We start from the raw sequence: 56,443 nt of genomic DNA, 5'->3' as shown, positions 1-56,443 counted from the left end.
TTTTTGTTTAAAAAATTGAAAACAAATCTTCTTGCCATAATGAAAATCCCCTAGTTTCATTTTCTTCTCCTATTTGGTTTCATTTATCCAGAGAGTAGCAGAAAAATCAAAATGTAGGAGAAGAGATGCGGATGTAGAAAAGGGAGATGTAGAACATATTTAGTAAAGACGAGATGTAGACGTGAAAAGGAGAAAATGAAGTAGAAAAAAGAAGAGAATGAGGATGGAGTGAAATGGTCGGAAATGAGTAATTGGTACTCATTGTACTCAAGCATGAAGAATATTTACATTGGTACTGGAAGATTTTGGAAAGTGTAGTAGACTTTAAGATTTAACGTTGCAAAATGTGTATGAGGCCAGACCTTTGAACCTTGAACCCTTGTCTACATTGGTTCAAAGCCCAGGTCAATTTTAATTACCTTACAATATATCATGACAAAATGCAGAATTAAGAAAGTACACAGAGAGAAACGCACCTTCAACATCCTTGCTTTCTCATACTTTTCCTTGTCGCTCTGCCCATTCCAGGAACTACTAGCTGCCAGAAACACATATTTGGATGACTTTGCTTTGGTTGGGTCACGCCATTTGGCTAACCAGCTACATGTATTATCATGTCTTATTTCTTTCCAGCTGCCATGGGCACACAAATCAATGATTTCAGAAGATAACAATGACTTTCAATTCATAGAATTAATTTTCTTTCCAGATTTGTTTGCCAAAAAGTTTCTGAACAATGATACTACCTTGCACCAGGAATAGGACATTCGGGAATTGGTGCATCCTTTCCAATATTAATTATGACATCATTTGGACCGATGCGCTTCTTCACGTGGCCTGTCTAATAACATCAAGTTTAAATCTTTAAGTGCCAAAACTTGTCAGATACTCGTAAAAAATCTTAAAATGCATAGAAGTGTGAAAACCATTAAATCTGAGTCAGTTTACATGTTTTTATTTAAATAACAATTATCATAACAACCTTGGGATGCTTTCCACGTCCACGGAACAATCCTGGAGGTTCAACTCTAAAATTGCCAACCTAAAGATTTAACAAAAAATAGTCATAAAAAGCATCTCAGAGAAAAAATTGAAACTAACGGTTTCATAAGGACATTTCAAAACTAAAACCTTAGATAGAGAAAGGTAAACAAGAAAAAAGTCATAAAGTAAAAAAAATCATGACCAGATAACCCCTTCAAGTTCCACAATGCACAAGCAACTGAACCAACCAAAATAACAAAGAGAAAAAATAAAACAGATTTTTTTATTTAAGAAAAGTCATGTTTCAAATAAATCAAGAGTTATATATCCACTCTCTAGTCCTACCCTAAAAAACACAAATGCATGGCCAAATAAACCCCAATCTCTCCTAACTTCTCGTTCCATCACTTGCCTGATCTAAGACTCACAATGCCAGTAATTAAGAAAACAATTTCATTTATTTAACAAAAAACATATTTACAACAAAAGCCAAATGAAAAAATAACTCTATTTTTGTTATTCGGGAGTATGATAATTGCAGCTCGTCTTGTCTCAATTTGCTACTTCACACATCAATCAACGTCAAATAACGACAGCAATAAAGGGTTAGTAAACATCCAACTTAGATAATATTGACTCTTAATTCATAGAACAAGCTAAATCAAGATAAGGTAAAGTATATTCACAAAGCTGGACAAATTTTAAGGCAGACGCAAGCAACATTTTTTCAAGAGATACAGGGGAGAGGGTTTGATTGGGCATAAAAAGAGCGGGACAAGACTAAACCTTCTCTTTAACACCATCAACAATAGCCCACTTGTATTTCTCTTCTTGTTTCATTTTCTCCTCTCTTAGGGCCTTCTTCTCCTGAAAAAAATACGACAAAAGAGGGTCAGCACTTGAGCATAATATATGAATAGACAATAATGATCACATCTAAAGCTAACTAAGTAAACAGCCTCAAAAATACATATACATGCATAAAGATGTATATGTCCTTATTAAAATCCAAAAGCTTCACAACGGAGTATGAGATTTACTGCTGAACTCATTTGTTTCTTCTTATCCTTCTCATTCTGGCACCAATCATAAATCGGTGTAAAGTCACAATCTTTTACATTCTGAATCACATGATTTTTTCCAAGCAACTTCTGCCAGTCATTCCAAAAATTATTCTTGAATATTTCATTTTGCATGTATTCTGTGTCCCACATGTCTGCAAACCATGTGGCAACCTGCACGTACATTCCAAGTTCATAACATTATCAGAAACTCAACATTTTAATATGAGAACTCTAATCTTAAAAATTGGACTCTAATAAAAAGAAAGTGTAATTTTAATATAAAAAAAGGGTAAAATATATTTTAGTCCCTATAAAATTTCAAATTTTATTTTTAGTCCCTAAAATTTTTCTTCACTTTTAGTCCTTATTTTGAAAGTTTGTTTTGGTAAAAATCGATATTTTTAGTCCATATAAAATCAAAATAAAGACTAAAAGTCAATAAAAATTTATTAGAAACTAAACTAAAAAGGTCAAAACTTTGTGGAGACTAAAAAAATATTTAACAAAAAAAAAAATATGCACCCTAATTTTGTTATAAAAAAATATTGGACCCCTCATCAATTGGAGGCCTTGTGCTATTGGGCTGTGCATAGCGGGTCGTGCACAACACATCCAATGTGAAACTCTCAACAAATACAAAACAAAAAAACAAGAGCAAACAGTCACCCAAAACCTTTAAAACACATTACTCATAAGCAAAATACTACCTCCTCTTGTTCTGGGGTTAGAGTTACTGGCTTCCCCTTATAGAGAATCTTTACCCCATGGGGATTGTAAGGAGGTGGGAATATGATACCATTGTGAACAAAAGTAGTCCATTTTTTCTGCCCATCACCAGAGCTCTGCAGAAGTTTAGTAGATTTGAAATGTTCTGATTTTTTTAACTTTTCCTTTTCCTTAACAAATGGAGCAGCACCCTTATTGACTTTAGTGAACTTCTTCAATGAAAATGATTTATTATTCACTGATGTGGCCAAATTGTTCATTACCAAGGAAAGAGGAATATCATCATCATCCTCTTCCTCCTCGGCATGCGGCTCAGATTTCGCCGATATTTGTTTAGCATTAATTGATGAAGCTAAATCTGAGAGTTTTGCTTTCTTACCTGAAGAATGTAATGAGTCAAGTTTATCGAGTGGTCTCTTGACAGACAGCGTAGATACATTGGGAGTTGCTTGCTTAGCATTGTCATTGTTCATCTTCATCCTAACACTCAACGGTATTTTATCCTCCTCGTCCTCAGAATTTTCACATTTGTCTTCTTTAAGATGGTTTGTAGAATTTGAATTAGCTGAAGAGAACCGTGTATAAGTTTTGAGATTTGATGTTGATGCTGTTGATATACCCACAGAACATTTCACGGAAGTTGCCTTAGCGGATGGGACAACCTTACCATTTTGTGAGCTAGAACATTGGCCATTTGAAGAAAGCACATCAGAGGTCTTTTTATATGATTGTCCATCATGGCAATGAGAAGTTGACTTCCTCCTTTTTGAATGCAATTCATTACTCTTTGACATTGAGCTTCTTTTAAAAGTTATTGGCCGATCTTCATCATCAAATTCGTGCGACATATTTAAGTTACCAGAAGCCAACCCTTAGCATATTTAGCTCATCAATTTCTGGAGGGAAAACCAAGAGGTTATAAGTTCAAGGCGATTAATAGGCAGAAATCACGTAGCAAGCTTAAACGACAACAATGAGAAATTATCAATTCAATATAACAATGACAGTAAACATATGTATGTATGTCATTCCCCTATATAGCAGTGTTGTCAATCACAAATTGCATAAAATAGTGGTTTGGTCAAATTTTGCTATGCACTGCAGCAGTGTAGTCAGTGTAGTCGTTTTGTGACAACACTTTTTACTAAATAGTGTATCACAATAACAAATGCTTCAAATTCCCCTACGCTATAGCATTACTATAACCACCATTCGAAAACACTACTATATATATATATATATATATATATATATATATATATGTGTGTGTGTGTATGTATGAAATGAATTTAGAAAAGTTTTTGAAACTCGTTATGATCTTAACGTCAAAGATGCATCCCAATGAACCAAAAAGAACACCTAAATACCTAGTATTGCTCCACACTTAAGAGTATATGAAGGATAAGATACCAAATTATCAAATGCCTAAGCAAAAGAAATAGACTACTAGGTTCTCAGATAAAAGAATAACAAAAAAGTGCAAGAAAAAGAAAATCAGCCAGCAACGTGATCTTTTACTAGGCTATTTCATTTTAAAGAAACACACAAAACAAAGGCTCTTTACATGTAAACTAAAAAAACATAAAACATAAACAGCAAACACAAAGAACAAAATTGATATCACCAAAAACCATATACAATATTTGAATCAAAACAAAATACAGTAAATAAGAAGCATAAATTAACAAAGAGAATGTGTATAAGTTGGTTTTTCATTTCTACAAAGCAAAAGCAAGCTTAAGATTAACACCATTGCTTACGCAGGAATAAACCCCAAAATCAGCCAACATGGGTTAATGTTAAAATTTTCAAAAACTTAAACCACTTCCACAAATTGAACCCTAACTCAATCGGGAATAAACCCTAAAATCAACCATGGTCGTTGACAGCTAGCTGTATAAGAAGACCGTGAAAATAAGACAAGTGGATATGAGATAATCTATATAAAGTGCTTTTTACAAAGTTACCATGTGAATTAGTTTTATAATTCTCAAAAATAAACCCTTCCACAAATTGACCACTAACTCAATCAAGGAATAAACCTAAATTATTTTTCATGCACATTTGCCAACATCCAAAATTAAACTCCTTCCGTGGAGAACACTAGTACCAAACCAAATATTATACTTCATGTCAGTAACAGTACCCACAAATTGGTTCCCGAATTGATACATAATTCAAAGTGCTAAAAAGTAACTTATCAACAAAAGTTCCTCACATCAAAACTCTTAACAATTGGATAAAAGTACACCACAGTTAAAGTTTTTATTCAACACACAAATTTTAGACGGGGTGGTGTACCACATAAACAAAAGCTATATTTCTTTGAAACAAACACAGATGAAGAAGAAGAAATTGATAAATCTAAACACAAATACAAATCACATAAAGAAAAAAAAATACAAACCTCAAAATATCTTCTGCAGAGTCGCGAGACTTAGAGGGGTGCAGCATCGCAAGACTTAGAGGGGAATCGCGAGACTGAGAGGGGTGCAGAATCGCGAGTCTTAGAGGGGTGAGGTGCAGAATGGCGAGACTTAGATGGGAAGCGTAAGAGACGTATAATTTGGAAAGAAATATAATTTGGAAAAAAAAGCGATTTTGGCGGTTAGAGTTAGTTGGTGTTACCCATCTATTTAAATTATTAGGGTTTCTATATTTGGGTTGGGTACCGAGGATTCTCTTTCGTTTTTATAAATTAGATTAAATTACATTTGTAGTCCCTTAACTTAATTTCAGGTAACGTTTTAGTCTTTTATCTTTTTTTTTTTCTCAATTTAGTCTTTTATTCCTAAAAATATCAAATAAAGTATGAAAATGTAGTTTATCTAAAGATTAGCGTTACGAATTTGATGAATTGAAATTTTTTTTGAATTTTTGTATAAAAAAGGATATTATTGTTGAAATTTTAAAACATAAAATATCAAATTGTCACTTAAAATTAAAATAAATGACCAAGTTGGGAAAAAAAAAAGATAAAGGACTAAAACGTTACCTGAAATTAAGTTAAAGGACCACGAATGTAATTTAGCCTATAAATTATTAGTGTGAACTTGTCGAACGGAAACAACATAAATTATTATATTAATTTTTATATATATATATATATATATATCATAAATTTTATTTACATTAAATACATAAGTTGACTTAAGAAAATAATTTACAATAAAAAACATATATAATTCTAACCTAACTTAAAAACTACTTTCTTGCATGATCAAAAAGCATGACTCCAATACCATTTTTTAATCTTAATAATGATGCCTTATTTTTTAATACTTCAAATAATATTTTTTTTTTCAAAAAAACTTATTATAATACAATACTTTTAATTTTAAACAAATAAAAATAATTATTATTAAAAAATTAAACAATTAAATTAGATGAAATAAATTTTTTTAAAATAATGGATATGACATATATAAATTAAGTAAATGTAAAGATGAGTAAGTAACTTAATAATGAATTTTTATTTTTATTATTCAACATAATATGTTATTTATATGAAAAAGATTACATTTAAGAATTCATATAAATTTTGCTTATCAAGTGGCAAAATATCTTTCATTTCAGTACTACTCACAAAATACTACATACAAATAATCTTCTCATAAAAAAAAAATTACAATACACATAAAAACTATGATTATCTTTTATCTTTGAATTTGCATGTTAGTCGTAATTAATCTTTCATGAATCCTTTGAATTTTTTTGAATTTGAATGATATTTAATAATAAATTTAGAATGTAAAATGTATAATATATTAGTAAAATTAAAATGTAATCATTTAAAATAGTAGTTTTTTAAAAATCATTATATAAAGTAGTGTTTGAAGTTTGAAAAACTATTGCTTCCAATAAAAACTATAAAATAGATGTAATGAATTGTATTTTTTTTAATTCCTAAATAAATTATTATTTTTCTCCTTAATATTTTGAAAATCAAGTCAAATTCACTAAGAAGCCTCAATAAATTTTGTATTTATTTAAATAAATTATTATTTTTCTCTTCAATATAACCATGTGTCGACACTAAGACAAATCTTACATACATATACAATTTTTTGAGAAAAAATTTAGAAACATAGACAATAAAATATATATATATATATATATATATATATATATATATATAACAAAATAGTAATATTTTTATAAATAAAATAAAACTACAATGACATATTGAAATATATTTAATTCATATGAATATATTTACCAAAAGTAATTATGTATGTACCATTTTACAGATTCAATATAAAATGGTATCACATTGTTCCATATACCCGTGATCGTTAGAGTCAACGCCAACTTGTACACAACTCATTCAATAATATAATATAATTTAAATTCTGAATTTATAAAAGAAATAATTAAATGTTTAAACCACACTCGAACAACTTTAACAACCAAGAGATTATCGAAAAGAGACGGTTAATGGAGGACGACGAATTAAAAAAGAAAGTATGGCACTAAACGAATTCGTAAAAATAAAATAAATTTTTTAATTAAATTATTTAAAGTTGTTGTTAAAGTAGTATTTAAAAAACAATTACCTTGAAAAAGTGTCTAACTTTTCGAACGTCTAGGAATGAAATCATACGGAGAGGTTGTGACCAATCTGATTAATTCTCGGACACAACACCATGAGAGCGAAAGTTGTACACAACTCTCTCACAAATAATAGTCTCAAGTCGAGAAATAAGAGCTTTTTGTTGCTTGAATTTTATGACCCTAACAATATGAAACACAAATTTGTTAAATTAATATCATAACAAATAAGTTTTTGTATAATTTAAAATTTTGAATTTATAAAAAAAAATTAAATCTTGTCATCTATCAATATCATTTACATCGCATAAAATTTATGATCAACACAACTCTAACAATCAAATTCCATAACTCATTTTTTGGAGAAATTGAAAACAAAATCTGATATTTTTCCAGACATCGGAGAACGATAAACATAAAATTAAATAATGAATATTTGAAATAGAAAAAATTAAAAGAGAATTGTGTATAGATGAGGTAATGTGAATGATATCGAATATTGAGGCACAAAAAATGAGAGATTATTGAGGAAAAAAAAGAGAATACTGAAAAAGACAATTAAGTGAGGACGGCGAATTAAAAAGGAAATCTGAAGACACTAAAATAATTAGTAAAATAAAATAAATTTTTGATTGACAAAGTAGTGTTTAAAAAACAATTACCTCACAAAAAAAATTGTGAAGTCGTGGTGTATTGTATTTTATTTTTATTTTTTAATTGGCCAATAAATTCTCAACGGTTAAATGTCTCGTGTGATGTATTGTATTTTATTTTGAATTTATTTTTCTTATTTTTTTAATTGACCATTATCATATAGAGTCGTGATGTAATGGAACTTTAATTTTATTATAAAAAATAAAAAGCAATTATGCACAATGAAATATTATTTCTATTAATAGAAACTTGATATTTTCTTAAAACTCTCTATTTAACTGATACGTGTCAAACTTGCCAAATTATCATGTTTGTTTTATTATAACGTATAACACGTGTCAAACTTGTCAAATTATCATCTTTGCTTTATTATAATGTATAGATGAGCCTAACCGTGCCAATAACTTGATAAATAAATTGTTGACTTAAAAAATTAATTCTCATAAATTTTATTAATATTGATGTTAAATATTTAAATTGACTTAAAAATAAACTATTTATAAAATAAAAAAAAATTAATTGTAAACTAAATAAAAAAAAAACTATTTATAAAAAAAAAATAAGATAAAAACTTTAATCGTAAATTAAATTAAAAAAAAGCATTTTTTATATTTTCAATGTAACGATCAAAAGCACGACTCGCTCTTTAATCTTAAAGATGATGCCTTATTTTTAATTCTCCAAATAATTTTGTTTCTTTCTAAAAAATGTATTATAAAATAATACTTTTAATTTTAAACAAATAAAAACAATAATTATTGAAAAATTAAATAATTAAATTAAATGAAATAAGAATTTTTAAAATAATGTACATGGACATATATAAATTAAGTAAATTAGTAAATATAAAGATAAATAAATAACTTAATAATTAATTTTTATTTTTATGTACATGGACATAATTTTTACTTATATGAAATACACATTTAAGATTTCATATAAATTCGGTTGCATCAAGTGACAAAATATATTTCGTACTACTCGTTATAAGATACTAAAGAAAAATAATCTTCTCTTTATAAAAAAAATAGAATTCATATAATAAAAATTATGATTGTCTTTTATATCTTTTATGTTTGAATTTGCATGTTAGTCTTCACGAATCTTTCATGAATGATTTGAATTTCTTTGAATTTGTATAATATTTAATAATAAATTTAGAAGATAAAATATATAGTATATTAGTAAAATTAAAATATAACTAGTGAGAAAAGTAGTGTTTGAAAAGTAGTGTTTGAATCGTGATGTAATGGATTTGCTAAAATAATATTTGAAGATTACTTCAAAAATAAACTGTGGAATTGGATTTTTTTTATAATTCTTATGAATTATTACTCTTTGAAACAAATACAGATGAAGAAGAATAATAAATTGATAAATCTAAACACAAATAAATAAAAAAATGTCCAACTCTGTGTAAATAAATGGCAGAATCGCGAGACTTAGGGGACGCATAGATAAAAGTCCTATAATTTAGAAAAGAAAGTGATTTACGCGGTTAGAGTTAGTTGGTTTTGAGTTGGGGTCGGCAGGATTCTCTTTCTTTTTAAATTATTAAGGTGTATGTATTTGGGTACATGACAATGTATATTTGTTCTATATATTAGATAAAATAATCAAAATATCAGTGATATTAATATTTGATGTTCTAAAGGTTATAAATTATTTTGATAGTAAAATATATGTATCAAGATTTATAGTAAATTGTATCATTGAAATATAATTTTAATTATTTGATAATTAATTTGAATCTTTTATTAAATTATTAATTAAAATGACAACATTTTATACTTTTAACATTAATTTAAAAATACTTATATTTCATTAATAATAATATCATAAATACAATTTAAAATATCAATAAGATTGGTCTATTGAATATTTTTTTCCATAATAATCTATTTGAATATCAAAATATGTGATATTATATGTTAGACATATTTTTAATATTGTTGATTTAGCATTTGAAAATCAACAAATAATATATTTTCCATATTAGTGACGTGCAATTTTTCCTATTGGTTCATCAATCTCAAATAATTTTTTAAAGTTTTTCTTCCTATTTTTCATAATATTTTAATTCATAAGAAAAAATTAAAAATTATCAAATTGAAGAATCAATATGAAAATTATATTTTGCAAAAAAAAGTATTAAAAATAGAAGTCCACGAAATTATGTAGAGATCTTGAAACTCATTAACCCATTAAAGTTTTATTATATAAATTAAAAATATAATAAGTTTTACTACAAATACAAATATTTATTATATATTGTCTTAATTTGAGCCTTTGTCGTAATAGGAATTATGATATACCATTAATTGTTTAAAATTTAATTAAAAATAAAGAATGAAGACTCAATTTGGTATTTAAGAAAAATCGATGGATCTAATTTAGCTTTTATAAAAATTAAAAAACATATTTTATTTTTAGAAAAATAAATCGAGTTAAATTAATCTTTATATTAACAATTACGGAATCAAGATTGAATCGATAAAATGACTAATTATATTAATAATAATAATAATTTTATTATTATTATTATTATTATTATTATTATTATTATTATTATTATTATTATACAGTAGTATAAAAAAAAAAAAAGCAAAATCCTGTGTGGCTCTAGACCTTGTACACATATACGGTCCGCTCTTTACGCGAATCATCGTTAAAATTTGTTTTTTATATTTATTTGTGAATTAACTTGTCAAGTTAATCGTCTTACGTGAAATATGTTTTAGAAGAGACATTTAGTTATCTGACAATTAATGAATACTAAATTACATGAAAGAAATAATGCATCACCAAATCGAACAAAAAAAATACACTATCCCTATAAATGTAATAAAGAAACATATAAACACTAACTAAGTTAAAATTCAAAACTTAAGTTATGTTCTGGTAGTTGGTAATAAATCTATGCATACAATCAATGTTTGTTTTTCTGTTTAAAATCAATGTCTTTTAAATATATTTTAAATAAAAACATGAGAAAAATAATAAATTATACGCAACAAATATGTCTCACTACTATGTTAGTTAAAAATAGTTTCTCATTAATCAATTAGTATATGTATTTTTCTTCTAAAAAAAAGTAGCAACATTTTCCTTTATTATTATTATTATTAATGTTAATATATCTCTAACAAAACAAAAAATGCAATGAATATTAGGAATTGTGCCAACAAATTTGGTCACCCAATAAACATTACATCTTTGTCTTTCTTTCTATTTAAAATTATTGAGTCATCAATCATTACACTAAACTATAACAATGTTATTATAAAATATTCTGATAATATTGTATCGAAAGTAAAAATTAATCGAGGAAAAAATCACAATAAAATATTTATATTTAAATAAAATAACACGAGTAAATATAAAAGAATAGAATATATCTACACAATAGTACTTCTATATTTTTATAAAATAATATTTTTTTAATAATTTTACCAACATGTACTACTACTTTAACACTTTTATAACTTATTGATACCAATAATCATTTATAAAAAAAATGACAATATCATTGAAGTATAACAATCTATGTAACTCCACATATATAAAGTATTTAAAATTTCATCTGAGATTTTCTCTCAATTATTTTGAAAACTTTCCTTTATACACCATATTTTAATACATATAGAATTCAAAGTTTGAGATTTCTAGAAATACAGTTGTGTTTTAGAAATTTAAAAAAAAAAAAGTTTTTTAGTACACAGAAATTAAAATTATAAAAACATATTTATGTTTTGATTTTTTTTTCAAAACTCAATTTCAATTTAATAGAATACAAAAAAAAAATAATTTTTTAAATAAAATAAAACAGTAAAATAGGTAATTTGCGCAAGATGTAAAAATAAAAGTGTAGATGTGAGTGAGGGGTATAATTTTCTAAGTTTTATAAAGTACTAGAAAATAATTAGTTGAAAGAAATGATAGTATCTTTTCCGTTGTTCGTGTCTTTTCTTAATTCTTAATATAAAACTATAAAAAAACCACTTAATTACACAAATTACTTAATAATATTAAATACAAAAGAAGATAAACATAATATAAGAAAATTACCACTCCTATATCTCTACAATTTTTTATGGATTTCTTTCTGTATATCCATTTTTTTTAACACTAAAATACTATACTCTCAATTTAATTTATCTCATCATCTTATTTTTTGGACTCACTAGCTAGGAGATCCTTGTCCTAAGATGCGACCAACTAAAGCTTAAAGTTTTTTAACATGGAGTTCGCAAGTCCACAGAACGACCTCGCATTAGCATTTTTTTTTTGTAAATAATTTTATCTTATTTTAATAATTGTTATTAATTATTTAATAAATTAAAAATAATCAAATTATTTAAAGAATAAAAACACTAATAATCAAGTAAAATAAAATATATTAATAAATAATAATAATATTACTATTATTATTAATTATTATAATTAAAAGTAATTAAAATTAAAAATATTAAATTATATTATAAATTTCATAAAAAATAATAAATAATAATAATAATAATAATAATAATAATAATAATAATAATAATAATAATTTGCTACTTATCAAATTGGACAATTTGCGATTAATCAATTTGTTACTAAATTGTACAATTGATAAATGTTTCATTATTTTTTTCTTCATTTAATGGCAAAATTAATGATTAATCACAAGTTACTAAAATTAATTTTCTCATTAAATATAATTTGATTAATTTTCTCGTTAATTTATAAATTGATTTAATATCAAAAAAATTGATTCGTGTCATTGGTAAATTGAATCTGCATTACTTGTTTGTTTTGCCACATTTATTCAACCATATTAATTTTGATATATATATTTTGCCACTTTATAAATCACATGAATCAATTTTTTTATATATTGAGATAAAATCAGGTAATATATTGTATACTAATGCATTGTTAAATTATCTCAAAAGATAAAATAAAATTAAATATATTCATCTTCCAAAACTATTTTAAAAAAATCTATATATAAAATGATTAGATTAGATTTATTTTTTACTTTTATTATTTTTTCCAATCACACGAATCAATTTTTTTTTATATTAAATAAATTTTTAGATAATGAGAAAATTAATTAATTTACTAAATCACATTTCATGAGAAAATTAAATTTAATAATGTATGATTAATCATTAATTTAACAACTAAATGACAAAATTAATCTAGTGCACAATTTGATAGGTAACAAATTGATTAATCGTAAATTTTATCTTATTTTAATAATTGTTATTAATTATTTAATAAATTAAAAATAATCAAATTATTTAAAGAATAAAAACACTAATAATCAAGTAAAATAAAATATATTAATAAATAATAATAATATTACTATTATTATTAATTATTATAATTAAAAGTAATTAAAATTAAAAATATTAAATTATATTATAAATTTCATAAAAAATAATAAATAATAATAATAATAATAATAATAATAATAATAATAATAATAATAATTTGCTACTTATCAAATTGGACAATTTGCGATTAATCAATTTGTTACTAAATTGTACAATTGATAAATGTTTCATTATTTTTTTCTTCATTTAATGGCAAAATTAATGATTAATCACAAGTTACTAAAATTAATTTTCTCATTAAATATAATTTGATTAATTTTCTCGTTAATTTATAAATTGATTTAATATCAAAAAAATTGATTCGTGTCATTGGTAAATTGAATCTGCATTACTTGTTTGTTTTGCCACATTTATTCAACCATATTAATTTTGATATATATATTTTGCCACTTTATAAATCACATGAATCAATTTTTTTATATATTGAGATAAAATCAGGTAATATATTGTATACTAATGCATTGTTAAATTATCTCAAAAGATAAAATAAAATTAAATATATTCATCTTCCAAAACTATTTTAAAAAAATCTATATATAAAATGATTAGATTAGATTTATTTTTTACTTTTATTATTTTTTCCAATCACACGAATCAATTTTTTTTTATATTAAATAAATTTTTAGATAATGAGAAAATTAATTAATTTACTAAATCACATTTCATGAGAAAATTAAATTTAATAATGTATGATTAATCATTAATTTAACAACTAAATGACAAAATTAATCTAGTGCACAATTTGATAGGTAACAAATTGATTAATCGTAAATTATCCAATTTAATAAATAGTAAATTTGATAAGTATCAAATTAATTTTAGCAAATTGATTAATTACAAATTGTATAATTTAGTAAGTAGCAAATTATTATAATTATTATTATTTATTACTATTTTATTTTTTAAAATATTATAATTCGATTTATTTTATTAAATAAACAGTTGTCCAATTATATTTTTAATGTATTTTCTTTGAAATTTATTATATAATTTACTATTTTTAATTATAATCATAATAACTATTATTTATGAATGTATTATTTGTTATTATAATTCTTTATTTAATCATTTTAATAATAATAATTATTTATTAATGTATTTATTATTATTTATTTAATTATTTTTAATATATTAAATTCATTTAATAATAATTAAAACGTACAACAACAAAAAAATCAAAATCCTAATGCAAGGTCGCCCTCAAGCGAGCGACCTCCAACTAGATAAAAAGCATTTTTTCCTTCAGCTGGTCGTACTTTGGACCAGCGAATTTATATTGAGTCTAAAAAATAAAAGAATCGATAAATTAAATTGAAAGTGAAATATTTTAATGTAAAAAAAATATATACAAAACAAAAAAATCTTCTTTTTGTTATCAATAATCTTTTATAAAAAAAAATTAAAAAAATATGACAATCATTTAAGTTGAACCATCTACTTAACTTCACAATAAAAGAGTAATTAATATTTAATATAATATTTTTTCACTTAACCATGATATATAACTATGTCATGATTATATAAATAATTATTATTAATTATAATCTTAATATATATATAGAGGGAAATGTTTTATTGTCATTAAGTTTTTATTTAATTAATAAAAATTGATATTATTAAATAAAATATTATATTTGAATTTAAATTCGAGATTTTATAATAATTTTTTTATAATATTTATATTATTTAGTTTATAGACAAAAAAAAAATATATATCTTATTTTAGGACATTATATAGTAGATTTTCTCTTCTAAAATAAGGACATTTTAATCATTAATTTTTTATAGGTATCAGAAGATAATTATCGAAAAAGAGAAAGTTACAAAAACTACTCGATAATAATGCGCACCTTAAAGGTTAAATATTAATTGACTATATAGAGAATAATTAACAAAGGGTATAAGAATGGTAAAATAAATGAATTTAATATTACTATATATTTTCAAAAACCAATAGTAAATTATAAATTTATATAATATCGATTTATGTATATCCTATAAATCTTATTGCATAAATGAAGAGAATCATAACTCATTAAATTTTTTTAATGTAGTATTTTTATTTATTATAAACTAATTATAAAAGTTTTATTTTAAAATCATTTATCTTCTAAATTAATAAAAAAAAACTATTAATTTCATATTTTCCTATCCGTACATCGTAATAAACTACATTCTTGATAATGTCAATATATTAGAATATAATTAATTTATAAGCTTGTTGGAATAAATTACATGTGTTTGATAAATAAGTTTATTTTGTTAACTTATAACTCATTATAAAATATTATTTTAAACAATATTTAAATTTATAATTTTTTACAGTTTGTCTTATTTATAACTTTATTTTTACTTTTTTAATTTTAGTATTCATTTGTAAAATAAAACAACTACCCACCGGAGAAGTCACAACACAAGAGGATATGGTATTTAGATTCTATAAAATGAATAAAAATAAAGTGAAAAAATAAAAAATTATTATTATAAAAAATTAATGATTTATTATAATATACTTCTTATATTTATTTATTTTATAATCTTATAAAAAAGATAAATTCTATTATAATCACATGAAATAACATCTAACCTAACAAGCGGTAACAAAATCAGCGATCGCGTAATTGATAGTTATCATATTTACTTTACTATGAGATAATTTATCACTTTGGAGGAAGGGGATGAGGCATATACGATAACCCCATAACAGTGACATAACCCTTGCTGCTTTTTTTACCCCCCCCAAAAAAAAACTTGCCTCTTTCGATCTGAAAACTCTCCCTTTGCAACAATGTCAGAAACCCAAAGAGCTTCTTCTTCATCAACCCTTGTCGACACTTTAGGCGAAGAAATCGTTAGAATAATAACCCCCGTTTCAATCTGCATGTTCCTCGTAGTCATCTTAGTCTCAATTCTCAACACCGACGATTCCCCAACAATCGCCACCATAGCCAACATAGCATACGAAGAAACAACCTCAGACTCTTCCTGGGACAAATTCCTCGGCGCACTTCTAAATTCCTTAGCCTTCGTCGTCGTAGTAACATTTGCCACTTTTTTCTTAGTCCTCCTCTTCTATTTCCGATGCACCAGATTCTTAAAACTCTACATGGCTTTCTCTTCCTTTGTCGTTTTAGGTTTCCTCGGCGGCGAAATTTCCGTTTTTTTGATTCAGCATTTTAACACGCCAATTGATTGCTTAACTTTTTTTATTGTTCTGTGTAATTTTGCTGTTGTTGGTGTTTTGGCTGTTTTTATGTCGAAAATGGCTATTTTTGTTACACAAGGGTATTTGGTAATTATTGGAATTTTGGTTGCTTATTGGTTTACTATGTTGCCTGAATGGACAACTTGGGCTATGCTTGTTGCTATGGCTTTGTATGATGTTGCTGCTGTTTTGTTGCCTGTTGGGCCTTTGAGGCTTTTGGTAGAACTTGCAATATCTAGGGATGAAGAAATTCCGGCATTGGTTTATGAGGCTAGGCCGGTGAATAATGATAATTTGGATCCCAGGGAAGTTGCGGCTCGGAGAAGGTTATGGAGAGAGAGGAGGATTGAGAATTCAAATTTGATAGCTGAGAATGGAAATTCTGTGTTAGGTAGTAGTGGTCTTATTGCTGAACAATCACACTCTAATTCGGACACAAACGCTGTTCTTAGTTTGAATTCAAACAGAAATACCCTAGAGGACAGGAATTTGGCTTCGGAAAATGTTTGGATTTTGAATACTAGTAGTTCTTGTGGTACATGTAATTTGGTACGAGCCGAAGAGGGGCGGGTTCGAGAAACCAATTCAGATCTCGCCACACCCTTGATCAGTCATGGAATGAATAGAGGAGAAGATGTGGCGTCGGATGAGAATCTGATACTAGAGGGAATTGGATTGGGTTCGTCAGGTGCAATCAAGTTAGGGCTGGGAGATTTTATCTTCTATAGCGTTTTGGTTGGCAGGGCTGCAATGTATGATTTTATGACAGTGTATGCATGTTATCTTGCAATTATTGCTGGTCTCGGCGTAACTTTGATGCTTTTGGCTTTATATCAGAAAGCCTTGCCTGCTCTTCCTGTGTCGATAGCACTGGGTGTGCTGTTTTATTTCTTGACCAGATTATTACTTGAAGTATTTGTAGTACAATGTTCCTTGAATCTTCTGTTATTCTAAGGTTATAATTTATATTGCTCAGGCTCAGTTCTCGGCGATAAAGCATATTACATTATCATAGCTAAAGCTCTGGGCTTCAGGTTTAAGCTTTTGTTGCAAGGCTCTCTAAAAATGTAATGTAATATTTTATTTCCCTTCCTTCCTCTGATTATATTTTTAAAGTAGTAGAAATGTCAAATCATCCAAAATATATTGCCTTTAGCTGTTGAAATTAATTTAGTGTGTAATGTATCTCCAATTACATATCATTGCTTGACCAACTGATCATGTAACATAACAAAACATATCAATTGCTCTATTCAAACTCCATTCTCTTAAAACATGTTTTTTCTTGTTAAAATAAATGTAGTTTGGTATTTATATAATTAGGAAGCTCGATAAATCTTTTACTTAAAGAAAGATGAATGCTATTACAGATATGGATTTAATTGCAGCTAGTATGAGCTAGTTCTTTGTTGATTTAAAAGCCATAGGATATTTCTTGGCAGACAGCATAAGCAGATAGAAGGGAGATAGGAATCCCTTTGAGTCATAAATGTTTTATTTTTTTCTGTATTTGGTTTCATCAAAGTGAATCTTCGGGATTTGAAAGCAGATTTTTGATTCAACTGCCTAGTTTGAGGATTAACGTATAGGAATTTTGATGTGATCCAACTAAGAGAGGGCTTGTAGTGGGAAAAAGTAACATTGACTGTTACAATTACTTGGAAGTTTCATGGTGGGTTCGGGTGTCGCCAGAGTTTAAACTTTTTCTTTCATTCTAGTACAGGTAAGTATTTGTGGTTACTACTGTTTTGGTACTATAATAGTGTATCTATATATATTAGAAGCACTTCTGAATTCACCTTATATTATGTTGTACATTTGACTGAAACTATCCTACTATTATATTGTTTCTTTCTCTCTTCCCCCCCAGCCCCCTTTATTTTCCATAAGTTGGTACCACGACATTGTATATTTGCTCAAAAACATTGTTTCAAACTACTGAAACATTCTCAGGATTCTCGTGTTTGGATTCAATTTAATATTTGTAACCTGCTGGTAATCATTTGACTTGCACCAAACATGTATGGCATTCTTGTGTGCCATCCGCCTACTCTTTTATTTTGTGGCGAATCAATGCCTACAGATGACCATGTTCAATTAAGAGGTTGTCCCTTGGTTTCGCTTTCTTCTGTTCACTCGATTCTCAATATTTGTGATAAAAATTTGGTCGCCACATGTTGCAGATTTAGTCCATTCTTATGTTATCTTTGTTACCATTTGGCAATGCATAAATAAATTGAAATTCAATAATGTGTTGATCAATATGCATTATGCCACTAACATGATCATCTCTAAGGTGTCTCTTCTGGGCAACAAGAGTAAGGGTACCATGTCTCCTTCTTCCATCTCTGAATTCATGTTGTTGAAAACCTTTAAGGTATTGGTCATCCAAAGAAAGCTCCATCCATTATTCGGGTTAATTGGATCCCTCATTCTTATCATTGGATCAAATTCAATACTTATAGTGCAGCTCATAGCATTATTGGCATTTACACTCATGGTGGTATTTTTAGAGATAAAAATGTAACTTTCTTGGGTTGTTTTGCCATTAATCTTGGTATTTGTTTTGCTTACCATGTTGAATTATTGGGTGTTACTAATTCAATAAAGACAGCTTATAGTAAGGGTTGGCACAACCTTTGGTTGAAGAATGACTCAAAGCTTGTCATATATGCTCTTGGTAATCCCTCTTTGGTTCTTTGGCGTCTTAGAAACAGATGGCATAGTTGTATTTTTTTAACCAAGTCGGTGAGTTTTCTTTTTTCTCATATTTATGGGGATGGCGATAGTTGTGCAGATAAGCTAGTGTTGTTTGGAGCTAATAACTTTGGTTTTCATTAGTGAGATAACATCATACACGCAAAATGAACTTTAGTTTTCATTTGTTTTGCATGTAGATAACACCATATACACAATATGAAACTATTTCTTCTTGTTATATAGTATTTGGAACAAACGAGGAATGTAATCTATAATGTATGATAGTTTTGAGAGATTTCGCCTGGTCCAATTATATGGATGGCTCGTGGCTTCAAGCTTGTTGGCTTTAAGCTTTAAGAAACCACATTTAGGGGCTATAGTTGATGTTTAGAAGGGCACAAGGGTATCTAGTACAGAATAAGATGAAAGAGTTGTATTTCTTACTATCTAAGTGTTTGTTTAGGAATTGTAACAATTTGCTTTGTTCGCTTCTTCATTTTCAACCCTTTTGGATGCAGAGTCAGACTTGAATTGTTGCGCTCACATTTAATATTCGGCATTTGCAAGGATCTTGGTATACAGTTGGACCGTCATAATAGTGGAAAATACCACGATGAAATAGATGTTTCCAAAAAACCTTATTCAACTTAGTGGAATAATGACCTAACAATACTGAATGATAACTCAAGGAAATGATTAACAAAGAACATAATCTTTCTTATGATGAGGAAAGTTAGTCTACAATTTATAATGAACCACCTTGAGCCAAAACAAGAACATGCCCTTTCACCACTGACATCTTCATGGGAGGTGGTGAAGGAACCAATATTGGTAAAATCAGGTTCCCAATGTAATGTACCAACCAACAATAGCAATAATATAATGTTCATTTAGGGTTGGGTCTCAAAATTTTAGGCTTTGCTTGGATATTTTAAAACGAATGGGACAGAACGTAATGAAACATAATGGAACATATTGGAATGGAGCAGAGTGAAACAGAGATCTTTTGAATATTTTATGATGGAATAAAACAAAATTCTCATTTCAATATTTAGAAAGTGAATGGAACGAAACCAATTATAAGTTTTGTATTCTACTTTTACCTTTGTTGAAATTAAAATACACTGTTATAGTTTTTTTAATACGATAATTTTGAAATCAAACCAACCATTTATGGAGTTTGAGTCCCTTGTATATGAGACTAAACACATGTTTTTATTGAGTTTTTAATCTGAAAATAATTTGATTAAATTACATGTGTGGTGCTGCACTACATCATTGAGTAAATGATTTTTTTACTTATTAAAACATTTAAAATATAATTTTACTATATTTTCATAAAAAAAATAGTTGTCTACAAAATCTTTCGTTCATGGTTATATAAAAAAATTATTCAAAATCATTGTTATGTGCACTTTTAATCTTTAGAAATAAATAGTTATAATTGAAAAAGGGATGCCTTTGTTGCCTTGTGGTTCTACACTTCTGTTGAAGAAGTCTTCGTATGATAGGAGAGCAGTACAGAAAAAAAATTATAAAAAAGGTGTAATGGTATGGGATGAAAAATAATATATTGTGTTGAATGTCACTTCATTCATTTTTAAGAAATTCAAACAATGGAAATTTCTTTTATAGTAGTTCATTCCACCACATCCCATCAATCCAAACAAAACCTTATGCTTTTTGGACAAAATTGATCGTAAATATTAATATATTTTTTGCAATCTTTACTTTATTTTTATAAGTTTTTGTGCTATAAAATTATTGATCAAAAGTTTTAGGTCTTTGGCCCGCAACGAAAATGTCCAATAACATATAAGTATGATTAAATTATATTTACAATTAAGTGATCATATATATGAATATAAGAGTGATAAAAAAAGACTAAATTGTATTTTTGATCTCTTATTTTTATTTATTTACAGAATTTATCTTGCTGTTTTAAAATCTTTTCATTTTAATTTCTCCCTCAAATTTTTAGATGAAAAAAATTAATATGATATATTTTAATCGGTTAGCATACGATTTGATGATGCAGAATTGTCTGGATCGATGGTAACGAGATTGAGAATTGAATTAACAAATAGAATAGTAGGAGCTATCTGATGGTAAAGAGGAAGCAAATCCAGTTGGAGATAACTTCAAAATCTTCATACCATCTTTATTGAAATATCTCATTTTAGCGAAAAATTTTGCATTCTAATTCTCTTATCACTTCTAACTTGTAGACCATCAACATATTTGTGCTTATGTTTGAAAGATTTTGACCACAATTAGCACATTAAAGGAGTCCGAAAAACAAATGACTCTTATGTAATCCTTGCTCCAAAGTAATTAGAGCCAATGCAACGGTGGTACTGTGGTATTAACTTGGCATCTTTGGATAAAAAACAAAAAAGAAGTTTGAAGCATCCTTTAGAATTTTACGTGTGGTGCCTTATTGTTCCTGTCTTCCTGGTGGTATAGTTAATGTAAAGTAAGTTTGGATTAATATACAAATCCGTTGTAGTCTAGTTGGTTAGGATACTCGGCTCTCACCCGAGAGACCCGGGTTCAAGTCCCGGCAACGGAATTTTTTTACTGTATTCTCTATTTTTGAATAATCTTATGTTATTTATGAATATTTGTGTTATATTTTCATCAATAGTAAAATTAAATAAGTTTAGGAATACTTAATTATTTCTCATATGTTTAATCTCTATAAATATACTAACTTTTATTTTTAATTTTCTAAAACCTTTATTCAAATATTTCAAAGTTATATTTATAGGAGAGAAAGAAAATGCTAAATTGTAAATTTTGGGAGTTACCTAACTACTAATAAACTAGACTCCTTCTCTGTGACTACTTAAATAAGAGGAAGCCATGTCATGCATGGTACAACACATGGTGATGAGTTCAACAGTTGGCATATTTGCATTTTTGAGCACATAACAGCCGAAGTTTGTTAATAAATTGTTACTTGAAGAATATCAAATGATTCAATCCCTAAACTCATGCAACACCATGTATTTTAATAAATCTTTTTTTGGAATTTTGGTTCATCATTTTTTTCTCTCTCTCCATCTGTCATGTTGTTCAATATAACTTTTTACCTTGTTTTCTTGACAACATTTGTTTCTGTAAATTTGCATAAGAAATGGGACTGCTGATTTCTTGCCCGTATCTGGCTTAGTTGATTTTAGCAGGGGCCTGGTCGGCAGTCTCTTTCAATCTATCATATACATTAATTTTTTCTATGTAATATTCTTATCTTTTCTCCACATTCTGAATTGAATTGTTTGAAATTAATGTGTATTCTTTTGTATTTTTATCATATGCATGAATGTGATTTGTTTTCTTTATCAAGATATCCTTAGAATTTACATCATTAAACATCATTAAACATCATTTGCTTGTCTAATAAATTTTATCTTTAAATAAGTATACACTATGATTAGGCAAAGAATTTGAGTTTTTGTTGTTGTTATCTCTTTATTTTTTGATGTCTTATTGACAAAACTGTTTGTTGAATTTGCAGGGTTTATACATTCAAAATTATAATTATTCATGTAGATTTACAATTTAGAAAACTTATTATTTCAGTTTGTTTTTACATTATGAATAAGTTTGATTATAGAAAGATTGCAATCATGTCTGCATTCTAAAGGACAGTAAAAGTTAAATTTGGTATGTTTTTACGTGCGAGTCTATACACATTTTATAATATACATGTGGCATGTTTGTCTTAAAACTTGGTTGTTTTTTGTTGAAGTTCTATATCTTGTCGCTTTGATTATCTTGTTGTGGTTTAATTATGTAAAGCTAATATATGTTTTGTCACTTTCAAGTGACTTAAAACATTTATTTATCATCTTTAATCAAATGTATTCAACAATGAAGCCTATAAAACTAAGTAATTCAAAATGCTTGTAAGTTGAAAACAAATCTTTTGGCCTAAGAAACCACTTCGCACAAATTGTGATGTTTAATTTTAGATTGTGATTTTACAGCTTAGCAAAATTTCCATCAAAACCTCTGGACATTGTTTGAGTAATGGAATCTGGAGGTGATAGCAGGTTGAATGTTGAGTTGGGAACTAGTAATGCCACAAGTGTTTATGAGTCAAAGTCTCCATTAACAGAACAAGAACATGAAAACACACATAACAACAACAACTTGAAAGCTCATCCGTCCCAAAACCCCTTCATAGTACCAAGCAATACATCACCAACTGATGATCAAACAAATCCACCCAACAAGGATTCTGATGGTGCATTTGAACCATGGAAAAACGAACCATCAACATGTCAAGTTGTTGAATCACATAATCCATTTAAAGAAACAGATGAAGGACATCAAGGCATGGCCATTAACCATTTAGGGACATCAACTTCCCCAAATTTTGAATCTTCAAATCAAGAGCACATTCATACTTGTACAGATTCCAACATTAGTGGAGAATATAGTGACGATGATATAAAAATAAAGTCTGTGCCTAAACATGAACATTATGAAGAAGTAGCAGGACAAGACTTAATATCAATTTCAGCAAGTCCAAACAATGGATCAGAGATACAAAATCCTTCAATGCAAGTGATGGAGCGTCCAAATGAATCAAGTACCAGTTCAAATTATGTCTTTCCTTCTCATGTATTTGCTAGAAACAATACAAACACACCAGAATGGAGCACTGCCTCTAACGAATCATTGTTCAGCATTTACATGGGTAATATGAGTTTCTCAAATGAATTAGCTTGCTTTAAATCATGTGAAATGGATAAGCCAGGTGATGTATACATGTCTGATCAACCTCCAAATCTTCAGCCTCCAACACCAGTGAATAAATTCAACGATATAAGCCAAAGAACTGCTGAACTACATGAAGAAGGTTTAAAGGTAACAGAAGCAAAAGCCGCTGAGACAATGAGAGAGGTTATAATGGAAAGTAGTCAAACAACAGATAATATTGGTAAAAGGGAAGATGGAAATTCTAATTCTCAACGCCAATCAGATGGAAGCATCAAATCCTATGCATTTCAAACGTAAGCAAGCTTTTATCACTTACCACTTTGTTTCTATGCACATTAATTATATATGTTTGCTTAACTTTCTGTTTTTATTTTTTTTTTGGTTATTCAATGCGAAGATCGACAAAGGGAGATAAAAGCGTTTCATCTAAGGGTGCGGAAGAGAAACAAACACCACGCCATAGTACAGATCAAAATGAAACAACTAAAGCAGTTGATCAAACACCAAAGTCAAACACAAATGCACCTGCAACAAACAAATGGCTGAATTGCTTCTCATGTTGCTCATTCTGCTGTTAGAACATGTTAGCTGATCATCATCAAATCGTGGTCCTTTCCTAAGCCATTTAATTACCATCTATGTCACCTCATCAAACTTGTATTATACACATGCATATCATATGCTAGCTTTAGTTGATTAGTCTTAATTTTTTTTTTTTTGAGTCTTGGTTCACTCTGTATACCCTAGTTGGGAAATTAGTGACAAGATTTATTATTAATTAACATTGTGTAATAGGTTATTAGTATAATTGTCTTTTCAACATATTGAAAAAAATGAATGACAAAGATTTGTGTAATAGGTTATTAGTATAATTGTCCATGTATCGTTGTTATCCAAGATTTGACACATTTACAAAATTATATAGCCAACTGAAATATTTCTTTATTTACTAAATCATAAAATTATGTAGCCGAGTTCGTATTAATATTTGACACATATCTTGAGTTTAAGTGACATGTTGATATTGTTAAGTTAAATACTATATTTCGAAATTATAATTTATTAGTTTTTTGACCATCTAATTTAAGAAAAAAATATTGTCTAGTCGATAGACTAATGATTATGGAATGAATTGTAAAGAAATTTGTAGTGCATAAGTTATACATTGCGAAAATGAATTAATTAGAACAAACCAACTCCAAGAATTAAAATTAAAAACAAGATCACTTAAACAAATCCAATAAAATATAGAGCTTAAAGCTATAAAATGTTTCTCTAAAAAAATAACAGTAAAATTCAAGTGCAAATTGCATAGTACTCGTAGACCTTTTTAATCGGGTCTTATAAAATTTCTTTTAGATTGACGTTTGTTTGAGCTCTAAATATATATAAAAAAAAAATTATTAAAGAAAATTAATTTTGCTACATAGGCAAGACGTCATATCATTTTCTTTTATTATATATGTGAATTTTTTTCATTTATTTTTAAATCATAAAACATAATTTTATTATTCAAGTAATTTATTTTTGAGTTTAATAAAAAGTATTTGTTCGGTGTAAATTAATTTTAGATAAACATCAAATCAAATGAGAATCAGTCTTATTGCCACACAAGCACATATTATTTTCTAAGTAGCTACAAATATTTTGATTGACGTCAAAAAAAAATATTTCAATTCATATAAATATCAATATAAACTTAATTTATACTAATGATCACAATCATTCTACAAATTTTAAGTGTTTTGTGCAAATCATAAATTTAGTGTTCTAGTATAAATAGCTATCATATGGTGGCCGCCAACACTGATCCTTATAATAGGATGCTAGGTTTTTCAAATGCCATAATACACCTAATCTTTATGATCTCTTTCAATTGTCTCTCTTCTTGGACATACTCTCAAAATCTTAATTGTAACCACATTCTATTGTACAGTTTAATTCATGAGTACTGCAGGTGAGGGAAGGTGTTAGGGGTACTAACTACTAACAACAGTTCTTGGTGGAGATAGAGGTCAACGATTGAGAGGTGTTGGAGGAGTCTCAATTCCCATGTTAGAGGGGTGTTGTACCTGTGAATGAGATAAGCGAACAACAGTTCTTAGGAGTGATTTGAGAGCTAGAGAATGCATTAGACTATGAAAGAAAAAAAACAATTACAATTTAAAAATAAAAATAAAGGTAATAGCAACTCACAATACTGTATCATTGAGCGTGTAACTTTAATGTAATCCATTGATTTAAATCTCACATAATCATTTTCGATAGAAGAAACTTATAATAAATAAAAGTTTTTATTAGAGTCGTTTCTTTTATATATTTTTGATTTATGAGATATAAATATTAAACTAATTGAAATTAAAAGTTGAAGTAGTGAAAAAGTTCTTATCTAATTTTATATATATTTATCAATCTGTACATTAGTAGTAATATTCGATACAACAATAACATGCATCTGACAAATTAATATTTAATATCATTCTCTTTATATTTTTTTCTTCTGTAAAATTATTAATGATTTGTTTAAAAATTTAAAAATCTCCTCATGTGTGTTATATTGCTCAAAATTTTGACAAAGTGCTCAATTATTTGATTTACAATATATATGAATCCAATTAGAGGAATTTTCTTCAAAAAACAAGTGACAAATTTGTCTCTTTCCTATAGATTATGATGGGTTGATGCTTTTATTTTTCTTTAGTTTTTAGTTTAGTTTTTTTTGTTAACGTTTGAAATTTATATTAGAACTTTATAGTAGAAAAAAACGACTATATAAAAATCAAATTTAAGTTACAACAAGAAATAATACTATATTATAAAACAATAAAATAATTTATTTATTTTAAATTATTTTAATATGATAATATATTTTTTAATTAATATACACACGCACATAAAATATTCAGTAACTTTTTTTTAACTCTTAAAAATTTAAAACTTTGTATGCTTGAAGATAAAATTTCTCCAAATGTTCCTTATCCATTTATAATCTATTTAAAAAAATAGACAAATCTATTCCTTATTCATTTATAATTTATTTAAAATAATAGACAAAAAGTGTAGTTAATAAATCTAATTATTAAGTGGGTCATATTATCACTCGTAAATTTTCCCATACAAATATTATTTTTTCTCAAACAGGAAACGTTACAATTTCAGGCCCAAAATCACCAAACCAACTTCAATTTTTTCTTTTCAAATGAAGTATATTTTATCCTAATTAATTAATAGAATTTTTTTACATTAATGTCTTAATTTTGTAAGTTTTAAACTAAAATACGAGATTGTATGTTTATGAATCATTTTTATAAAAATATTATAAAAATGAACCATTTTTATGTTGAAAATAAAAACTCATACATACAAACATATGAGTTTAATTTTTTAATTTTGATGTATTTTTTTTCTTTAATTTAAAATATTTTTTCTCTTCTATTTAATATATTTTGTTTTATGTTATTAATATAATTTACTATTTTTAATTATAATTATTTTTATTAATTTTTATTTATTAGATCTAAAAAAAAAAATAAAAGAAAGTAGTTAACAAAATTAAATAAACTGACTAAGTTATCTATAAAATAAAATAAAATTATTGTAATAGTATAAATTTATATATAAAATACTACATTATTAATTAACTGTATTTTTTTCTTAAATTTCTTATGTTTTATTTTATTAATAATATTTTAATTTTTTAAATTGTTTAATTATTTTTAATTTATTATATAATAAATAACTTAATTATTAATCTCCTACGAGGCTTAAAAAAAATCCTAATTAATAAGGCAAAAAAGTGAAAAATGTTTTTTTTTTTGCTAAAGTGGCGTCATTTGTTTAGAGAGAGAGTGTGTGAAAATGTAGCGCCAACAAGTGAATTGAAAACTGAATAGAATGAATATCCGCGGGCCGTAATATTTGGAAGCCAAATTCCCGCCACAACTTCTCACACATTACAAAAACACACTCTCCCTCCCCCCTTTCTCCACCATTACTTCACTCTCTCAATATTCCATTTCCCTCCTCTCAAAACCCTAATTCTCCCATCAGAAATTCCCATGGCAAAATCCGTAAGCCCAAACGCCATCTCCACCTTGCTTTCAAACCCATCACCCGATTCTTCATCAGATCTTCCTGATATTGTAGTTCAAGTTCTCGATCTCAAACAAAGTGGCAACAGATACATGTATTTTCTTTTATTTTCTTTTCTATTCTTTCTCTGGTCTAATAAGATCTAAACCTTAGATTATTTATTTGTTAATTATTTGTTTGATCTTTGAATAGGTTCTCTGCGAATGATGGAAATATGAAACTAAGAGCGATTCTTCCTTCGAATCAGTACTCAGAGGTTCTCTCAGGGAAGATTCAGAACCTTGGTCTCATTCGCATCCTGGATTATACTCTCAACGACATCCCAAATAAATCTGAGAAGTAAGCCCTAATTTCGCTACTGTAATAATCGTGTTCTGATTTTTTTGTTTCCTTTTTCTTTAATTTACTTATTGTGTGTTTGTATTTCTTTTAGGTACCTTATTGTTACCAAGTGTGAACCGGTTTCTCCTTCGCTTGAAACGGAGATAAAAAGTGAACAATCTGGTATCGTTTTGAAGCCTAAGGAAGATGTTGTAGTTAAGAGCGAAAGCGCGGCTGGTATTCTTTTGAAGCCGAAGCAGGATGTGGTTTCAAAATCTGCTGCTCAGATTGTACATGAACAACATGGAAAGTGAGTAGTTTTCTTTTTCATCTTATTTGTATTCAGAAACTTTAGGTTTTTGTTTTTGTTTTTGTAGTTATTTAATTAATTTAATGTTTTTTTATTGACTATTATTATCAGTTCTGCTCCTGCGAGATTGGCTATGACACGCAGGGTGCGTCCTCTTGTTTCTTTAAATCCTTATATGGGTGGCTGGACAATTAAAGTAAGTGTCACAAGCAAAGGAACCATGCGTACATATAAGAATGCCAGAGGCGAAGGTTGTGTCTTCAATGTTGAACTCACTGATGAAGATGTAAGCATCAATGATATTTGTCTATTTGATTGTTATGTTTGATTATTGTAATTCTGTATTGCTTTTAAAGTGTAGGATGTGGCATGTTCTTTATTGTTATTTGTTTTGAAATATTTTCAGGGTACTCAAATTCAAGCAACTATGTTTAATGAAGCTGCTAGAAAGTTTTATGACAGATTTGTTATGGGAAAGGTTTATTACATTTCAAAAGGAACTTTGAAAGTTGCTAACAAACAGTTCAAGACTGTGCAAAATGATTATGAAATGACACTGAATGAGAATTCTGAGGTGGAAGAGGTTGTCAATGAAGTTGGTTTTGTTCCAGAGACAAAATTCAATTTTGTCCCGATTGATCAGCTGGGTCCTCATGTCAATAAGCCTGAACTTGTTGGTAAGTGTTGTCTATAAGTGGTGCTACCACTAAGTGTGTGTGTTTCTCATTTTTTTATTATCTTATTGATATATGTTGTGGATTTCAGATGTTGTTGGAGTTGTTAAGAACGTGTCTTCAACAATGAGCATTCGAAGGAAGAGCAACAATGAGAGTGTTCCAAAGCGTGACATTACTATTGCTGATGAAACGTATGTGTTTTTATTTCTCATTTACAGTGCTTAGAATTTGTCCTTGCATTTGTCCTTTTTGTAATATTTTGTAACTAAGAATGCATATGCTTGACATTGCAGCAAGAAGACAGTTGTCGTGTCTCTGTGGGGTGACCTTGCAACTAACATAGGACAAGAGTTACTGGATGCTGCTGATCAATCTCCAGTAGTTGCGATCAAATCCCTCAAGGTTGGGGACTTTCAAGGTATTGTAATTTGTAGGCTTTGGTAATTATTACAGAACATTGATGCCGAAAAGGCTCATATATCTCACTGCTGAAATAACTTCTGTTTCAGGTGTTTCTTTGTCAGCTATAAGCAAAAGTTTAGTTCTGATTAATCCAGACACTCCTGAAGCTCAGAAGCTTAGAAGCTGGTATACAAATATTGCCAAGGCCATTGTCCCCTTGTTATGATGTGTTTATGTTATGGTATTTACATGTCTATTCTTTGGGCTTCAGGTATGATTCTGAAGGTAAGGATGCTTCAATGGCTGCTTTAAGCTCTGGTTCAATTCCGGCATCCAATGCTGGTAGTAGATCTGTGTACTCTGATCGTGTATCACTTGCTGACATTACCTCTAACCATTCATTGGGGAGCGAGAAGGTATTTGTTACAGATTACTGTGTTCTTCGGTCTAATACTGCAACCCTCTATTTTAGATTGTAATTTCTATTTACTAGTATTGCTAGGACAGCTTCATCCTGTTATTATTTGATATTAAATTTAAAATAAGAATATTCTTTAAGTCTTGCAAATTTTAGTGAATTTTGATCATATACACTGGTTTAATCTGAAGTCCCTTTGGTTACTTTGAGCAGCCTGCATTCTTTAGTATCAGAGGATACATAAGTTTCATAAGGCCAGATCAGGCAATGTGGTATCGTGCTTGTAAGACTTGCAATAAGAAAGTTACTGAAAGCATTGATGCTGGGTACTGGTGTGAAAGTTGCCAGAAAAATGATGAGCAATGCAATTTAAGGTATTGCAGCTGTCCCAGTCAATCTGGAACTTTTGTAGGTTATATAGCATAGCAGTATCTGAACCATTTAAGTTTGCTCCTTTCAGATATATCATGGTTGCAAGAGTTTCTGATGCAAGTGGTGAGGCTTATATATCCGCTTTTAATGAGGAAGCTGAGAAGATAATTGGGTGTTCTGCTGATGAGCTAGACAGCCTTAAATCACAGGTATGATAATACATAGCCATTTCTTAATTTTTTGGGCATGAATGTGTCATACTAGTTTTATCATTAAATTTGTTGTGTTGTTTTTCCAGGAGGGAGAAGACAATCCTTATCAAATGAAATTGAAGCAATCCACCTGGATTCCACACCTCATCCGGGTTAGCGTTTCTCAGAATGAGTATAATAATGAGAAGAGGCAAAGGATAACAGCACGTGCAGTTGTTCCTGTTGATTTTGCTGCTGAATCTAAATTTCTCCTTGAAGACATATCCAAGATGAGTGCTTCTCAATAAAGTTGAAATGCTGGTATACAGTTTCCAGATCTTTTTGGATGAACGTTGCTGCCTGTAATTAAGTTCTCAAATGATTTATTGATATTTTGGCTGTCTCCAGAAACATGCTTGGATTTAAATGCATCTTTAATTTTAAATTACCAATGTTACTTAAACATAGGATGTTAATATTTCACGATGATGGTTTTTATGCTGTATGCATTTTTTTAAAATATTTTTTAACCCTTTCTAGAAATGAGGCTGAAGTGAATGACTACCAACATGGTAGGTAGATTTCCTTGTGACACCAAGGGAAATTATTAATTAAAGACCCGTGATAATATGACCTTTTTGTATGTTTCAATAACATCAGCCATCAGATCTTTTTGGCAAAAAAAAAGCATAAAAATTCTTTGATAATGGAGATGTTGAGCAGGATTGTGTTTTTTTTCACGAAAGTTTTATTTCAAATATAGAAAGTAACTAGTATATTTTCTTTAAAATTAAAAGATATAAGCTGTAACATCATTTTAAAAAGAAAAATGTTATATATCTTGAGAGAGAAAAATATAAAAAGAAAGATGTAATATATTAATATTGAGCGATGAAATACGATGTTGAATATGATCAATCTAATTATATATTCTAAAGTTATTTATGGGATGAAAATGATGTTGACATTCGTGGCAAACTAGGATCCATGATTGTTGGTTGCGAAAATTGTTGGTGCCGACTGACGAGTTGACGAGGATTTGTGGTTATGGAGAAAGGAGGAGAGGATACCCAATAAGAAGGGTGAACTAGAGATGAAAACGGAAATTGTTGAGGCTTGATAATATAACACAAACAACTCAAAAATAAAATTTTCATCCTGTTTTTTTCTTCCTCTTATAGCTTTTGTGAAGTGAAGTGAATCTCCATGCAATATTTCTCAGTTTCACTTCTCCCATCTTCCTGCTCCCCTTCTACATGTTTTTTAAGCTGCCCATTTCTAACGATACAATCTTCACATATGAATAACGAGATTTCAATTTTTCTTCATTTTTCTCATATCAGTTTTTCTCTATTATTACAATAATTTCAATGTTGTCTCTATTATGTTTACAACCACTATTTTTTGAGAGTTTGCGCTTTTTCCATCATTTCAAAGTGCTACTTAATAAAACTCTGATTTTAAAGCATTCCCTTTAAAAATATTGTTTTAATGAGTTTTCTTTATAAAAAAATGCTATTGCTCAAAGACATCATATCATCATCTTCAACTTGATGCTTTCATTTTTAGCTTCCAAAGTTTGCATCTCCTTTGTTTTTTTATCTCATCTATTTTCTTTCTCTTCACTTTTTTAATTATTTACTTTTAATTTTTAAGAAAAATATGAGAGAAATGACTTATAGATTAAAATAGTAGAAGAAGTTGCAATAAGAAATAGAGGGCAACATACTATTGTTCAACTCATGAGAGAGGATGCGTCAAAAAAACGAAATGAGAGGTAGGAGAGGTTTAGCTGAGGGGGTAATCAAAAGGGTAGGTTAGGTTGTATTTTGTGACAGAGATGTGGGCCATTTGGGTTCAACTCATTCTTTTTATTTTTTACACAATGAGATAGCGGGTATTGGTCCAAGTTTTTTTTTTCTTTTCTACTTTTTTGTTTTCATTTAATAGACTCAAAGCTTATCTTCAACTAATTTATAAGTCACATATGCTTTCTCATTTGTAATTTATCAACCTTAAAGATGAGTAAGGAATCTAAGATGTTAACATATACATGATATGCCTTTCAACAACAAAAAACATGAGACAAATATACTTAACTGGTATATAGAAAAAACACGAGATAAATATTTATCACCGATACATAAAAAATACAAGATACATAAATATCTATAATGGATATGTAAAAAATATAAGATAAATATTTCTCATTGATAAATCTAAAATTAACGGAATAAATATTTGTCCCTGATACTATTAAAAACAAGGGACAAATTTTTTATTGATAAATATTAAAAGACGTAGGATAAATATTTATAACTGACACATAAAAAAAATAAGTAACAAATACTTGTCACTAAAAATGTAAGATAACTATTTATAACTTTAGTATAAAAACACACATAGCAAATGTTGTCAATTATAAATATAAAAAAAATCACGAAATAAATATTTGTCACTTATACATTAAAAAAAATAAGAGACAAATATTTACTATTGATGAATTTAAAAAATTACGAGACACACATTTTTATTAATAAATATAAAAAATATATGGGATTAAATGTGGAATAAATATTAATAATGATGTATACAAAAATATAGGACAAATATTTATCAGTGATCAATCTAGAAAATCATAAAATAAATTTGTCATTGATACATGAAAAATATTTATCATTGATAAATATTAAAAAAAATGAATTCAATATGTATAAGTGATACATAAAAAATAGGACAAATATTTATAGGTGATAAATATGAAAAATATAGTTACCACTGATACATAAAAAACATGAGAAAAATTTTTGTTAGTAAAAAATATAAAAAGTATGGTATAAATATTTGTCACTGATAAATATTAATTGTAATATTGATCAATACATTATACTTAGAATGCATTAAAATAAAGTACTATTAATCATTATCATTTTTATTTGGTCATTATTAATAATAATAACAAATTAAATTATTTATCTATAGTATAAATAATAGATTAATTTTTTTTATTAATTTTCTTTAATTATTACTTGCAAAAAATGTATAATAACAACGTGGTACTAGTGTGAAATTACAAATATTTTATTAATGTAATAATTAGAAGAAATAGAAAATGCATTTTACCAAACTATCCGTTTTAATTATTGATTGATTTTTTACTATTATTAATATAAAATATAATAAATTTTTGAAAATTGTGTATATAATAATCATTTAAGAGTAGTTTATAAAAAAATAATAATTAAAATTACATTGAAAATTATAAATGACAATCATTTTGTAATAATTTTTATATATTAAAATGACATTGATTAAGAGATGGAGGGAATAATATTTTCACACATATTAAGAAATACAATAATTAAAAAAAAGACATAAATCATTTTATCAAACTATTCATTTTTATTATTTGTGAATTTTTCACTATTATCAATATAAAGTATAATAATTTTTTAGAAGTTGTATATATAGTAATTATTGAATGATAGTATAAAATAAAATTAAAATTCTATTAAAAATTAAAAATGACATTTATTTTAAAACAATTTTTTGCTCTTACCTTTTAAAACTAAGAAAATATAGAATTACGAATTCACACATGAATACACTGTGTACGTTTCAAAAGTTTCATAGATAATATAATTTTTTTCATTATAGAAAGATTGTAATTATGCAGCCTTCACTATTTCAATCATGCATGATTGAAGTCTCATTATTTTAATCACTTTTCATATGTTACTCACTTACATCCATTGCAATGATTTAATAACATTAAAATCCCCAAATTCAAAATAATCAAATCAAGAGAATTAAGTGGTTAACATGTTCATCCCACACTTTCTCAATAATGGCCAAAAATATTTTAAAGCTTACTCACTATACCAATTTTTTATTTGTTAAGAAGTGTGATAAATAAAATATAATAACTATTAAAAAGATCAAATAACTCAATTGATTTAAACTAATCATATTATGAGCGCGAAAATAATAGATTTTAAATTTTGATGAAAAAGAAAAATATTAATTATAGTATCATATTAATATTTATCTATATTTAATAATAAATAATATTTGTCCATAAAAAAAATTTGACTATCTTGGAAAAAAAAAATTGATAACATGAGTTACATGACTCCTAATTTCACTTGTGGCCGTAAAGGAAACATTTCAAAGCAAAATTCCCGCCACAACTCACAATACAAAAAAAGACACTCTCACTCTTCTCTTTCTCCATCACTATCACTTCACTATCTCCCTAATTTTCTTTTCCTCTCAAACCCTAATTCTTCTCTAAAAAATTCCGATGGCAAATTTGGTCAGCCCAAACGCCATCTCCACCTTACTCGCAAACCCATCCCCCAATTCTTCACCACATTTTTCCGACATTGTAGTTCAAGTTATCGATCTCAAGCTAAGCGGCAACAGATACATGTAATCTTTTCTCTTCTTTCATATTTCCCTTTCAATGCATGTAATCTTATGTTAATTATTTATTATTAGCTTAATCTTTGATCAGGTTCTCTGCGAGCGATGGAAAAATGAAACTAAGAGCAATTCTTCCTACGAATCAGTACTTAGAGGTTCTCTCAGGGAAGATTCAGAACCTTGGTCTCATTCGCATCCTTGAGTATACTCTCCATGACATCCACAATAAATCTGAGAAGTAAGCCCCAATTTCGCTTATGTATTCGTCGTGTTCTGTTTTTTTTTTTTGTTTTCTTTTAATTTGCCGTTTTTTTTTGTAGGTACATTATTGTTACCAAGTGTGAACCGGTTTCTCCCGCGCTTGAAATGGAGATAAAGAGGGAACAAATTGGTGTCGTCTTGAAGCCGAAACATGATTTGATTGCAAAATCTGCTGCTCAGATTGTACGTGAACAAAATGGAAAGTAAGTAGTTTTCTTTTCATCTGCTTTGTTTTCAGAAATTTTGGGTTTTAATGCTTTGTGTTTTTGTATTGTAGTTTTTTGTTTACTATATATATACTTTGTAATTCAAAATTTATGAAAGGTTTTCACTTATAAGTTGCTACTAGTTTAATGCTAAAAGCTAATTTAAGCCGATTAATAGTTATAAAAAATGTATCTGAGGTCACTTGAATAAAATATAAAGGTCACTTCTAACTTAACCTAACCAGATGTCTTGATTTAAAATTCAACAAGTAGGACCAAATTGATAGGAACCAATATTCCTTGATATCGGAAACAGTAACACAACACATGCAAGAAGACTAAACAGATGCAATTAAGAAGAATAGTGTTTTATTGATAATAAACGAGAATAATAGTAGAGAGTTTCTCTATCTACTCCTAGAGCAAAGTTCAAACACAGTTAGGGCTCTAACATAAACTTATTCTATCATGCCTCCGAAAACCTATAACTAAAACTTAATCTGAAATACTACTGCATAGATAATTTCAGAGAATATCTTTATTATACATTACTAATTTATAATAAAATATAGATAATTCTAAAACATATTTTTACTAAAAAGATATTATTCATAAAATATCATCATTATGATAAATTACTAATAAAATATAATAATTTTAGAGAATATTTTTATTAAAACTATTTTTTAGTTTAACGAGAAATTTTGAATTTAAATTCAGCCGTGAGAGAACCGTCGATTGTAAATCTACCCAATTCCAGAAATAATATCAGATTAACAAAGTAAAAAAAATTATTGTACAACTATGGTGTTGACTAGTAGATAAAAAGGTACTATTATTATTTACTCATACTAATACATCATCATTCATTATTAAATAACCAATCTGTTCCTAATCGTAATCATAATCACCGTTAAATCCAAATAAATAAGGATTTTTTTTAGAAGAGAAAACTCGGGAAATATTGAATGTCATTTTCGTGTAGAGCCCACCATGGAAAGGAAAGGATAGCGGTGGAATTTGGACTAAAGAATTTCCAAAACGATTTTGTGCTAAATTTTGAAAACTGAAACCTAAAAATTGAAACGCTTCAAAGTTTACAATTTGCAAATTGAAACGGTAAAATCCAAAACACATGTTTCAGATAACCTTAAACTATACTATTCTACTACACAATCAAAGCTACTTTCAGCATCTTCGTCTTTTTTTTCATTCCTAAACATACAAAGGTATTTGAATTATTATAAGGGTTTTGTACTGTTTTTGTTTTCTTTGATTAATAACAAAAACATATATATATATATATATATATATATTTATTCATTTCTATCCATTATTTTTGTGAATGTCCCAATAGGAAAGATTATGTTTTTCATTTATTAAAGCAACTGGGTTTTCAGGTAGTGGCGTTTTAGGTTCAGTTTGATTTTTTTGACCGACCCATTTGCGAGGTTAGTTTTTTAATTTTTGAAAAGTTTTGAACTTTAGTTAAGAATAGTTGAAGAACTAAGTGAGTTTGTCTGACATTCTGATAATAATTTCCAATATGAAGTGGTGTTTATGTTTTGTGTGTTTGCTCATGGTGCTTTGTATTTGACTCTGTTGTTGTTACTTATGGTCCGTTGTTTTTTGTTTTAGTTCAACAATGGGAAGGAATTTGAGTCCTGTGCTTAAAAGAGAGCTTGAAAATCTCGACAAAGATGCAGATAGTCGAAAGTCAGCAATGAGAGCATTGAAGTCTTATGTGAAAGATTTGGACTTTAGGACAATTCCTATCTTTCTTGCTCAAGTTTCCGAGACCAAGGAAACCGGTACTTTGTCGGGAGAATTCACAATTTCTCTGTATGAAGTTCTTGCTAGGGTTCACGGGGTCAAAATTGTTCCAATGATTGATAGTATTATGCAGTCCATAGTTCAGACTTTAACTTCAAGTGCAGGTTCTTTTCCTCTTCAACAAGCTTGTGCCAAGGTTGTTCCAGCTGTAGCAAGATATGGAATTGACCCAGCTACCCCTGACGAGAATAAGAGGCATATAATTCATTCTATTTGCAAGCCTCTTTTGGATTACCTAACGTGTTCTCAAGAGAGTTTGAGTGGTGGAGCAGCCCTTTGTTTGAGTGCTCTCGTGGATTCAGATAATTGGCGCTTTGCTGCTGATGAGATGGTTAATAGGGTTTGCCAAAATGTGGTTGTGGCATTAGAGGGAAAGTCTACTCAGACCAAATCACATATGGGTTTGGTTAAGTCCTTAGCTAAGCGTAATGCTTTGATTGTTGAAGCCTATGCTAGATTGCTCATACAATCTGGGTTGCGGATACTAAATGCCGGTGGAGATATTATGGACGGGAATTCTCATAAGCGGCTAACGGCTATTCAAATGGTGAACTATTTGATGAAATGTTTAGATCCGAGGAGTATTTCCTCAGAGGTTGAACAAGTGATTGAGGAGATGGAGAAGTGCCAATTTGAAAAAATGGCGTATGTCAAAGGCGCCGCACTCGAAGCTTTGCAAACAGCCAACAAAGTTGCCAACGATAAAAAATTGAGATGTGCGAAGAGTCCTGCATCGGTGACAGGGTCAAATTTTAGTAGGAGAGACTATATGGAGGGAGATAGTTCTTCGGGCGACGGAGACCATACTCCAACATCTAATTCGCCGGAGTCACGTACCTTCGATGTTTTCCCTGGATCTGAATCCCTTGCCGAGTCTCCCATTTCAACATATCAGTCTTCTCGGAATTTGAACTATTCACGAAGGAGCGTCAATAGGAAGCTTTGGAGTCGTGAAAATGGAGGGGTTGACGTGTCTCTTAAGGATGGTTTGTTCTCAAGTGCCGAGGTGAGAAATGGTTTGTTGGAGCACAATGTGGATTACAAATTTTCTAATGGAGGAGGAGATTTAACTGAGGAATTTGCTGGTTTCATCCCCAGAAATCCTACGCATGGAATGTCCAAAAGTACCAACACAAGTCCCCTAGTAAGTGTCTCAAATATTTTTCCTATTTTATTGAAGTTAATAATCTTAAGAACAAAGTTACATGTTCTATATATCTGCTTGTCACATTTATTACCTTTTTTAGATATTTCTAGTTTGGTTTTTCTAGTATCCTGATTCATGTTTCCTGCTAATGAATTGTTTATACATAAGTACATACTTGTTTAATTATGAATTCTCTTTCTTTTATTGCATTACTTTTGAAATAAGCTCAACGGGAAAATGAACCATTAATAGTTGAAATAATTATACACAATACACTATTTCATTTACTCTAAATTTTAATTATAACTTACATGTACTTAGCATAATGCTTTTATGTACTTGCATAAACTTTAATGCACTATTACTCAGCTCAATCTTTTCATGAGCATAAACTAGTTCTGATTTCATGCCGATTTTTTTTAGGATTATAAGAGCTGCCAAATTTATGGCAGTACATTGAGTCTAATAGTGTTTCTTTTTGTTAGTTGAAACTTCATGATTTGCTAAGCTTGTATCCCTTTCATGTGCTCAGAGATCAGACACTCAGTTCAATGTTGACAACATTAAAATCTTTAGCACTCCACGGAAGCTCATTCATTCTCTTCAAGACGCAAACGACGAGAATTCAGATTGTTCTGAAAAACCAATTAGAAGGTTCAAGAGTCTATCATCAGGCAACATTGATTGGAGTCCATCATCTTATTCGAAATATGACCAGAATGGTATTGCAAATCATGTCAAGGATGATAGCAATGAGAATGTAAGTTCGTGTGGTGATGTGGAATATCAAGGTGGACAAGAGTCAGTCTCTTCAACCGACGACCTTCCTGGTGATGCCAGTATGCAGAAGCCTTCTGAGGTGGTTCCTGAAAGTCGAAATGACAGACAAACTGTTCTCACGGAGAAGCCGCTTCAAAAGACGAAGCGTAAATTGATGTGTGGACTCTTTGTTATTCTTGCAATGGCTACACCTTTACTCTGGATCAACAGTCAAGATGAAGGCCATTTTCTTGTCCCAACATAATGTGTTCGTTCTAGTGAACAACCTGAGAATCAAGAGAATTAGGGATAGAGATTTATGAAAGTACTTAGTCAATGTCAACAACTAAATGTTGGGAAGTTCAGTGTAGAAGTAGAAGATCAGTGCAATTCAGCATCTTAATTTGCTTTTATTTTTCTTTAATGAGTTTGGAAGAACTTTTGACTGATTTTACCTTGAAACACAAATGATATCTTCGGAATTAGATGAATCATTTTGGTACTGTTCAGGCCAAATTTTAAATAGATAAAGATATGAATACTACATTTATTTATATTTATTGAGATTTAATAAAAAAATTTACATTGTCAATTCATAACTTTTAGATTATACAAAATGTTTAACTTTATTCAAAATTATTTTGAAAGTCACATGCAAGAATTATTGTGATTTGATGACAGTATAAATTGTTTTATTTCAATGTTTACATGACTTGCAAGAACTGTCATGATAATTTTATTTTGCTACTTGGTCTCTATATATTGAATGGTTAAGTTTATTAACAACATCAACTATTGTTGAATGATATTTACTAAACTTTATGAATTCATATTAGGAAAAAAAAAGTTAATGTGACCATGAGGGCAAGTTAAACTTTGCACATAAACGGTATTAAGCTCTCCCACTAACAAATTAACATTTATTTAAAAATAGAAAAAATTATATTTTTGAACATTCTGTTCAAATAATTTGCTCAAGACACAACAAAGGCTTAAGCATAATATTATAGATTTGGATTGTGTAGGTACTGCCCTCCTTTCCATACATCTTCTGGACTTAGTATTATTGGTTGAAGAACAGCAGCTTGACCAACACATATGTAAGCATACTTGCTGTAACTTTCAATGCCTGAACCAGGACTGAAGAGGTAGGTTTCATCAAATCCATTCCTTCCAACTAATACTGAGTTTCTTCTACCCTGATAAATAAAATATTTTTAGCAATATCACCTATAAATTAGATTAGGTCACACTTGTTATGAAAACAACTTATAACTTATACGAAAACAATTTGACTTTGTTTTATCTTTTGAGAATGATGATTACATACCCTGTCTATGAGTGTAAAACTCCGAGGCGCATCCGTGTATACAAGACTTATTCTATCTTTTAGCTGCTTGTAGTTTTCCATTTCTTCACCATTCACATCTTCACTATCTCTTTGGCTTCCTTCTGCTTCATTGTTCTGATTATTTGTTCCCCAACTAGGAATAAGTTGTTTCACAGATGATTTCCATATTTTTCCGAATCCTTCATCTTCGCTCGAATCTGGAGGACTCAAAATAAATTCTGATTCAAAAGGGGGCCGGCTATAGTAATTTGATCTCTCTAATCCTATTGCATAAGTAGCTTCTGGTGTGCTTACTGTAAGATGACTTAGAATGGATCCTTTCATTTGAAGAGGTAAAGAGTTTGCGTTTGAGATTTCAAGTTCTGAGCCTAAACAATCTTTTTCCAAAGTCACAATGTATTTTAATCCAATCTTTCCATCTTGTCCTTTGTTTATTAATTCTACCTGCATAAGATATCTTCAAGGTATCACGCTATGTAATTAGCTACTAAAAAGAGTTGAGAGAAGAGAACAATAAGTTCCTATAGGACTATACATGCTTACTGAAAACATAATTGCCTATTTCAGCATCTAACTGTAGAGAAATTAATTCTGGCTAGTGTTGTCGAATAGAGGTACAACTCTGCAGTGTAGTGAAAGTTTAACAAACTTATATTGTTAAGTGTTCTTCAGTAGCGGTTATAGCAGCACTAATAAACTTTTATTTTTCGCAACAATTTTTTTTTTGTTATTTTAGTGTATGTAAATAATCTTAGAACGACAACTGGAGGAAGAAAAAAGACCTGAATAGATTCCTCAGCATTGCCATTAATGTTGTGCAAAACCCAATTAGTTGGAGACCATGAAACATCATCATTGTCATCAGTATGAAAATTGAAGTTTAAAGACACTCCTCCTTGAATAATGGCGTCACCAAATTCTCCCTCAGAGACTGCAGTATGAAGCAACTCCACTTTTCCTCCATGCCACATAGGAGCCTTATAGGAAGTAATCAATCCACTTGGTAGCAACATGGTAGCAATGCTTCCATTTTTCAATTCCATCTTAGCCACACAGCTTCCACCAACTTCCTCAAAAGTGACTCCATGTCCATTGAATTCTTGTTCTAGGTAGTCAAAGTTTATTGGTTGGTAAGGGACTGAAGCCACTTTTGGGAGTGGAAAATCTCTCTTATATGTGTTGTGTTGAATAATATAGCTTGAAAAAGGTAGAAAAATTTGTGAAGGTGGTGTGTTTCTAGTAAAAGTTGTTGGAATGAAGAAATTGGAGCAAAAAGATGAAGTTGAAGACATGGTTATTATGCTTCATACCAAATGAGGTCTTGCTTCATGCATTAAGGAGGATGATAAAAAAATTCTTCCTATTGTTCTTTTTGCTTGAAATTGATTAATATGTAGATAAGGTTTTTGATACTATTAGCCTTTGTTTTTTCACATTGGTTTGGCCTCAGATATTTCATGGATAAGATATGAGCGTATGTAAATAATTTTGTCTTACCAAGCCACTTTCACTAGATACAGTGGTAGTTTTGGCCAAAAACAATCTTGGAGGCTTGAGAATTTAACACAAATAGTTGACAAGTAAAATTTACAAGCCATGCAAATAATTAGTTTTTTTTCTTCTTTCTTTTCTTTCTTTCTAGCTTTTGTTAAGTGAAAGTTGGTTTAATTCTTTCTAGCTTTTGTTAAGTGAAAGTTGACTTAATGCAAAATAAGGTGGAATTGTTTTTGAATAATCTTGACTTAACAAAATAGATCTTTTTGCACATAATGTACTTTCACATTCTTGCAGTCAGAACATCGGTGATTGCTCAATTGAAATTAAATAGTCCAAATTAAAATTAAAATACTACCAATGTTTTCACTATGTGAATGTGGGATCCCCTGTTTGTAAGATAAGTGTTGCTCGTAATATTGTCAAGACAAGCATTGAAATGGTGGCATAAAGAATACCAGAAGCTTCCAAGTAGAAACTTAGATCTTACTGGACAGTCAAGTGCTCGAGAAATGGTCAACTGAATTTTCTCTAAGATCGAGGCACATTTGTTTTTGTGTGGTTAGATGTCCACTCAGTAATCCTAGCTTCAATATTTTTCATGTAAATGCAGGCTACAATTGCAACACATCTTAAAACTTATTTATTCATTATCTGAAACAAGAAAGCTTATTACTTGAGGGGGACAAAAATCCCCAAACTATACTACTTTGTAAATAGAATTCTATTTGTTTTTCCTTAAGATTTTCTAAACAATAGCTTTTCAATCAAAAGCTTTCTTGAACGTGTTGATACTTGATACAAGGTTCTGAAAACAAAAATTAGACAATCCAATGACATGCTTTTTACACACCATTTGGCATCTCAAAATCAATCAAAAGGAGATACCAATATAGCAATTTTATGTAATAACTCGGATGCAATCTTGTCATCTTGACGGTTAGGGGAAGTCCATTCCTGAAAATTATGAAGACTGCCTGTGAAATCTGTAAACAGACCATCAACTCCTATCTTGTTGATCCAGTAATCATACTCCTTGTACGGATCTTGACTAAAGTTGAAATGCAAAAACTTGTTCTCATTTCTGTAAGTGTATGGATGCACCTGCATTATTTTTAGCAATGTATACTGTCATTTGTTTAGCTCTAAAACAATTCATCTATGACACTCTAGCAGTGTTGTCAATTTTGGATCATGAAAAATAAAAGTTTGCTCAAATTTCGCTATGCTACAGTGCTATAATGTCACTTTTGACAACACTTTTTACTAAATCACATATTGCAGAATAATAATTATTTGTTAAAATTTTGCTACGTTGTAGTGTTATAGTGTCACTGTAGCTACTATTGACAACATTGTACATTAGATACCAAATTAAAGGTGGGTAAATATCCACAAATTCTCACAAAACATGGAAGACAGTGAAATCAAGTATACATCCATGCGATCTTTTGAAAATGAACACATCCATGTAATAATCATCGGAAAGAAAGCAAGCTTTGAACAATGAAGTGTACCTGCAGATTACGAGCATGTGCCCTGGCAACAAGATTTGAAGGAGTCATCGCATAATTTTCAACCACGGGTACCACTGTATCCTTCCAAGGTCCAATTCCTACAACATATTGTTTTATGTAGTCTAGGTATCCATCAGATGTGATTTCCCAATATGACTGCATATCATCATTACAGTACTATTTTGTTAGGCTTTGAATTAGACAACTTATAATTGGAAAACAAGAATGTATAACATTAAACGGAGTTTGGCAAGTGTAAAATACATTACACACCTGATTAGTGTCTTGTGTTGGAATAGTCACATCATCAATTAAAAAAATCTTGGGCAAGTCCGTTTGATTTGATATATATACGAGTGAAGACGGAGCAAATGACTGAATAAATACAGGTTGTTTCAACCAATCTTTTGACAGGTATGAACCCTTGTATCCATATTTCTGAAGTGTCTCGACAAACTTGTCTTCAAATATTTTGCCATCCGACCATTTCACCTGTTATTATATCAATTTAATGAACAGAAAGCAGACAACCTCTAAAGAAATTGGCCATAAAATATTAATTAATTAACATCAAATTATCAAGCATGAAATTTTGAGACCTTTGCATGAAACATTCCTATGGGTGATAACAATTCGCTCTTAATACAATCTACATCCTTTGAAACTTCCAACACTATAATCAAATCTCACCTGTTTAATAGTCATTATCCTTAACTTAAAGCTAAAGTGGCAGTTTAGTTCATTGATTGTAAGACATATCACCAGCATTAACCATCAGATGCATATGCCATATGCACAATTAGAATGCTGGATTAAAATATATTATTCAGTTACCAGATATGTTAATTCATTAGTTGTACAAGATACCGCCAGCCCCAACATCAAATACATAAATACAATAAGATTGGAGGATTAGAAAATATTTGTTAAGTTTTATATCGGTTGTTCTACTGCAGACAGAAGTTTATTGGATTGTAGAGAGAAGTACTCACATACTGATTGATAAATATTGGATTTTTTATCTCTGGATATATTCCAACAACTCTGGGTGCATGCAATGCTATGTTAATGAACTCTTCAAAAGTGATTATTTGAAACTTTCCTGAAAGAGATTCCAAGGATAAGTTTATAGACTTAGCTACTTTTATGTGTGCTAAAGTAAATAATAGTTTCGTGTAATAATCACAAGAGAAAAACAAGTCATCATCAGCAGACAGTACCAGGTGACAACAGAATATAGTTCACAGTCAATGTGTGACCAATTCAAACAAATGAGAGACACACACAATAGAATGATGAGAATCTACTAACCGTTAAACTGTTGATCTCTGTAGCTATACCTCTGGTTCACCCTCAATGTCTTTAATTCCTTTAAGGTGAAATCAACTGCAAAGATGCAGATAGTAACATTGCTTGAGATTAATTGTTTCAACTGCAAATATAGTTTCAAATTTTGTTCAAAAAGAACAAATACCGATTACAATTTTATAGACCAATGTACATAAATCCTATTGATAATCATCCTAGAATTATGTGAAGTAAAAAACTGTCTTAAAACCAGAAAATAGATCTATACAGAGAAAGAAAAAAAAAAGAAATAAGGAAACACTATAAATTAAGGAAAGAAAATCAAGTAATACTAGTAGACAGCAGCAATCTAATTAACCTCTTCAATAATTTACAAAGGAAATTTGCAGGGAAGCTTAACAAAGAATAGCATCAGTACCAATAAAAAATCCAGTGGTATTGACACCTTGGACTTCATATGTTCTTTTACGATTTGCAAACTCTTTGTAATTTGCAATGTCAGTAGTCTCATCAAGGGTAACATCATGGAAACATATAAGAACACCATCTGAGGAAGATAAGATATCAGTTTCAATGAAGTCTGCTCCTTCCTCAATAGCTCTCTGCAAAAGAACTTCAGTTTTAGGCAAGTATGAACCAAAGACGAAAATGACACCCATAATGTTATCTGCATGGTACCAAATATTAGTTTATGCATAGTTATAGAATGGTTTCATTTGATATCAAGAATCAACAAGAGAACTGAATCTTTGAGTTAACCAGTGTATGATCAATGAATATAAATACATTTGCAGCACAATGAACCAGAGGCATAAACTTTTGACACCAAACGTTATGCTTATAATTTTGATAAACATTAGACGCAGTTATAAAATAATGAGAAAGGAATGCAATTTTGTCAAAAGAGTATGGAATCACCATGTATGCCTGACGAGTTTCTTCGGGAAGTTCTCCGTTTGAACCCCGATGTGCAATGTTATACGGGCGAAAAGTTTGAAGAGACTTCCTACTTCCATCATCCCCTTTTCCAGGAAGCGGATACAAAGGTCTCGACGTGCCCCCAATCACAAGCAAAAGAAAAACAAAAGTTGCAAAACCTGTTACATTTAAATATATAACACCACAATTTAAGAGATATTTAGCTGGAAACACTCCAAGAAAAAACACATTTCCACACACACATGAAAAAATCCATCACGTTTTCATAGTTACAAAGGTATGGATATTCTGGTAAATTAAATATTGACACAAATTAATTACTGATAAAAGCTGAAACATGATAAACCTATGGAAACAGATCGAGTAATGGATTTCAAGCAAAGAGAAACATTTGAAGGCATAAAGATGAAAAACGAGATTAATTTGAACATTACAGAGTTAATTTACATTCCTGCATAACTTATCATGACTATTAATCATAAAGAAGAGTCTTTCCACAATTGAAAATGACACTTGAAGTTTTGACAATATCACTAAGAATAATAAGAATACATAATAAACTGCGAGAGGACTATCAATGCAAACCATTTTAATAATAATATAAAACCTAAAGTTTTAATGATTAGTGAATTACAAAAATTAAAGCAAGTTGGTTGGTCCAATGGTTCATTTATAAAATAAATAGCAAAGGGGCATAATAATTAAGAAGCAAAATTGATCCATTTAGCGAAAATAAAATACGAAAAGCGAGAAAGCCTTACTAGGTGATGAAACCATTGTATTGAAGTGGAGGTGATGGGTGTTGTGTTCCTCACTTAGTTCATTGTTGTTTCCTAAAGTCCAATAATGATAATAATAATATTAATATGAATATGAATATGGTGCTGTTACGATACAATTATAATTGAGTCTCCCTAGGAACGACTAATACTAATATATCAACATTCTGCGATTGAGAATGTGAAAATGTTGATAAATTATTATTTGTTGAAAGTCGTTGCTTACTGCGGGAAAAGGCCCCACGCACGAATATTCCCCGGATTTCTATTCTTCTTTTCCTTCCTTCATATAATTTTCTAAAATCGAATTTATAAGAGTTGCATTCATCTCAAATTATGACAGCCTTAATTAATTATTATTCCTAATTTCAGCTATATCATAGAGGTCAAATGAATAGCTGTCATTCTTCTTACCTATCATGATGAAATGAAATACAACTAGTGATAAAGGTGTCATTCTTTTATTAAGAAAAAAAAAAGGTGTAGTATAGATAAAGATAGATAATAATATTATCTCCTGTAAAAATTATTTTAATTTTTAATAAATTTAATATTATTTGTATATTTTATTAATTATTGTAATTTAATAAATAAATTCATATATTTAAAGATGAAATATATATTTAAAGATGAAAGTATTAATAATCTAATTCCAAAATAATAATAATAATATAATAATAATAATAATAATAATAATAATAATAATAATAATAATAATAATAATTTTGGTAAATAGTAAGTAATTTTTTAGAATCTTTGGAAACATTATTAAAATGTAATAATATTTCTTAAAATAAATTATATATTATTTTTATAAATCAACATTCTCATAGACATTTGCAGAATCAAACATATAAAAATATATTAAAATTTCTTTTTGATAATATACGTTTATTTAAACAAGTAAAACTAATAAAAAGTATCTAATTTTTTTTAAAGCTCTCTTATTTAACTTATTTTACTGTAACCATTCTAAATGTTAATTAAAAAAATCCATTTTCAGTATCTCTTAAAAGGAAAAAGGGGTAATTGACTTAAAATTTATTTTGGAGTTGACTACTATACAAATTCTTTTTTTTGACACAACTACCATCCAATTATCCGGACTTCAAAATTCTTTTCTTTAAAGTGGACTTGAAGATTCTTCACCACTTAAAACTAGATTCTAAGGGGAGTGCAGTGTGAATTCAAGAAAAATCTTCCTCAATTAGAATTTACGGAATAAATTGTTAAATATTTGTATATTGTATGATATTTTAAATATTCAAATTTTTAATATATTTTTAGTCTTTTTAAATATATTAATTTTCATTTTTAATCGTTTTAAAAAATTTCTTCAAACTTTTTTGTTATAAATTTTCAATTATTAATTTTAGTCTTCGTTTTTTTTAAAAGTTTATATCATATATTTTTTTTTAATAATATATCATTGTTAATACTTTAAAATTTCATTAATCTAATAATTTAATTATTTAATTTTTAATTTGAAATTATTAATAAAGGTTTAAGATTAATTAATTAAATTATTAAACTAGTGGTATTTTAACGTCTTAACAATGATATGTCATAGAAAAATTATTTAAAACATATAACGTAAATTTTTATAAAATATATAGACTAAAATTGATAACAAATAATTTAGAAGGACTAAATTTCAAATAAAATTTTTAAAGTGACTAAAAGTTAAAGTTGATATATTTAAAAGAATATAAACATGTTTAATTTTAAATTTAAGATGTCTACAAATTACGAAAAAATAAGTTTTTAGAAAATTCAAAAAGCACATGCTAATAAAAGTATAAATCACTTATATTCATTAATTTGAGGCAGTGTGTAAAAATTTAATTTTATTAATTTTGAATATGCATCATAGAAAATTTCAACATCTAACAATCTAAAATTTAATATGGACTGAATTTAAACATTAATATTTAGAATAATAAAGTGTATTAAAAACGATAAGAAAAAGTACAATATGTAATATATTGTAGAATCTGTAGATAATACCATATTACATATTCACAATAACAATATACGTATAAAAAAATACTTTTGAGATTTATAAAAATACTTATATTTAAGAATTTGGCTCAATTTTATTATACGTAAATTTACCTTTCAATTTTCTGTCTCAAATAAAAAAAAAAAAATTAAAGTTTCAAAGTTGCGTTGGGTCTTTCGATCTACATATTTCACAAAATTTAATATTTTGAAGGATGGCGGTAAAAAAAGAATGTAAGAACTAACAATTTATTGATAGTAGAGTAATTAATATAAACAATTTATTATAGGGGTTTATAACTTACATCAGAATATATCAAATATTTTTCTAAACAGATAAGGTCAAAGTTGGCTTAATCTATTCTCATCTTTAATAACTTATGTTTAACAAAGCCTAAGTTGGCTTGGCCTATTCTTATCCCTAATTGTAAACTAATGTTTAAATGTTATTCGAAATTTTAATAAAAGTCGACGATATTTCTCGTATAAATTCTTTTGTATTTTAGAGATGAAATAATAACTCGATCGATATAAAAATAAAAAAAATTAAATATTTTTTAAAATTCAATTTATCGAACAATATCAATAAATCACTCTCAAATATAAATACAGATAAAACAATTAATTTATATTTTTTTTTTAAATGTCGTTAATCGTCGTAATTATTTAATACACGTTGATTCTGATTTACTTTAGAATTTGTCCAATGAGTATGGCTGCAACACATAGAAGATAAGTGTTATTTGTAAGTTATTTCGCATTTATCTATTTTATTCGTTGTGACAATTGTATTGAAGAGACCACATACACGAGTCTTTTTTATGCTTTATACATAAGAGTATAAATAAACTAGGCTATTTGTAACTTGTTCGGACTCCTTTTCTGGAATACTATGTCAAATTTATTTAAAGGGCGTTGAAGAAATTTTAACAGATGTCTAATTTGCAGATCTAACATAACCTAATTTCCTAACATTCGTCAGTAAAGAGAATTACATCAAAGCTTGACACGATTAAGAGAGACCAGTTCAAATCTTTGTTGCTCAACGTTAACTGCCAACTATATAACATTCCACGCAGGTATAATGATATATCAGTCTATCATAAAAAAATATGTATTTAATAATCCAAACTATCAACAAATTGGGAAGAGACACAGAGTTTGTAACAAATTATGATCAACGATTCTTCGACATCTTAAATTACACCACTGTATTGATAGTTGTTACCCCATCAAGGACAGCACCACTTAATTTTGTACAACTATAACTAAATTGTCTAATAGTAGTTTATTTCTAAAGTAGAATAGGTTAACTTTTTCATACAGTTTATCGCCTAAAAGTAAACGTCCAAATAATTTGTACTGTCCAAAAATAAGATTCTATTTCTCTAACGGAAACAATTTAATTCAGTATACATACTGAATATTAATAGTTGATAAAATATATCAATAGTTAATATTACTGGCCAATTCTATAGTGCATGCACATGTGAGATAAGTCATACACCGTATACAAATTTATTTCCACTATTAGATTAGTAACTTCCACCATTAGATCAAATGAGACTTAATGATTCAACAGTGGAAAATAAATCTATGCATGGTACAAGAGTATCTAACTTGTACACAATAGACAAAAGCCAATATTAAATTATATACGTAACAAATCAAAGATATGTTGAATAATGAACTTTTTCACTTTGCAGATAAATCACTTTAAAAGAGGCAAATTACAAAAAATAGGCATCTAACAAGTTCGGGACAGTAAAAAAAAGGAGGTAAAATAGTCATTTCTTATACCAAGCATTTCAGCACAAGGAAATGTGCAGAGACACACAAAGTCAATATAAGCAAATCGAAAAGGTATGACAACCGCTTAACAAAAGCCTGAAAGTAATCCTACTCATTTTAGATTGAAACTAAAACCAAGACATTTCAGTTTAAGTAGATAGTAGCAGCTCATTACAGACAACACAGTCTTCCACTTTTAGATTGCCATAAGGTCACCATAGTTTCTCATAAGTACTATTGATCCTGCAAAGAATCCTGCAGCTCGAAGCAATTTCTGCAAGGAAATAAAGCACTCATGGTAAACATTAATTCTGCATAAGCTCCAAGATATAAACATCAACTAACAGGAAGATACAGCATTTAAGTTATAAATCATAAGCACTAAATAGCCTAATGTTGCAATCTTATTATTCAAGCTCCAATTAACATCAACTCCTCTAAACTCACTTTCCCCTGGGTTGGTTATTCTGCCCACTCACTTTCCCCAAAGACTATCATGTAACTTCTACAATAGTTAGAAATCATGCATAAGCTTCCCACCGAAACTGTTAACAGCTGATACTGTTTCACATGAGAATGCCTGAATTCCAATATGAAACTAAATGTATTGGAAAATGATTTTGAAGGGCTTAGATGGTTTCATTTCTTTATGATAATCTCAAAATTAAAAATATATTAGTCATATCCGCTTCCTTAGAAATTCTCTACAAAAACACTCTAAAATAAGGTGGATGATTTCTCTCTCTTTCCCAATTCCTAAAAGCCCTCCTATTAGCTCCCCCCCAAACTCCCCAACAGTTCTCCTTTATGAATTAATCTGATATACTCTTCTTACCAGCACTTCAATAGGTTACCCCAACTTTCTCACCACCACATTTATGTTCTTGTCTTGTCTGTCTACTAATCAACCATAACATTTTCATCTCTACAACAACGAGCTTTATGCAATGTTTCTAACACAAATAACACTTGATACACCCTTCTACTTCATTCACCCTCGCTTGGATCATATATATTCTATTATATTGTATAACGTAAATATACCTAATATGAGAACAAAATAGGTGTAATTGAAAAAGAGGCCAACGATTCTCAAAGAAAAAATAGTGAAATTCTAAAAATACATTGAAGCTATTGCTCTCAGTGATTCACGGAAAAAATAGGGCACCAGATTTATCAAATTGATCCTATGACATTTAATCAAACTTCTACGCATCGTATTCAATGAAAATAGCGGAAGAGGTCGAATAGAGGAGTAAGCAAGAGAGAAAGTTTACCACATTGAAGGCCCATTTTTCATCGTCATGGACTTGAGAATTAACCAAATCTTTGAGGTACTGAATCGATGATGCAAGGTCGGCCATTGATGCGAGACAAAACGTGAAGTTGGTACTAGGGTTTAGGTTCTCTCGTTTTTTAATTTGTTTCAGCAGCACACAAGTAATGAACAACGAGGGTTTTCACTTTTAATTTTCCTCACTGTGCACGGTACACGTGCCAAAACGTGTCACTTTTTTCTTTTCATTTTTGATGAAATACTAAAATATGATTATTTATATAAAATGTTTTTTTTATAGGTGGTATTTCCGTCTTGAGACAATTTTTTTTTTTTTTAACAAAATTCTATTAATGAAATCAAAAAGATAAATTGAAGGAAAAATTGCGGTTTAGTAGATATACTGAAATAAAAAGGTATTATATTATTTTAATAATTTTTTATTATTTTGTAGTAATTTAATTTAATTTTGTTAATAATTTCATCTTATTTTTCTTTGAAAATAAAAAATAAAAAATAATTATAATTAAAAAAAGTAAATTATATTAATAACATCAATCAACATACATTAAATTGAATACATTAAGATTAAGTTGATAAAATAATATAGTAAATTATTTGTTTTGACATATCTATTCATTCGCATTAACTTGATACGTTTTTTTCTTCAATTTAATGTATTTTGTTTAATGATATTAGTATAATTTATTGTTTATTTTTAATTATAATTATTTTTATTTATTAGATTCGGAAATAATAGAAAGAAATTGTTAACAAAATACAATTAAGTTACTAATTTATCTGCAAAATTTGAGGGAGTGATTAAAATAATATAAATTTAAAATTAGGAGAGAGTTGTTAAAATAATACAACGATTAGAATTTTATTTTGTTTTTTTTTTTAATATTTTTATGATTTTTAATTTATTAAATTAATAATGATTCAATTGTTAACATGAAGAAAAAAAAATTAAAATTGTATTCTCGAGATGTGATCTCTTCCTGCATCAATTTTTTTAAGTGGTCGTAGAACGGAAATACTACTCTTAAAAAAAAGAGTATAACATTTTAATATATATTTTTCAAATATAGTGTATTTTAGTGACAAAAAAGGAGATATTTAAATAAATTATCCTAATTGGATGCAAAAGTTCATTGGATAAAGATGAATAACATTGATTGAAATAAATATTTTTGAAAATAACTCGTAAATTTTAAACTAAATTTATATGATATGCAGCTGAAGATTAGAAATTGCTTGACCAACCTGATTAATTTCTAACTTTAATTTTAAGATATGCATTCTTTTTGAATATTTGCGTTAAGTTCTCTCCCTCATTCGTTCTCTCTCTTTCTCCTCATGGATTAACAATAATATTATATTTAGTGTTCTGTTACATTAAATAATTATCGAAAGGATATGTTAAATCTTAAGTTTTTTTTTGTCTAAATCCTCCATACAATGTCAGCTATGAATGCCTAAAGTTAATGCATACTCTCTTTTAAATAATGTTTAAGTAAGATTTTTTTTAATTACGAACCCTCTTAACCAGAGTTCCCAGGATGAGAAGGTGTCTTAACCTCGACACAAACCTACAACTTTTATAAGTGACTTTCTTTTCCTTAAATTTTTTTTGAAAGTCACCGATTTTTGTTCGGACCGACCAATTCAACTGTATATTAATTTACACATCTCAAATGAGCAATTCAAATATGTATTTAAATTTTGAAAATAGGATGCTGAAGAAGAAACTATCCTTTTATAATGCCACGCAAACATCATTGCCTGACTAAAATTCAATTTTCTATTAGATTTTAAACAAAACACAAACAAGTTATAACTAAAAAAATAAAAACACATATATAAGTTATGTGTATCATAAAAGTTTTACGCTTTCATGCACAACATTCTCAAATGATTATTTATAGTTTTAGTTTCCATTTTCATTAAGCTTATGAGTAAGAGAAAAGGAATTCACATAGTTCCAATTTACAAGGCAAACCTCCAACATTGGAGATTCGTGTTAACAACTCAATCGAAGGAACACTTTAGCTGAATATGACTTCAACAGAATGGGAGGCTGAAGAGAAGTGGAAAAAAATTACATGACCGATACAAAGCAAGGGCTGATGAACCCACTCATCTCCTATTTGTATGATTGCAAATTGCAATGATGAAATTCAAAAACCTGCACTTGCCTAAACAAGGGAAAGTAAAAGTTTTAGTGTTTAACTTATAAAAAAAAATTCAACCCAGCGTTTGTTTTGTTTTCTTCTTCTTTCTCTATTAACCAATATGCTCACACTGAAGTAGAAGGGGTAACATTATGGTTCCCCACACCATGACGTTCACCACGCCCACCTCCATTCTGACGTGGCCGTTGAGAACTCCTAGGTCGTCCTGAGAATTCCCCTTGATTTCTGAATTCACTTCTTCCATAACCACGTCCACCACCAAATCTCCCACGCCCCCGGAAATTCTCGCCTCGGAAACCACCTCTCCCTGAAGGATACCTCCCTCTCCCACTATCGCTGACTATAAACAAGATTAAAAGAGCATGATCAACATATAAATCATGTTTAAGTTTAACTAAACATAAAAAGTTAAACCGACAACATCAGTATACCTCGTGTAGTAGATATCTTTTCCTCGATAACAGCCTGTCGCTCACCAACAGTGATAGGTGATGCCTGAAAATGAAATGAAATTAAGTAAGTTCTAGTACACAAATAACTAGACTGTTTGCAGGTCATGATATGAAATCACAGATAAGTACAAAATATCATGAATAAGCTTCATAATAATTTGAATGGCCAGTCATTGTTGTTCCTATATGCGGGTACAAATAATATACTTATTAATCTGACATAAACGAATCACGCAAGCAGTATCCTTGCCAACTTCAGGTTGCGGAAAAACAGAGACTAAAACTAAACAGCTAGACCTGTAAGTATAAGTTTCTATCCCTCCACCCCCAAACATCCGATTCAAATTAGAAACGCAACATAGGGAAAGTACAAAGTCAAAGACATCCAAAATACCACTTGGTACTATCTTTACAAATAGCATACAATCTCTAAAGCAGTACAGAGCTATTTCCTATAACCTGGATAGAGTTCCTATGAGGGGTGTATGCTGCCTGGTATAATTTCTACACTGGACAAGCCAATACAAGGTTAAAAATCCATTTGGACCAGCTATTGAAAATTCATGGGCTTTAGAGACGTAATAGTGATCTTATAGTTATATCAAAAAGTTTCTTTATCAGCTTTAGCAAAAAATAAGAGTAAAAATCAGGAGAATTAGGTGAACTTGTTCTCCATTCACCAATTCTTCTTCCAAAATGGGTAAAAGGAAAATGGTGAAAATATGATTGGTAAGACCAGTGGTTCTCTATGGTGGTGAATGTTTGGTCTTGTTGAAGTGCTAACACAAGCACAAAAAGCGAAGCAAATAAGGGAATGCGGAGGTGGATGAGTGAACACACATGGGAAGATAAGTTTAGGAGCAAATGAATATGAGAGAAACAAAGAAAGTTGAAGTAGCACTTACTAACATCAGCAATGAACTACCAGCTGGTAATATACAACAGTTGGAATTGAAAAGAACAGTATGTACCTTAAGTGCACTGTGCATGGAACTCGATTCCTCAAATTCAACAAAGCCAAAACAGAAACCGTGCTGAAAGAAGCAAAACATAAAAATTAGCTTACAGGCTTACTTCAGATAATGCTCGTGTTATTTCGAAGTGCAGATAGTAATATTCACAGACCTTACTACTTCTTACTTGGACTCCACCATGCTTAATAGGACCAAATTTCTTAAAAACCTCTTCGAGTTGTTCGATTGTTGCATTAAATGGCAAGTTTCGTATGTATATGGAATGACCTTCAGCTGAAGCAAAAACCGAGTCGGTCAACTTTCAAACTAGAACTCAAGGCACCATAATATATGAAGCTATGAAGTCAATTCATTAAGCCTCTTTTCATTAATGGGGTTGTTAATGTCTTCTGCTTGATTCAAAATTATATTAAACAAATAAAAGGAAAATATGAATAGACCACAGCGTCAGAAAAAGAAAATAGCTGTCAATCATAAGCATCAATATACACCTTCAGGAAAATCACTACTCCCTGGTACACTTTCACCGCTAGGAGCTAATGCTTCAGGCCCAGGAGTAGATTTTGCTGTAGCATGCCATTGTTCATTGGATTTAGCAGATGCCACTCTTGCAGCTCGGCTGGGAACATAGACATGACCAGATGCTGTGTTACTTTTCATTACCTTCATATCAGTGAAACTTAATAAGTTAACAAATGTAAAAGACCGGAGGAATATCACAATGCAAGAAAAAATACAAGACTCACAATTGATGCATATGAGGTCTTTCGTGCATCATCCTGGACTGCTGATGTTGAATCATGAATCGTAACAATATCCTTCTGACTTAAATCAGTAGACTCTATGGCAACCTCTTCATCAATAACGGATCCTTCTTCCTTGTTGTCCCGAGGATGATAAACTTCAGTACTATTATTAATCTTTTCATCCTCTGCAGAGGTTGCAGGGTCTTC

General features: G+C 28.9%; 9 protein-coding genes and 1 non-coding gene across 16 annotated transcripts in view; 5 read left to right on the top strand and 5 right to left on the bottom strand.

The window, feature by feature from the left end:
• The window catches only part of LOC101513642 (DNA topoisomerase 1 beta-like), a 9,296-nt gene extending 3,897 nt beyond the window's left edge, over positions 1-5,399 (bottom strand). Inside the window, exons 1-7 of one of the 5 annotated variants that reach the window (XM_027337074.2) lie at positions 5,182-5,399; positions 2,756-3,670; positions 2,025-2,219; positions 1,771-1,851; positions 983-1,042; positions 747-841; positions 477-633 (exon numbers count right to left, since the gene is read on the bottom strand). In XM_027337074.2, coding sequence (XP_027192875.1) covers positions 477-633; positions 747-841; positions 983-1,042; positions 1,771-1,851; positions 2,025-2,219; positions 2,756-3,622 — 1,455 coding nt within the window. In that variant the 5' untranslated portion in view covers positions 3,623-3,670; positions 5,182-5,399. Of the gene's footprint in view, positions 1-476; positions 634-746; positions 842-982; positions 1,043-1,770; positions 1,852-1,960; positions 1,982-2,024; positions 2,220-2,755; positions 3,671-5,181 lie in introns of those variants that run through there. The other 4 variants (XM_004508616.4, XM_012718122.3, XM_027337075.2 and 1 more) reach the window with 4 other exon arrangements.
• Positions 5,400-16,030: 10,631 nt separating this feature from the next.
• Positions 16,031-17,770, top strand: LOC101513317 (presenilin-like protein At2g29900). Its single transcript, XM_004508615.4, has one exon. The coding sequence runs from the start codon at positions 16,152-16,154 to the stop codon at positions 17,520-17,522; it is 1,371 nt and encodes a 456-aa protein (XP_004508672.1). The 5' UTR covers positions 16,031-16,151; the 3' UTR covers positions 17,523-17,770.
• A 3,997-nt stretch (positions 17,771-21,767) lies between these two features.
• Positions 21,768-21,840, top strand: TRNAE-CUC (transfer RNA glutamic acid (anticodon CUC)). Its single transcript has one exon. It is a non-coding gene; the product is annotated as a tRNA-Glu (tRNA).
• A 540-nt stretch (positions 21,841-22,380) lies between these two features.
• LOC101512991 (uncharacterized) lies at positions 22,381-24,871 on the top strand. Its single transcript, XM_004508614.4, has 3 exons — positions 22,381-22,508; positions 23,261-24,292; positions 24,397-24,871. The coding sequence occupies exons 2-3, from the start codon at positions 23,304-23,306 to the stop codon at positions 24,575-24,577; spliced, it is 1,170 nt and encodes a 389-aa protein (XP_004508671.1). The 5' UTR covers positions 22,381-22,508; positions 23,261-23,303; the 3' UTR covers positions 24,578-24,871.
• A 3,088-nt stretch (positions 24,872-27,959) lies between these two features.
• On the top strand, positions 27,960-31,230 carry LOC101512677 (replication protein A 70 kDa DNA-binding subunit B). The gene is made up of 12 exons (XM_004508613.4): positions 27,960-28,185; positions 28,284-28,430; positions 28,525-28,722; positions 28,834-29,008; positions 29,129-29,399; positions 29,488-29,590; positions 29,693-29,817; positions 29,909-29,987; positions 30,073-30,217; positions 30,433-30,593; positions 30,680-30,800; positions 30,890-31,230. The coding sequence occupies exons 1-12, from the start codon at positions 28,058-28,060 to the stop codon at positions 31,088-31,090; spliced, it is 1,854 nt and encodes a 617-aa protein (XP_004508670.1). The 5' UTR covers positions 27,960-28,057; the 3' UTR covers positions 31,091-31,230.
• A 3,740-nt stretch (positions 31,231-34,970) lies between these two features.
• LOC101511812 (protein SINE1-like) lies at positions 34,971-42,361 on the top strand. 3 transcript variants are annotated; one of them, XM_004508610.4, is made up of 5 exons: positions 34,971-35,213; positions 35,299-35,445; positions 35,528-35,671; positions 37,313-38,651; positions 39,187-42,361. In XM_004508610.4, the coding sequence occupies exons 1-5, from the start codon at positions 35,086-35,088 to the stop codon at positions 39,676-39,678; spliced, it is 2,250 nt and encodes a 749-aa protein (XP_004508667.1). In that variant the 5' UTR covers positions 34,971-35,085; the 3' UTR covers positions 39,679-42,361. The 3 variants fall into 3 exon arrangements, with proteins under 3 accessions (XP_004508667.1, XP_004508668.1, XP_073226909.1); XM_004508611.4 differs by lacking the exons at positions 34,971-35,213; positions 35,299-35,445; positions 35,528-35,671 and adding an exon at positions 36,715-36,903; XM_073370808.1 differs by lacking the exons at positions 34,971-35,213; positions 35,299-35,445; positions 35,528-35,671 and adding an exon at positions 37,075-37,125.
• Positions 40,306-42,056, bottom strand: LOC101512349 (protein NDH-DEPENDENT CYCLIC ELECTRON FLOW 5). Its single transcript, XM_004508612.4, has 3 exons — positions 41,547-42,056; positions 40,744-41,208; positions 40,306-40,612 (listed from the first exon to the last, which is right to left on the bottom strand). The coding sequence occupies exons 1-3, from the start codon at positions 42,054-42,056 to the stop codon at positions 40,418-40,420; spliced, it is 1,170 nt and encodes a 389-aa protein (XP_004508669.1). The 3' UTR covers positions 40,306-40,417.
• Positions 42,362-42,886: 525 nt separating the features above from the next.
• On the bottom strand, positions 42,887-47,080 carry LOC101511486 (glycerophosphodiester phosphodiesterase GDPD6). Its single transcript, XM_004508609.4, has 8 exons — positions 46,784-47,080; positions 46,002-46,180; positions 45,502-45,685; positions 45,087-45,161; positions 44,768-44,877; positions 44,049-44,267; positions 43,776-43,931; positions 42,887-43,362 (listed from the first exon to the last, which is right to left on the bottom strand). Exons 1-8 carry the CDS (start codon positions 46,797-46,799, stop codon positions 43,129-43,131), a joined length of 1,173 nt encoding a protein of 390 aa, XP_004508666.1. The 5' UTR covers positions 46,800-47,080; the 3' UTR covers positions 42,887-43,128.
• A 3,487-nt stretch (positions 47,081-50,567) lies between these two features.
• On the bottom strand, positions 50,568-52,045 carry LOC101511174 (mitochondrial import receptor subunit TOM5 homolog). Its single transcript, XM_004508608.4, has 2 exons — positions 51,871-52,045; positions 50,568-50,867 (listed from the first exon to the last, which is right to left on the bottom strand). Exons 1-2 carry the CDS (start codon positions 51,955-51,957, stop codon positions 50,790-50,792), a joined length of 165 nt encoding a protein of 54 aa, XP_004508665.1. The 5' UTR covers positions 51,958-52,045; the 3' UTR covers positions 50,568-50,789.
• A 1,998-nt stretch (positions 52,046-54,043) lies between these two features.
• The window catches only part of LOC101510849 (nuclear transport factor 2), a 6,088-nt gene continuing 3,688 nt past the window's right edge, over positions 54,044-56,443 (bottom strand). Inside the window, exons 4-9 of the mRNA XM_027336613.2 lie at positions 56,237-56,439; positions 55,982-56,153; positions 55,642-55,763; positions 55,488-55,550; positions 54,496-54,559; positions 54,044-54,404 (exon numbers count right to left, since the gene is read on the bottom strand). Coding sequence (XP_027192414.1) covers positions 54,169-54,404; positions 54,496-54,559; positions 55,488-55,550; positions 55,642-55,763; positions 55,982-56,153; positions 56,237-56,439 — 860 coding nt within the window. The 3' untranslated portion in view covers positions 54,044-54,168. The remainder of the gene's footprint in view (positions 54,405-54,495; positions 54,560-55,487; positions 55,551-55,641; positions 55,764-55,981; positions 56,154-56,236; positions 56,440-56,443) is intronic.

The sequence above is a fragment of the Cicer arietinum genome, chromosome 7 (genome assembly GCF_000331145.2).
Source record: "Cicer arietinum cultivar CDC Frontier isolate Library 1 chromosome 7, Cicar.CDCFrontier_v2.0, whole genome shotgun sequence".
NCBI classification, from domain to species: domain Eukaryota; kingdom Viridiplantae; phylum Streptophyta; class Magnoliopsida; order Fabales; family Fabaceae; genus Cicer; species Cicer arietinum.
Note: the sequence above shows the minus strand (reverse complement) of the source record. Positions and strands in the feature narration are given on the sequence as shown.

What these genes read in the sequence shown, in the direction of transcription:
- LOC101513317 (XM_004508615.4), top strand. Translation starts at nt 16,152, where the DNA reads ATGTCAGAAACCCAAAGAGCTTCTTCTTCATCAACCCTTGTCGACACT.
- LOC101512991 (XM_004508614.4), top strand. Translation starts at nt 23,304, where the DNA reads ATGGAATCTGGAGGTGATAGCAGGTTGAATGTTGAGTTGGGAACTAGT. An exon ending in AAATCCTATGCATTTCAAAC is followed by an intron (nt 24,293 to 24,396) that starts GTAAGCAAGCTT and finishes TTCAATGCGAAG; the next exon opens with ATCGACAAAGGGAGATAAAA.
- LOC101512677 (XM_004508613.4), top strand. Translation starts at nt 28,058, where the DNA reads ATGGCAAAATCCGTAAGCCCAAACGCCATCTCCACCTTGCTTTCAAAC. An exon ending in TTGAACTCACTGATGAAGAT is followed by an intron (nt 29,009 to 29,128) that starts GTAAGCATCAAT and finishes AAATATTTTCAG; the next exon opens with GGTACTCAAATTCAAGCAAC. An exon ending in CAATAAGCCTGAACTTGTTG is followed by an intron (nt 29,400 to 29,487) that starts GTAAGTGTTGTC and finishes TGTGGATTTCAG; the next exon opens with ATGTTGTTGGAGTTGTTAAG.
- LOC101511812 (XM_004508610.4), top strand. Translation starts at nt 35,086, where the DNA reads ATGGCAAATTTGGTCAGCCCAAACGCCATCTCCACCTTACTCGCAAAC. An exon ending in ATCCACAATAAATCTGAGAA is followed by an intron (nt 35,446 to 35,527) that starts GTAAGCCCCAAT and finishes TTTTTTTTGTAG; the next exon opens with GTACATTATTGTTACCAAGT. An exon ending in GTACCAACACAAGTCCCCTA is followed by an intron (nt 38,652 to 39,186) that starts GTAAGTGTCTCA and finishes TCATGTGCTCAG; the next exon opens with AGATCAGACACTCAGTTCAA.
- LOC101512349 (XM_004508612.4), bottom strand. Translation starts at nt 42,056, where the DNA reads ATGTCTTCAACTTCATCTTTTTGCTCCAATTTCTTCATTCCAACAACT. An exon ending in ATGCTGAGGAATCTATTCAG is followed by an intron (nt 41,209 to 41,546) that starts GTCTTTTTTCTT and finishes TATCTTATGCAG; the next exon opens with GTAGAATTAATAAACAAAGG. An exon ending in GTTTTACACTCATAGACAGG is followed by an intron (nt 40,613 to 40,743) that starts GTATGTAATCAT and finishes TTTATTTATCAG; the next exon opens with GGTAGAAGAAACTCAGTATT.
- LOC101511486 (XM_004508609.4), bottom strand. An exon ending in AAACTCGTCAGGCATACATG is followed by an intron (nt 45,686 to 46,001) that starts GTGATTCCATAC and finishes GTTCTTTTGCAG; the next exon opens with AGAGCTATTGAGGAAGGAGC. An exon ending in CACATGCTCGTAATCTGCAG is followed by an intron (nt 43,363 to 43,775) that starts GTACACTTCATT and finishes AAAATAATGCAG; the next exon opens with GTGCATCCATACACTTACAG.
- LOC101511174 (XM_004508608.4), bottom strand. Translation starts at nt 51,957, where the DNA reads ATGGCCGACCTTGCATCATCGATTCAGTACCTCAAAGATTTGGTTAAT. An exon ending in AAAAATGGGCCTTCAATGTG is followed by an intron (nt 50,868 to 51,870) that starts GTAAACTTTCTC and finishes ATTTCCTTGCAG; the next exon opens with AAATTGCTTCGAGCTGCAGG.